This window comes from Lutra lutra, chromosome 18 (assembly GCF_902655055.1).
Source record: "Lutra lutra chromosome 18, mLutLut1.2, whole genome shotgun sequence".
Classification (NCBI taxonomy): Eukaryota; Metazoa; Chordata; class Mammalia; order Carnivora; family Mustelidae; genus Lutra; species Lutra lutra.
Window position 1 is genome coordinate 7,495,466 of NC_062295.1, and position 71,589 is coordinate 7,567,054.

Sequence of the window (71,589 nt, forward strand, 5' to 3'; positions counted from 1 at the left end):
TCTCTCTGTCAAATAAATAAATAAAAATCTTAAAAAAAAATATTCTCCTGTACGTATGTATGTATATATACGTATCTATGTATATGTATATATACATACACATACACACTACAACATCTTTATTGAACTTGGCGCTGGCAAACTATGGCCCATGGGCTGGCTGGTCCTTTTTGTAAATAAAGTCTTATTGGCACCTGGCCACACCCATATGTTTACAAATGGTCTGTGATGGGCTGTATGTTTCCGTGGCAGAGCCCAGAGGTTGTACCAGAAGGCCAAAGGCAAGCAAAGCCTAAAATGTTTGGTCTTTAACCAAAAAAGTTTGGTGACCCCGGGCAGGGAACGCAGGTCTCTTTCCACCTGGGCTGAGAAGAAGATTTTGTGGAGCAGGAAGGATGAGGCCGTGCTGTTGGCTGTGCTGATGCTGGAGAAGGCCAGGTTCAGGTTCCCAGAAACAGGCTGGAATGTGCGGCCTGAGAAGGTTCTCCGGTGTCCACAATGGGGGTCAGAACGAGGACTGTCCCACCCTGGGGAGAGCTGAGAGCTGCTCTTTGGTTCAGTGGACGGGGTGAGGGTGTGATGGGTTATAAACCCGCTTACGGTGAAACTCCCTTTGCAGCTCTGAGCTGCTGTTTGCAGAACGAGGGCCGTCACAGTATCGAAATTCCAGTGTGATCACCAGAAGTAGCGTCTAGTTTCTGCCTCTGAGACTCCCCTCTCCAGATTAGAATCCTTCTGGGGGACACAATGTGCTTCTCAAACAGGACACAGCGGTGCCTGGTCCGGATTAGAGGTTCTCAGACGGGTGACTTTGCCACCCAGGACATCCGGTAATGTCTGGAGACATCTCGGGTTGTCACGACTCAGGGAGGAGAGGCGTTACTGGCATGTATTGGCCAGAGGCCAGGGACTCTGCTAACCACCCCCCTGCCCGCCAGTGCCCGGGACGGCCCCTACAACAGTCACACGGCCCCAAATGTTGACAGTGTGGGGTAGATGCCACGGACAATGGGACAAGAGGCACATCTTGTGCATTGTATTCATAACAGATGCAAATACATTACAGAGGAGAAAGCACCATTTGCATGGCTTTTTAAACAGAAAACCTGATATCCCCAAAAATTACACTCTGGGAGTAGGCTGCTTTGGGTTCTGCTCCCTGACCCCCCGACCTCCTGCGACTGGGAATGCTGTGAAAGATGCTGTCGTACGGATGAATTCTAAATCCGTAACACAGCCTAGGTGTCTTCCATACCCAGACCTTTGTTCCTCTCCCCAGCCTTGTCTGTCCTCAGGAATATTCTGTGGCCCCTCTATGTCATGCAGTGATAGGAACTAACATGTTTTCTATGGGACAGGCACCAGCTAAGCATTTTATACACACTTTGTCCTTTATCCAAAGTACAAGGAGTGCCCCCAAACAGAATTCACTTTTCTGCCTTTCAGCTCCAAAGGCCTCCATGCTCCCTTTCTTGAGCAAGTAAACTCCTACTCATCCCTCAAAACCCAGTTCAGCCAAACCCTCCTCTGCCAAGTGGTTTCGAGCATGGGCCGAAGCTAGCTGCCTAGATTTGCATCCTCCTTGGCCTCTTACTGGCTGTGTGTTCTTGGGCAGATTGCTTTATATCTCCTTGCATCGGTTTTCCTTCTAACGAATGAGACGATGATACTACTAGTTCCCTTACAGCACCGTTGTGAGAATTAAAAGATAACGTGTGTACATGTGCTTAGGTGGCATGTAACAGCTGCTTAATAAATGGGAGGCTTTCTTTGACCTCGTTCCCCATCACCCACACCATCACACCTCATAGACCCTGGTCTCAAAGGGCATTTCTGGATTTGTCAGCAGACGCCTGTAAGTGGTTGTGGGAAGAAACAATGGAATAGGGAGGCGATGTCAAGGAGCCATGCGTTGTAGGAGTGAGAACAAACCCCAACCTTAAACTTCTGAGCCCCAAAGAGACACACTGGGCACCGCTGAGGACACCTATGACAGAGTCGGCAAGAGCTGTGCATAATCTGCCCTCGAGGGCCAGCCCCAGCACCGGTGGTTAAACCTCTTTGAGGAACGCTACGTGGCTAGTTGGTGCCGCCCCTGTCGCGTGGTGTTGAGAAAGCTTCTGAGGCTGTGTCTGGGCCCGGAGGAAAAGAGTGACGGAATCACTCACGGCTGTCTTCCAGGGGCGGTGCGGGAGGGATGGCACGTACACACAGGTGCCTACTATCTCTGGAGCGATGAGACTTTCTGGCAAATTCCTCCTAGGGCCCGGCGCCTGGTAGACGGGACACACTGTAACTGGGGAGAGCCATCTCTTGCTGTTCTTACGCGGACACCTGCTGACTCCAGGTGGCCCCGTCGGTTGTCCCCAAAGTGGACAGACACCACAAAGGCACAAGGCAGCGTGGCATAAAGCAGACAAATTTGGGGTTTGGCATCCAGCTGAGCTGGGCTGGAATTCTAGCTCGTTAGGTGTGCCGCCTGGGGCAAAACTGCTTATCCTCTGGTTCCTCATCTGACGCAGGGAGGGCTGGTCACCTGCACGAAGAGAAGTGCGGGGCTCGCCCCTGGCATGGTGTGAGGGACCCTTTCCTCCCGCGGCTCAGTTCGACGCTGCGAACGCCCTCCTCGTGCGCCGGCCGAGGCATCATAAACTCTGAAAATCCTGGGACTGATTTCCAAGCCACGACAGAACTCAAAATCGCTCCCAAGGCTTCTCGCTCCACTTAAAACGTCCCCGAGTGATTCGTTTCCTTTTGTAGATAGAAAAAATAAAACGGGGGTGGGGAGAGAAAAAAATGCTCCTTACCCACACTCTGCGGGAAAACGTCCATAAGTCGTTCAAGTGCAGGCGCAGTCTTCAGCGAAGGACGGCGCGGGCTGGCCAGAGTCCCACGCTGCGTTCAAGATAATCCCTGGACAAAGCAGGTACCCTGAGAAATGCTGACCCAGGCTGTTTCCGTGTGGCTATGTGTGATACATACAAATGCGGGGTATACGCAGGGACCGGACCCTGAAACACGGAAGCTGAGCTTGTGGTGACCAAGCCTGTTTGGCAAGCGCGTGCCGGTCCCTGTGCCCTGCTGAGTGCCACCGTCGGTTTCCCGGATGGCTAACCAGCCTCCCTGATGGTCCCCACAATTTAGCCTCCTCCCACTTGGAAGATGTGAGGAGGAGCTTGGAGGTGAGCAGAGGAGGCAGTGATCAGAGGCACAGCCCCAGGCAGCGAGGGGCCCGGTGTGCATACCTGGCCCATGCTTGCCGTTTCGCTGTGTGTCTCTAGACAGGTCGCTTGGCGGTTCTGGTTACGATGAACCAGAGCCTTTCACCTCGGCAAATCGGATTCTGGGTCCTAAGGTCGGGCCTCTTGAGCTCTGACGTGCACATAAATCACACGAGGGAACTTGTTAGAATGCAGATTCTGAGCGAGTGGGACCCGACACTCTGCACATTTCCCTCTACAAATGACGATACTGTTGGTCCCTTGTCGCTACTCTGACTAGCTGGGTTTGCAGACGCAGGGAGCTGCTCAGCACACGGAGCATCTGCGCTGTTGTCTGGCGCTTTACGTGGGAAAGAGAGACGCGGAGCTTTCGTCAGCTTCTCCGTGAGGCAATGCTTATCCGGTGCCTTGGAGCTACCTAATGGTGCCCCAGATTCAGAAGAAATGGCCTGAGGGTAAGACACTGCCTCCCCCAGCACGGTGATGGGGGAGAGACAGCACAAAGCTGTCGGTCCCAGCAGACCTCACTCGGTCTGCATCCCAGCTCTGCTCTTTCACGGTTGTGTGGTCGGAAGCAAGTCAGCGCACCTGTCATGGCCTCAGTGTCCCCATCTGCTAAATGGGAATGACACTACCATCACAGAAGGAGCAGAGAGGCTGAGGCAAGATGTCGCAAGCAGGCGTGGGGCCCGGCCCAGCACTAGGCATGAGGTAGATACGCCTTCTGCACGGGTCACGGGCACACACCGGGGTGACAGTGCCGACCCTCTGGGACCCCGGCTTCCTCAGGCCAGCGGTAAAAGGGGAGGAGGCGGTAATATCCCCAAGGCACCTTTCAGCTCTCATGGCCTTGGCCCCAGCCTGGGCGCTCCCATGAAGACCAGCAACACTCACACCTAAGGCAACAGCCTTTGGGAGGGGACAACACAGCTTTCCGAGCCACACACCCCCGGGCTTAATCCTCATCCAAGCCGCCTCAGTCTTCTCATCTGTAAAATGGGTTCCTCCGGCCTCCCTTGCAGAATTAGGTGAGGATCAGAGAGAAAAATGATGACAATCAGGGTCGCTCCCTCCTTACGTGCCAGCCTGGGCTCCCGGCACTGGATGAAGCAGAGTCCTCCCAACCCCCACGACCCCGGGCTCGTGAAGCCCCTCAGCTACTAGTCAGGAAACTGAGGGTCAGAGAGATTCAGGAACACGCCTGTGGGCACACAGCCGGCAAGGGGCAGAGTCACCACGTGAACGCCAGGAGCCCCAGAGTTCGAAATCTCAGCCACATTCCACTGCCTCTGCATGAGTTTTCTCCAGAATTTACCCTGGGATGGGGCTGGGCTGAGGAGGAGCTGGGACCACTGCCTGATGGGGTTGTGGGGTCACAGGCAAGTCGCCTCCCCCACCTCCCGCGGCTTTGGCTTCCTATCCGTCCGTGGGCACGACGTCACCCTCGTAACACAGCCGACAGGACTGAGCAGTACTGTGGACGCCAAGTGCCTGGCCCGTGACACAAAGGTATCACCAGTGCTTCCTTACTCTCCCCTGCCCTGGACCCCAGCCCCCCCAAATGACACTTCTGTTCCCTCCGTGTGTCTAAAAGGCTGTCTGGGGCACGGCAAGGAGCTCAACAATTCCAAGTTAAGTGGCCTGAGCAGCAAGACTGGCACCCTGGGTGTCTCTAGTCCTGACCGGATCCCGTACTGTCAGGGGTTGGAGGGAGAGGGACAGTTTCTGGGGGCCCTGTCGATCTTTCTAGAAAGGAAGAGAAAAAGCCTTGAGATGGCTAGGTTGTGGGCAAGGGTGCCGCAGAAACCAGCTCTCTGTGCAGCCACGAGGCAATGGCTACAGCTTCCCAATGCTAAGGAGGTTGTGCTTCCCAGAGCCTGTGCATTGCAGCAAGTCGTGACTAATAAAGCTGTCCGGGATGGGCTTCCTCCTGCTCGCACGGAAGCCTCGCCTGCCCCAGGCTGACCACTGTGTGTGTGCCTCTGCCCCACCCATCTCGCCTCTCTCATCTGCAAAATGGGATCACAGACCTTGAATCCGAAAGGCAGGGCGGTAGAGGGCAGGAGCTCGGTGCGTCTGGACTTGGACCTTGGATCGGCCACTTGTAAGCTGTGGCTTCCTGGGAAAGCTCCCTCATCTCCATCCTCGGATTTGCTGTTCTGCGAGAAGGGAGAGGACAATGGTATGAGATCTCGTAGAGTCACCGTACAGATTCAAACACAATAATGCGTGTGAGGTGCGTGGTCTGTCACGCGGCAGACTGCGAACGCTTGGAAGTGTTCTATTTAGTCCTTCTGGGTGGCTCGTCGGAGCTGGAGAGCTGGCAAAAGCGAAAAGGCCACCAAGCAAATGGACGCCTCTAGAGTCGTCAGAGCGATTCGCTGAGAGGGTGCACGGGGAGGACCCAGCTCCTGTGCTCAGGAAGCGTGTCCCCCTCTCACCCACTGTCCCCTGCTGACAACCCAACAATTACCCTTCTGGGGCTTGCGCTATGTGCCAGGCATTGCTTCCTGCACTTTATAAATGCTAATTCACCGAATTCCATGGCACACGAGGTGAGGATCACTGCTATCCCCATTTGACAGATGAGGAGACTGAGTCTCAGGGTAGTGGGGTTGCTGGCGAGGGGTACACAGCTGCTGAAAGGTGAAGCCAGGATTACGAACCTGTTGGTCCAGTTGCCGGGTCTTGCTCTGAGCCACTGCACCAGAGGCAGAGTCCATTGATTTCCGTATCACCCCTTCTGCCTCTCCTGCCCACAAGACCATGCTGTCTGCACCATTATAGCCCTAGGAGCTCCTTACCCCAACTCAGCTCGGTACCCGACCCAGGTCCACATGACTCAGCTCGACCCAACTCAGTTCAATCCAAGCAGGACCACGTGCCCAGGGGACCTTACGCCAGAAGTGAGGGACTCCCAGGAATGATGCAGAATTTGGGGGTTATCTTCCATGCTTGTTCCATTCCCAAGATGGGGACCTGATGGGAACCCTACGTCCCCCATTCATACAGAAGAATACCAAGACACGATGTGCACCAAGTTTTTGAAATCCTTTTACGTGAGAGCTTTACAACACATGTGCTACGCCAAGCCCGCTCACAGGTAGAGAAAACCAGGAGGCTGGCCAGAGATCGGTTGATAAAAATACCTACTCTTCGCTGGGCAGCCCCTATGTTCCAGGCAGAGCACTAGGTGTTTAGCAAACATTATCTCATTTAACCTGGCAGCTCGGGGAATGAGATTACTCTGGGTATTTTTCCGGATGAGGCATCTGAGCTCTGGAGAGGCTGAGTAACATTTCCAAGCCATAAGGCTGGCTGGAGGCTGAGTTGTCTCTGAAGGCTGTGTCCTTCCAGAGCTCCCCTGCCTCCACGGGCTGGCCACGTTCAGGGAAACCAGTCTTTAGGTCTCCTCAAGAAACTGAGGCAAAGGAATGACAAGTGGTGTGTCCTTCCGTCACCGGCCATGAGCCAAGACCTAAAGGAGCTGGGAACTCTGGGACAGCTGGAAACAGGTTTCCCGGCCCTAATGCAAAGGTGCTTTATGGACCTACTAGTCTGTCTTCACTTCTCACTCGAGGGTATGATTCTTGCTGAGTAGATACGATGCCTCTGTTTGTGCTGCGGACGTCTTAGTGTTTGGGTTGGAAGGAGGCCACGGACCAGCGCCCTTGACCTCCTTGCCTTGGGCTTTACAGATGACGGCCACGAGAGGGGAGGCCTCAGAGCCAGGGAGCCGAGACACCAGAGCCCAGACCTCCCCGCAGCGTTCGCTGGGGTTAATGCAATCAAAAGCTTTAGAAGGAAAGAGCACCAAGATTTGGCTTTTTAAAAATGAACATCAATAGGTCACCTGGGTGGCTCAGTGGGTTGAGCCGCTGCCTTCGGCTCGGGTCATGATCCCAGGTCCTGGGTTCGAGCCCCGCATCAGGCTTTCTGCTCAGCGGGGAGCCTGCTTCCTCCTCTCTCTCTGCCTGCCTCTCTGCTTACTTGTGATTTCTCTCTGTCAAATAAATAAATAAAATCTTTAAAAAAAAAAAATGAACATCAATCACATTATCGATCCTTTCTTCTTTTTTTCCTCCCTCTTTGTCTTTGGGGTCCCCGGGCTGTGCTTGCTGTGGGCTGCACATACGATAAAGAGGTTGGTCATTAAAGGGCCAGCGTGGACGGAAAAGGGGAGCTCGCTGTGGGAAGGGGTGGAGAGTCCATCGAGTTGAGCCCAGAAATGGCACGCCGGTGGCTTTGAGCCCCTCCTGCTTCAAAGGGAGGTAGCTTCTGCTGAGAACAGCTGCTCCAAGGCCCATCCACTTTTTAAAAAAAATTCTTTTGTCTGGATCCAAGTTCTCATTTTTCATTTGCTTTGAGACGTCGGCTCCGGGCGGTGGCAGGACTCGGTGGAAAAGCCACTCCGAATCCCTCGCCCACCGCCCTCTGCCCACATGATCCTGACCATGGTTCTCACCTTCACTCGACCTTACCATTCATTAAAGGAGGATGCGCCCCCCCCAACATGCTGGATGTCAGGGCCTGCATGACTCACCAGTTGGTAATTCATTATTAATATTAAGGGGGGGGAAGTGCGTCTCAATAGTTCTAGCCCAACTTGATAGTGATGAGAACAGACATTCCCCTGCCGAATATTCCTAAGTTCCCTCTCAGCGTCTAAATTCTGGAATGTCTCGCTGCCTCTCAGGACACCAAACAACCTGGCGGGCCTTCCGACCTCACAGAGCCCCAGACGGGAGACAGAGTTGTCAGTGACCAGGCCTGACTCAATGCCAGGGGGGTCCGGCGGGGGCTGGAGACGCGCCCCGGCTGTGCGCCTGGCTTTTCCCCACGTTGTGGGGGCTCAGCCTCCTGCTGTTTGGAGAGGTCATGGTCCCTTAGCTCTCGGCTCACGGGCGATGCCTGGTTCTCCCTCTGGCTCGGCCAGCAATCGTCTTGATTCTCTCAACCTGCCCACAGCTATTCTGCTCAGGCACAGAAGTTAGAGAGCCGGGGAAGGCATGCGCTATAGCGAGGCCTGGCAGAGCCTGCCCCCAGCTTCCAGCCCCGCCTGTGAGCTCTGTTACCATGGAGCCTCTCAGTGATAAAATAAGGCAGAGGAGTCCGACCTTCCCCACAGCTCTGTCCTGGGGAGTATATGAAAAGCATGTCAGACAAGCGCTTAGCTTAAGGCCTACACGCTACCTGTTATTATGACTGTCTTTTTTTTTTTTTTTTTTTTTTTTAAATTGAGAAACTATTTCCAACTGTTTCTTTGTCCACCTTGCTAAAATCTTCTGAACACAGAGAGACCCCCTAAAAGACCGGGCCAGCAGGACCTCACTCTGCCATTGTCCTCGTGGAGAAAAGAACATTCCAAGTGGGTCGGTGCTTTTGGACAGGATGGGAAGTGTCATTCGCGGGAGAAATCAGCAGAGAAGAGATGTCAATGTCTTTGGCTTGGTTTGCGAGATCTTCGTGATCTGGCCCTCACCTGCCTTTTGGCCTCCTTGCCCTCCACTCCCACTCACGGGCACACAGAGCGACTGCAGTGGAAGGGGTCACACTTTCCCACCCCCTCTGTGTTGGGGTCACTCCCCGGAAAGTCGTTTTTCATCTCAGCTTCCGTAAATCCAAATGGACCAATCCCACCATCTCTGTGTCTTCCCAGGCCTTCCCACACAGAGGGGGCATCTGTCACATTGGCCTTGTGAAGTCCTTCTTTTGGAAACATCCTTCCCCCAGGGAATCAGCCTGGCACTGACCCCCATTTCTAGCTTGCTGGAGTGAGCCCCACCAGAGCATTCCATTCCTGTGGCAGTAGGAAAAGGGATGAGAGGAAAGAGCAAAGGGGGATCTTTTTGCTCAACTCCTAAAGAACCTTCTGGGAACTCCCTCTCACCTCCACCCCTGCCCCACAGCTGCTTACATCTCACTGGCCAGAACGTGGTCATGTGGCCACACCTGGCAAGGGAGTCTGGGAAATGTAGTCTTCTCGCTGAGTGCTGAATCTAGGTGTTGATACTGGCCCATAGGGGAAATCAAACAGGCACCACGAGTTTACACCACACAGAGGGCCAGAACGGTGGCGAAGGTCAGAGAGTCCATTTAAAATAATTTGGGAGCAAAGCACTTGACTTTGGAGACTGGCTGGGGAGAAAAGCCCTCTGCAGCTGGTGACTTGGCCTGGAATCTTCTTTTTCCTGTGCATGAACTTGGGGGTAGGGGTGGGTGTACACTCAATAGGAGACGACTGGTGGCCTCTTCGGCTCTTTCCATCATTCTGGGATTCTAATGGAAGCACCACTGCCTATCCTGGTTCCAAGTTTCTGTTGTCCCTAAGCTTCTTACCATTGTCTTTGCCTCCCACTTATAAATGTTTAAAAATATTCACTTGACTCACAGTGGGATTATAGACTCTCTCATTTCCGAAATGAAAAGCAGCTCATGCATTATTCAAGAAAAATATTGTATTATTGAACAAAGGATGTGTGCATTCATCCCTCATTATGCATTCCAGTCTTTGCTATCTTATTAGTAGCCGTGTTCTGTGAGGATTTTACTGATGGGGTTTGTAAATAAAGGCAGAGATCAAACGTGGGTGTATTTCGATAGCCAGATTAAGAGACGATCATAAAATTATCAGATTGCAGTGCCTGGGTTCCTTCTCCATGTTCCTACCAGGTGGAAGTTCGCCCTTGCCTTAAACTCTTCCAGTGACAGGAAACTCACTACCCCGATTTCATCTTTGTGGAGTGTGTGAGGAGTTTCACCTCTTGGTGCGCTGAAATCTTTCCTCCTGGGGCCTATGCTTGGTTACTACACAGAACCAGCCTGTTCCCTTTTCTCCACGACCGCTCGCACGTGTAGATGGTGACTGCCATAACCCGCCCAGGTCCTTTGAAAGACTAACTATCCCCTGATTCTTCAATCATCTGCCCTTTGCAAAAAAGGAGAGTTGACTAGACCCACCAAATATTCAAAGAGCCAGCTCTTTGTGTTCCAGGAACACAGATAAGCATGTGGGTAGCTTCTCACACTTTGTAATTCAGGGGAGAATTTGTATTCAACTAGCTGGGTTCAAAATTCATGGCCACTCCATATCTCTGCAGCCCTGTCCTCCAGCACTCTCCCCTCATCCTCCTTCTTCAGCCTCCCTGACTTTCTAGTGCTCCAACACATGGAGTCTCTCCACTGAGCTCAGGGCCTTTGCACATGCTCTTCTCACTGCCTGGGATGCTTTCCCAAACTCTTCATATTGCTGCCCACTTCTCACCATGCAGGTGTCAACTGAAAGGACACCTACTCCGAGAAGCCTTCTTGGACTTCTGTCGAAACCAGAGTCTCAGTCTTCATTCTACCCCATCGCTCTCCACCCTGTTACCCTGCTTCATTTTTCTGTAGCACTCTGCTTTAAATCATTCTGTTCCACAAATCTTTACTGAGCACCTACTATGTGCCCGCGATCGCTAGGAACCTGGGCTACACTGGTGAATGTAATGGTGATTCTAACCTTCACGAAGCTTCCATGCTCGCAGGAGGGACAGAAAATACACAGTAAACATGGATGGATGAATGATCATTTCATCATTCCAGAGATGGGAAGTAAGGACAACTTTGATATATGAAATCATCTTTTTTATTTGTTGATATATTTACTGTTTGTCTCTCCTCCCTAGAACACAGGAGCTGCACAGGTAGGAACCTTGTCTGTCTAGTTCCCATCTGTACCTGGAGCCCAGTGCATTGTAGGCATTCAGCGGACGTTCTGTTGCATGACTGTCGAATGCCTATACGATGAGATAAGAGGTCGTGATGGACGTTTGTGTCCGAGGTACGATGTAAAATCCACAGGATATCTGTATCCTCTGCTTCTCCCTGGGAATGGTTTATTTATTTCTAAAAGGTGTTGCCGCTCTCCTTCCTTTCCCGTAGAATGGCCAGAAGAAAGGAACTACAGCCACTTGTGACTAGCATATCCTGTGATGTGGCTACACAGACAAAGGCTAGCATTCCCATTCTGCAGATGAAGAAACTGAGACCAGAGCGGTCAAGGTCACGCAGGCTCAGTGGCAGTGTGGACTTGAACCAGCGTCCTTTCCACCAACCGGAAGACCAGCAGCGAGCCCGCTCCCACCGGCTTTTCTGCCCCTTCCGCGGACCAGAGCTTCCCTGAGCAGTGGGAACGGTGGGCCCTCCACGGGGGACTCTCAGGAGAGTGGCCTCTCGGCACCTCTTCCGAGTCAAGCAGCGAGATGGAATTTTCCCGAGAGTGAACTTGCTGCTTCCCGGCTCCCTCTGAACCAATCCAGTCAGGGCAAATACTGCTCAGTCTGATGGATCCTCTTAAACAGATCCAAATAAATAAGGAGGAGGCTTTGAATAATTGGCTTTTGCTTCTCAAAGCCAACTGTTATCAAAATGAATCCTCCATCGGCCTCTTTCATTACGTTTCACTAAATTGTCTTTGGGGCTCGGCAAAAGGCTTAACTCTTTCCCTCCCGGGTGTTTTCAGGGCAACCCTCCCTTCCCTTTCTACAGAATTTTAGGATCCACACAACACGTCCACACCGACGGTATGATTTCAGTCCAGACAGTGCGCCATCCTGCGATGCCCACAGGCACTTTGAAAACCCGGGAATCCGTGGATGGGTGCGTAGTTCATTTTCCAGCAACAGAAAGCTCATCTCCAGTGGACGTAAAAATAAAGGGAATCAACTGAGAGAGAACCGAAATATGCAAAGGGAGTACCAGTTTTGGGTGCACTGTGATCATTACTATGGCTTAATTCCTCTGTCTCTGTCTCTCTCTCTTATTTTTAAAGTTATTTTGCAAGTCAGATTCATTCTCAAGCTGGTTTCTCTCACGACTGTAATGTGGATACAACCAAGTGATGCTTCCCACTTTTCTCATCCGCATCTCATCCCCGGGGCAGAGGGAGCACTCTTATTCCCACGTGCCACGGCAGAGGCTGGGGACTCGGCTCCAAGCACCTGCGGGGGTCACGTGCCCACCCCTGAACTGGGCACCGCGGTTGGGGACTGACAGATGCTGGTGGGCTTCCGCCAGCCCGTTCCAGGGTTTGGAGTTCATTTCCCCCCAAAGCCTACTGATGCCGTCAGGGCGAGGGGAGAGGGTACAGATGCTGGAGAGGCGGCCGACACATCTGTACTACAGATCCACCGGAGGACGGGGGGAATAACCGAGGAGCGGGGGGGATTTCTCCAAAGCGTTTGGTTACTTGGTCGTGGGGCGGAGACGAGAAGCCAGACTCACGCCTTTGCATTCAGAGATCTGTCCAGACACCCAGTTCTCGTCCTTCGCCGGTGCTGACTGTGTATCCTCCTTTTGGTCAGGGGCTGGGCAATATCAGCAGAGTAAGATACTAGGGGTGAGGGAAGGCTCCCTTTGTGCCTCGTGGAGACCAAAAATCCCACGGAATTAGCTTCTTCTGGGTTATAGCATGGCTCATTCAGTCATCAGAATTTACCCATGGAGCTGGGAACACTGCTGGCCCGGGCCATCTGGAAACCTGTCTTTTAATCAAGCATCTTTCAGTTACAAGTAGTAGAAATTTATTCAAGCCAGTTGGAGAGGGAAGGAAAAAAAAAAAAAAAAGGAGGGGCTTTATTCTAAGTATAGGATTCTCCATCTCATCCCCTATTCTCCTACGAATGATAACACAACCTTCTAGGCCGAAATATTTACTGTGGGAAACTGACTGACCTCGAGGCCTCTGTAGCCTGTGGGGTGGCTCACATGGGTCTTTCGGGGGGAGACTCTGTTCCTGTCACTCTCTCTGGGTTTAGACGACTTCACGTAAGACCTAACCCCATTTGCATCCCTTCCGGCTAGCTCCCGTAGAGTGAGTTGGATGGATGTGTTCGAGAGGAGAGGAGAGCCGGAATGGCTTCTCGGGGAGTGAAGGGAGGGATGAAGGAGAAATCTGGGAGGCGCCGTTTGCTCATGTCCTTATCCGGCTCGGATTCTCCGGAGCCCAGGCCCCGACGGGGAGTCACTTTGTGCCGAGCTGGCTTTCTGGTTCCGGTCCCACGGGGGCAAGCAGGAGGCTACTCCGGGCTGCCAGGAGGCATGTTGGCTCTGTAAAGTCTCCTCCACTCACTTTCATGCAAGAGCTGGGACCATGCAGAGCTTCTCGGCTCTTGAAGTAGCCAAACACCATCAAGACAGGGTGAGGGGCCTTCCCCTCCTTCACATCCTTAGGAAGACACCGGACAGCCCTCTGTGGCTGCCTTCCCCTACCACTGGATTAAATCATTTTGAATGACCTTTCCAGTTCATGGACTCCATAATTCCCTTCTCCTCCCAGGAGGATCCCAATGTTGAGATAACCCTATGAGAAAAGCAGATGCCTTCCCCCAGGAAGGAGTTAGTCCCTCCTTTGCTTCCCCAATGAATTCTGTAGAGTTTCCTCACTCCAATGTGTAGCATCAGTGTTAGCTAATAATTTTCTGGAAATGTAGACTCTTGGAGCCTATCCTAGACCGAAGCAGAATATGGATTTTAGTAATATTCTGAGTCACTCATGTGCCCAATGAACTTTTCAAATGCACGCAATGCTGGAGTCAAGGCATCTCTAACCCACAATCTTTTCTTGCACTCATTGGATTGCTTACCCGTGTCCAGGAGAACAGCCAAGGTCATGTCTATTCACCAGTGTATTCCCATCTCCGTGGAAACGCTGGTCTCTAGGGCGTATGCCATAGCTCTTGGAGGGATGGGTGGATGATGGATGGATGGATGGATGGATGGATAGACGGATGGATGAGGCAAGATTCACTGCCAGTCAGGGAGGCCACCTGTCCTAGTGGAAGAAGGAAAGGGACCGGTCACTGAGCAGTTTGGCTGCCATCACTGTTTCTTGAACATCCAACTTCTGCGAGGTGGTTGGCCTACATTTGAACTCCCCACAGAGCATTACCAGGTGGGTACGGATACGACTGTTTTTACACCTGACCAAGTGACGGAGCTGCTTCGAGAACCTGGAACTATATGCTTTCTCCCCCGCCGTGCTGCTGCTCAGAGTATGCACAAGCTCGCATTTGCCACCCAACGCCCGGGACTTTCTTTTCTGCTCTGGTGCTCTGCTCGTCTCTCCCCCAGTGCTTACAGTTTCTGACAACAGCTTCTGCCCTCAGGGAGAGCACAGCACGACCTGAGGGCACTCTCCAGGTCCTGGGAGCACGAGTGGCCAGAAAGCAAGGCAAGTCAGGACTGTGCGGGCAGAGAACATTCCCACGAGAAGCCTCCACAAACAGGAGTGGGAGTCGGTGGGAAAACTCTGGGCACGTGCTCTACCTTGTCTCCCAGAGTCTCTTTTGGGATGGAGCTCCACTAGCCCACAAGGGTGACCAACTCAAAAAATACCCTTGGTTCTCTACCCTTCCCTACCTTACTACCCTCGGATGCTTCCTAGGATCGCCTCACAAATGCATGGTATTTAAACCCTTATCCTACCATCTTCTCGGAAACCACATCTGAGACGGCGCCTTCTAATGAAACCACTGCCACCAGCAGGCTCTGATCGCCTGACACCGTGACAAGCACCTGTGCGCCTGATCTCCTGCAGTCTTGGCAACAGCCCTGGGAGGTGGGCACGGTTGGATCTCCAGACGAAGACGACGTGGCCCGGGCGGACAGAGTGATGTGCGAAAGCTCCCAGCGGGTAATGCACTGAGTCAAGGTTTGGACCTATTTATGCTTGGTGTCAAACCTCACGGTCTTCCTATACTCACCTCCCAAGACCATTTGACTCATGACCTGAGATCACAGATGTGAGGATGCTTGGTGACGAGGAGGAGCTCAACTCTCATTACCGTGTTTCTAGAATAGGCCAACTTTGCCAAAATCTTTCCCTCCAGGGGGTTAGGACAAGCCAGCCAGGGCTTGAGTTGCAAGGGGTGTGATGCTTGGGTGCTGGGGCAAAGCCAAAGCCTGTGATAGAGGAGAGTGGAGGTAGGAAGCAGGATTTTATGTCATCCACGGCAGTCAAAGCTGAGCACCTGGTATGAGTAAGTTCTCCACGGCAGGCTGGCGACCAGCCTTTATCTCACACGTCAGCTCTCGGTGGGCCACAGTGGCTTCCTGGAGCCCTGCACAGCGGGCAACTCTGAGGCTGCTTGCCCACCTCTGAGCGAAGGCAAGTCGCAATTGATTAGTGATGTCTGCCGAGGGTACAGGCGTGGGGAGTGGTGGTACGCACGTGGCATGGAGGCACAGACTGGATTCCGGCGTGAGTCAGAAGTCTTCCTTTGGTGGGGACTGAAGCAACATTTACATTTCAAGTAGGCTTCCACTTTTGAAAGGGATGATTTCCTCTTGAGGAGAGTTTATCTTTAATTTGAACATATGTGGCTAAACCCAGGCACTATGCAAAATTAGAGCTTGATTATAACTCTCGATGGGCAAGGCAGAGAGAAATCAGCACACGATTTACTGAGTAGGAAGCACAGAGAGAAGAGGAACCCATATGCACTGGGTGACTTGCTTTCTCTCTCTCCCTCCTTCCTCCCTTCTCTCCTCCCCTCCTCCCTCTCCCTCCCTCCTTCCTTCCTTCTTTCCTTTATTCCTCCGCACAGTGTCCCCTGTGCTCTGGCGGGGGAGGAGGGGGCTTAGATGATGCAGTCTTATCACAGCCTGTTCCGAGTCTGGGCTCAGCACCTCCAGACCCTCCAGATCCTTGGTCTCACTTAAGCAGCACTGACAAGTCCAGAGTTCTGTTTTCTCAACTTGCTGCAGCGGGGGGAGGGAGGCAAAGTGCCTCCCCAACAGGTCACGGTGAATGGTGCAATCCGCCCATGAGGAGTGCTCAAGGGGAACTATAAATAATGCAGCCCCTTCTGCCCTTGAGTTTGGAGCTCCTGTAGAGTCTGCTGCGTCACGTCACTGAACCTCGCACAGACCTGCGTGGCGGGGAGGTTCAGCTTAACGCTCCCAATCTGACCCAGGACTGGTGCCCTTGACTGCAAAGGGACCTTGGCCATGAGCCGTTCGGGCCCTCCCGCGTGCGATGCTTTAGAATTCGGCTCAAATTTCCAAAGGGAATTCAAGTATTTAGGTGAAATCCCATGGTATGGGCTTGTGAGGAATTCACCTTGGAATGATTTCTATTCCTATTTAATTAATCATGGCCAGGTTACATGGTTTCACAGCGGAGATTCTCAAACAGGAAGTGTTTTTTCTAAGCTGAGTCTTGCATTTAGCCGATTAACGGGGGAGAGGAGAGATATTGTTCTTCTGGGGCAAAAGGCTGGTTTGGAAGCTCGGTTTGATGCAGCAGTGCCAGGGAAGAAGGACGGGAAGTGGATTTCCTTGGATGGCAGGAGATGCTTGGTGCTTGAGTAACTAAAGACTGAGGCGCAGGCCAGGATCAGGGGGATGCAATGCCGAGATTGATTACACATGTCTGTCATGGGCAACGCTGGGGGAGCAACGGTAGCCGTGCGTATGTGCCATCTCTTCTCCAAGAGGAAATTGTCTAGAAAAACAGGGCATGTAGAACAGACACCAACCGTCCTGGAAGTGAAAAAAAAAACAACAACAACAAAAAACTGGACAAGGTCCATCCTGACCACCCGTTACTGGAGGGAGAAATTTTGATTTAGACGTTGGCAGTCTCCAGAAAGAGCTAGTCTCTCCGTCCTCCACTGTTTCCTAAGAGGATGAGCCAAAAGGATTGTTTCAGACCTCATGCAAATGAGGTTTCCAGGCAGAGGAGAGACGAGAGAGAAAAGCAAATGCCGCCTTTTGGCACCGGGTGCTGACTAGCAGAGCCGTGAAAGAAACTGCTTGGTGGGACCACCTGAGGAATGGGGTGGTGATTTTCCTTAGCACTTGCATCTCTTCTACAGCAGTGAGGTGGAAAGAGTTCATTCAGCTTCGGAAACAGATTCAAATACTGACTCCGACATCTATGGCCTGAGCAACCTTGGACAGGTCACTTGAACTTTTTCTTTTTTTCTTTCATTTTTAAAGATCTGTTTATTGTCTTGAGGGTGAGCGTGTGCACACAACACCCGTGTGAGCAGGGGGAGGGGTAGGGGGAGAGGGAGAGAAAAAGAATCCCCGCTGAGCACGGAGCCCGACCTGGGACTCGATCCCACGACCTGAGATCATGACCAGAGCCGAAATCAAGAGACCGAGCCATCTGGACGCCCTGTCACTTGAATGTTCTCAGTCTAATTTTCTTCTCGTGCAAATTGAGACTAAAAACTAAAAACAAAAACAAAAACACCATTTAAGGGACAAGATTTTCCCCAAAGTAGAATATTAATACCTTCCAGTGCAGTCGACAGGTGTGGACGCAACGAGAGAGGTGTCAGGTGCCCGGTAGGTACGCAGCAGCGTGGATTCCCAAAGGGAAAACGCTGGCTAATAAGGGCCAGGCCACCCTGGTTTTACCCTCCTCTTTTGCTCCTACCCTTGAGGTCCTGGATCCCTTCTTCTCAGAGGTCATGCTTTCCAGAAAGTCTCTAGAGCAAAGAAAAAGAGCTTCCGATCTTGGTGGCTTTGGTCATTTTACTACCTCCCACGGATTCGGAAGACTCTGTGGGACACAGTGGTGAATTGGTTTAAGCTTATCTTGGTGGCGATGATTCGGGTCACCAGATCCCCTTCTGCATGGATGTCCTGGATTTTCTGCGGTTGGGAGAGGAAGACTGGGACTGCCTTCTACCCAGATCTCTATGAAGCCCCCAGGCAACGGGTCAGTGCCCCGATGTTTTCCCACCATCTCGTTCTTTCTGAAGTTCAAGTTCTGCATTTCATTTTTGAAGGGTCTGGAATCATGCAGACCCAAAGAGAATGAGGTTTCCGTCGGAGCCACTGAGGGCCTCAGACAGGAAGAACCTGGGGGGACTGGCAGGCCGTCCTTACCCAAACATCTCTGCTAGCAGAAGGAAAGTCTGTGCAGATGTCCGGGCCCACAACCTTCTCGGTCTCAAGGTGAGCCACGACTCTCGAGCAGCCCGTGGATGGGGAATTCAAGCATTTCTAGTTTGTGTTTTTACCACCCTCCATTCTGGTTCAAAATCGCTAAGCTTCTGTGGTAGGAACACATCCAAATAGTATACTTGTCTGCTCATTCTGCACCCAAGACCCCCCCACCCCCATCATCCTTCCATCCTTGGCCCCAGCCGTGTAGACACCTGGTCTACCAGGGTCCTTCCTTACTTTGGAATTTAAACCACAGTAGTTCTGTTTCTGTTTTGTTTTTCCCCCAGCCTGGCTACTGAGAGAAGATCAAGGCTGGTGCCCGGCTGGCCCCAGATTCTCCTCTTGCAAGCTGAGAGGCTGGAAGTCTACGTCCACAGTCAGGCATGGGCTGGGTTGTGCGGCTGGCCTTATGCAAATGTCTTGCTCACGGAACAGAAAGGCCCCGGTCTCTGGGTCTCTTTCAGAGCCCTGAGACACGGAGCCCGGGAGGCATCTCCCCACGGGCAATCAAGGGAGAAGCTTAAGCCGATTCTTCTGTTTTCTGGCAGCCGCCTTTGCTCGCCTTCTCCCTCTGGGGAAATTAGCTTGCTGGCTCAGAGAGAGGGAAAATAAACAAGTCTAACCTGAAATATGCATTAGAGTTTAGATATTTTTGGAGGTTCCCGAGATTGAAAATGGCTGAAGGCTGACCAGTCGGCGTCTGTCCTGCATGAGCTCTCGGAGGCTCTGCAGGGAGAGTGAGGGAGGGCCGTGCCCATCACAGGGCTGAGGCTGGCGGGGGATCTGTGCAGCTGGTCAACAGAACTGGGCCCGGACCAGCCTGGTCCTCTTAGCGCCTGGCTCCGAGAAGAGGTGAACAAGGGAGGTGAGTCGGGATGGGTACGTTAAGTTTGTGATTCAAGGGGCGGCTGAGGCTCTCCACCGCGACGAGTGTGTCTCCCCCGAGTGATAGAGCCGGAACTTTGGGCTTGTTTCTGTCCTTCTGCATCAGAAGGGAGGGGAGGTCTCGTTCAGCCACTTAGACTGTGAGTTTGCCAAAGGCGGGGACCGCTACTGCTATGGACTGAAGCCTGGTCTCCCCAAAACTCCTATGTTGAAGCCCCTCATGTATTGGGAGGTAGGCCTTTTGGAGGTGATCAGGTCGTGACTGTGAAGCCCCCTGTGGTGGAGAAAAGAACTAACCCTTTCTCCTTCTCTTCCGTGGGGGCACACAGTGAGAAGGCGACCGTCTGCAAACCAGGACGAGCATCTTCCCAGAGACCAGATCTGCCACCGCCCTGACCTTGGACTTCCAGCCTCCAGAACCACGACAAATCAACATTTGTGGTTTAAGCTGCCCCCCTCCAACCCGTCTGTGGTATTTTGTCACTGCAACCTGAATGGACTAAGACCACCCATCATCTCTCTGCACCCACAGCCCTCAGTAGGACACCTGGCACACAGCAGGTGCTCAATAAATGCTTGTTGCATAAACCGGGGTGAAGGTGGGGAGACCGAGTGCTGAACACCGTGGGCTTGCCTCTGTGTTTATCTAGGACCTCACCTGCAGATCCTCTCAAAGAGAAGGAGAAAGAGAGAAATAGAGGTGAGAGCATGTTATGTCAATGCCCATCACCTCGCCTTGTCACTCTCTGCGTGAGGGCCATGTCCCCACCCACAGGCAGCATGGAGTTAAAGCCCCAGGAGCCACGACGGGTGGGGGATTGGAGGGTGAACACCCCAGTGTCTTTTCCCTACAGGTGGGGCAACCCAGGGGCCCTATCTTGCAGAGATGCCTGCTGGGTACCAGACTGGGCACCCCATCCTGGTTCCTCTCCTTCCCTGCCTCTCTTCCCTACACCCTCCCTTGGGCTCCTGGGGTCCCCTCCTGAAGGTCTCGTCTTGCTTGCTCCTGAGGGCTCTGGCTTGAGATTCAGGGGGTCTGTGTGGGCTGGCCCAGGGCAGGGAGCTGACGGACAAGGGGTTAGAATGTGGCCCGGGTAAGCTTCTCACTCTCCACCCGCGTCCTCTCTCCCGCTCCTCCCCACGGGGCAGCCAAGCAGATGTAATGCCTCTCGGTGCACACACAGCTGCCCCTCAGGGGCCCCTTTCAACTCAGCAGGGGCCTGACACACCCACCAGCTTGCTGACACACTCATCAGGGAGCCGATACACTCATGAAGAGGCAGCAGAGTCAGAGGCGAGCTTGCGTGGGAATCAAGAGACAAGGGTCCGCTCCCCGGTCTGCTTCCCAGAGCCGTGTGACTCTTGGAGCCTCCTGGGCTCACCGCACCTCCCTTCCCTGCTTTCACAGGAGGTGATGAGCAACGACCCAGGGGTCCGCAGACGGGCGAGTGCATAAACAGAATGCTGTAGCTCTGTACCTGGGAGACCCACCCCCGAGGAGGAACGACGTCCCGACACAGGCTGCAGCGTGCGTGAACCTCGAAGACACGAGGCCCCTGAAGACGCCAGACAGGGAAGGCCACAGGCTGTGTGACGTCGTCCCGGTGGGATTTCCGGAGCAGGTGAATCCATGGAGACAGAATGTAGGTGAGTGATTCCCAGTGGTTGGGGTAAAAGGGAACTGGGGCTGCCTGCTGAGTGGGTCTGGGGTTTCTTTTTGGGGGTGCCGGACGGGTCTTGGAATGAGACAGAGGTAGTGTTACACGACACTGTGGGATACACCGACCGCCATCGAGCGGCTCGCGTCATAACGGCTCATGGTCAATGTGACGTTAGGCATGTTTCCCCTTAAAAAGAAAGAGGATGTTCCGGGCTAACCCACTGGTGCTCCCTCCTTGGCTGCACAGTCGGGTCTCCTGGGAGCTTTAAAAATACCGACAGCGGGCCCCATTCCAGAAATTCTGATTCCATTAGAAATTTTTATAAAACTTCTCCCGGAGATCCTAACCTGCCACAAGGTTCAGAATCCCCGAACGGTGTTGAAGGTTCCTGCCGTCTCGGTGCCTCCCTGCGTAGCATGCATTTGAGTCCCCAGACCTCTGTTCTGGTGACATTTTAAATCTTCTTTGCTGATTGTGGAGTAAAAGCCTGAAGAACTATTCTTGTTGTAAAGACGTTAGAGGCACAGGCTTGTAGGAGAGGAAGTTTTGCCACTGGGGGGTGGTTTTGGAGGAGAGGAGTTCTGGGCATCTGGAACCGTCTCACCCTCCCCCCGGCCCTGGACGGCCAGCTACCTTCCACCACAATGAAGTGTCCCACCCAGCGGCGCCTTGACCCTCTGCAGAGCTAACACGTAAGGTCACATGGACAGCTCCAACCACTTAAAGATGTTAAGGCTAAAATGGATTCTGTTCCATTCAAACACCCATTCTGAGGACCTACTGTGTGCCAGGCCAGCCTGGATGAGGACCTACTGTGTGCTGGGTAGCAGAGACGAACAGGAGAGAGCCACCGAGAGTTGGGCTGGACAGAAACGTCGTACAAGAGAACAACAATGTTCCAAACGGTGGTTAACCTGGATCAATGACCGTCTGCGTGCCAGGCCCTCCCCTCGGACCTTCTCATTCCGAGGTGGCTAAGTCACCCACGCCAAGTGGAGGTTAATTTTGTGCGTGAACTGGATTGAGCCCACGTGGATGCCCATGTGGCTGGTAAAACCTGACGTCTGGGCGTGTCTGTGCGGGTGTTTCCACAAGAGACTAGCATCCGAATCATTTGAGTAAAGAAGATCGCCCTCACCCATGTGGGGGGCATTGTCTGCTCTGCTGAGGGCCCAAGTAGAACAAAAAGGCAGAGGAAGGGCAGACTTGCTCTCTGTGCCGGAGCTCAGATGGCTGTCTTCTCCCGCCCTCAGACGTGGGCAAACCTGGTTCTCGGCCTTTGCAGTTGGACTGGGATGGGTGCCTTTGGCTCCTGGGTTTCTCAGGCCTTTGGGTTTGGGCTGGAACAACATCTCTTGCTTCTGTGGGTCTCCAGCTTGTAGACAGCAGATCGAGGGACTCCTCAGCCTCCTTAATGGCATGAGCCAATCCCTTATAATAAGCTCCTCTCTCTCTCCCCTCTCCCCTCTGTCTCTCTCTCTCTTTCTCTACCGATTTGGTTCTGTTTCTCTGGGGAGGAGCTGTAGTTACATGGCTGGGAAGTGGTCATCACGGAAACCCAGTCCCCGACCACCACGTTTGCCCTCATGGTTTCAGGGCACACCTTGACCTTGCTGCTTGGAGATGCAGGTGGTGTCCCAAAGGGAGAGGAACAGACGATTTGTTCCCCCTGAGGGAGACCTTCCTCCGCTCCCCTACCCCCCGGCCGCCCACTGTGTACTCACCTGGGGCTTTGCTGTGCAAGACGGTGGCCACGGGCAGGTGGGAGGCCGGGCTTGGTGATTTTAAAAGCGGTGTAGGGCGGACAGAGGGAAGGCTTTCTGGAGTCAGCCTGCCTGAGTCTGAGTCTCACTTTGTGACCTTGAACATCTCTGAGCACCCGCGGCTTCACCTGGAAATGGAAAAGACGAGAGGCATCATCATGGTAAAAACGAGAAGAGAGAATTCATGTCGAAGCTTGGCAGATTGTAAACCCTCAAATGTCAGTTACCATTTGGAAGCTAAAAATGCCTTCCCATTACGGTCTGAATGCGTTCTAGCTTTGGAAATAGCTCCAAATTCCATTTATGTTAAGAATCGCCTTCTGTTCTCCAGGCCTGTGTGTGTGATGGTCCCTGGGACTTGGGTGACCATCAACTGTGGGTGGGATGAGTTCCCGAGTGCTCTGGAGGCCACGGAAGGAGACTGGGGGACCCCAAGCGACTCCCTTCTGCTCTGTGCTAATGGATTTGGAGACCTGGAGGTCAAAAGCCCGCGATGCTTCGACACATCTAATAGACATTCCTTCTGCATCTTGAGTGCGATGAAATTAGCCGATGCTGATGTATTTCAGGAAATTCCTAGAATTCCCGGGTTATAGGAGAATATATTTGGACCAGGCTAACAATGCTTGCGCATTCTTTGTGATAGTCTGCTAAAACAGTCATCCCTGTTTAAAAGGCCCAGAGATAGCAACTGTACTCTCTTTTAAATTAAGAAAAAAATGAATAGGTAATCCATGCACTTGGTGTAAACTTTAAAAGGGTACGCAGCCTCAGCAAGGCAGCTTCCCTGTCCAGAGTCAACTACCGGTACTGGTCTCTCCTGTCTTTCCAGATACAGCCTGCGCACGTGTGTGTTATCCGCTGCCCTCCCTCCCTCCCCTGTGCCCAGCGGTCGCTGACTACAGTCACCATTCTGTACCTGTCCCCTCCCACCCTGGTCAATTTTAACAACATCTCTGGGCGATTGTTCTATATTGCTCCAAAGCAGTATTCCATTTCCAGGATGTACCATAATCTATCTTCCCCAAAACTTATTTATAGCTTTTAGGTTATCCTCACTGTTTCGCTCTTGCCGGCAATAGTGCACATAACCTTTGTGTTTGCACCATCTCCCACGAGTCTGAGTGTGACTGTAGGATAACTTTCCCCGGGGGAGTTTCTGGGTCACCGAGTATGTGCATTTTTAATTTTGAAAGTTTGGGCCACTGTTGGTAGGACTGCAAACTGGTGCAGCCACCATGGGAAACGGTATGGAGGTTCCTCAAGGAAGTAAAAATAAAACGGCCATATGATGCAGCAATCCCACTTCTGGGCATTTATGTAAAGGAAACGAAATCACTCTGTTGGAGAGAGATCTGTAGCCCCATGTCTGCATTATTCCCAACAGTCAAGACACGGAGACAATCTCAGTTGTCCATCACCAGATGCACGGATAAAGAAAACCTGATAGACACACACACAGAGACAGACAATGCAGTATAATTCAGCCATAAAAGAAGGAATTGCCAGGGGCACCTGGTGGCTCAGTGGGTTAAGCCGCTGCCTTCGGCTCAGGTCATGATCCCAGGGTCCTGGGATCGAGCCCCGCATCGGGCTCTCTGCTCAGCGGGGAGCCTGCTTCCCCCTCTCTCTCTGCCTGCCTCTCTGCCTACTTGTGATCTCTCTGTCAAATAAATAAATAAAATCTTTAAAAAGAAAAAAAAGAAGGAATTGTAGCCATTTGCGACAACACGGCTGGACCTTGAGGGTATGAGGCTAAGGGAGGTAAGTCAGACAAGGACAAATACTGTATGATTTCACTTACATGGGGAATCCAAAAAGAAAAAAAAAACACCCAAACTTACAGAAACAGAGTAAAATGCCGGTTGCCAGGGGTAGGGGGTGAGGGAAGTGGGGAGAGGGTGGTACAAACTGCAAGTTCTAAGATCAACGGGTCAAGGAATCTAGTGCAGAACACGCTGGCAACGGAGAAGTTCGAGGCGAGATTCCAGCTTTCATGTCCATGTGTCTTATAACTTAGCGGGTGAGTGTGTTTTCAGGTGTTAAAGAGCTATTCATATTTTATTTTATTTTTTAGAGATTTTATTTATTTATTAGACAGAGATCACAAGTAGGCAGAGAGGCAGGCAGAGAGAGAGAGAGAGGAGGAAGCAGGCTCCCTGCTGAGCAGCAAGCCTGATGCGGGGCTCGATCCCAGGACCCTGAGATCATGACCTGAGCTGAAGGCAGAGGCTTAACCCACTGAGCCACCCAGGAGCCCTCATATTTTATTTTTAAATGAAGGACATTTGGTCCATTTTTCCATTGAGCAGTTGGCCTTTTTTGAACGGATGTACAGGATTTCTTTCCATTTAGCAAGTGACCTTTCCTTTCGCTTTGCATAAATATTTTCCCCACTATGTCATAAATCTTTTTAAACTTGGTGGCTTTTAAAGGCAGAAATTGCTTATCTATTTGTTCAAAGGTATCTCTCTTTTATAAATGGATGCTAACTTATAGTGTTGCTTCATGTTTTCTTTTCAACAAGATTTTATAAAAAAAAAAAAGAAAAAAAGAAAACCCTTTATGTTTTCTGTTCGTATTTTAATGGCTGCATTATGTTATGTTTAAGTCTTGGCTCTCCATCTGGGATTGTAGTGCAAGGTGCAGAATTAGGATCCCCCTTTCTATCCCTCCAGATGCTTTCCCAGTCGTTACCTTTATGGAGTAATCAGTCTTTCTCCCACTGATGGGAGTGTGATGTCCGTATATGCTAATGTCATGTATGTACTGGGGTCTGCTGCTTGCATTTCTCCTATGACATTTTCCACCCTTGGTCTCTACAGATCTCCCGTCTTTTTGTCCCAACTCCTCTAAAACATGAGAAACGAAGTTCCTGCCTATTTGCCTGGATTCTGCTTTTGCGATGGCTTCTATCTGGGACCCAACTCAGGTGAGAAAGGAGGACCTACGGATCAAGAAATTCGTCCCCTCCATTAGGCGCAACCACAGTCTCTCAGAATTCAGAGGTTCCAAACTGCTGGAAAGACAGGATGAAAAACGGGCTGACCTCCTCTCTTGTAGAGAACCAGCTAATGATAATAATGACGACATCAATGATTATGAACTACCATCCTGGTGTGCTCGGCAGGCTAAATATGTTTATCTTCATCGATCCCTCTGGCAACTGGTAAGTTCGCGTTTTTTTATCCGCACAGTAAGGAAGAGGGAAGTGAAGGGAGGGCGCGCCCAAGACAATGCAACATAGAGATGGGGTCTGGACGCAGGTGTAACTGATTCCAAAGCTGGGGTCTTCTTCTTTCTGGAATGTGGGATCTTGGGTGCAACACAGCCAATGAGATCACATTCATTTACTTGTCCCCTCCTTCATAAATCTATCCCCTCCCCCTTTTAAAGATTTTATTTATTTGAGAGAGACAGAGACAGGGACAGTGAGAGGGAGCACAGATGGGGAGGAGAGGGAGAAGCAGACACCCTGCTGAGCAGGGAGCCCAGCGTAGGGCTCAAGCCCAGGACTCCAGGATCATGACCTGAGCCAAAGGCAGATGCTTAACCGGCTGAGCCACCCAGGCGCCCCTTATGATCACTTTGGAGCACTTGGTCACTACTGACAAGAGTCAGAAAATCATCTACCTTTGGGGCAGACAGGGGACGTAAATGAATGAAGTTGCCCAGACGGGATCAGTAGGGAGCTCTGAGGACCGCAGGAAGATGAGGAGAGGGAGAAGTAGGCTCCCTGCCGAGCATGGACCTAACACAGGGCTTGATCCCATGACCCATGAGATCATGACCTGAGCCCAAACCAAGAGTCAGACGCTCAACTGACTGAGCTACCCAGTGCCCCCTCTAGATTTTTATGTGAAAGTTCCCAATTTTTAGATGTCAGTGAATTAGAAAAACAATCAATGCATGTTCTTTAAAACGGAATGCTTAATTCTGAAAGTTGCCTTGTAGAAAGTGCATTAAACAAACATTTACTCCACCAAAACTGACTCAGCAACAGAAAGGAACGAATTACTGGTACACTTAGAAAACGAATGATTCTCGGAAACAAAGTGCTGAGCAGAAGGCAGGCACATAAAAGGACATGTGGAGTATATCCACTTCTTTGAAATTCTAGAACAAGCAACCCTCAGCAGTGGCGAGGGCAAGGATTGACCGGGAAGGGAGAGAGGACCCTTTCAGATCTTCAGGATCTTCAAAGGGGTTTGGATTATGTTGATAGATGGTTTTGTCAAAGCCAAGGGAATGTATGCCTGACACGTGTCTATTTCAACGGATGTAAATTGTACACACAAAAAAAATCCAGAAATGAATAGTGAACTCTACTGAACGACAATCGTGCGATAGTGTTTAGGAGGAAGGATACTGATGTCTGCAACTCACTTTGAAATGAACTGAGAATCAGAGGGACTCAGGGATGGACAGATGCATGGAGGGAAGGACAGATCAGTAGCAGATCATGATTAGGAGAACATTAATGAATCAACATTGCTGTGCACTTGGCAGTTTTCATCATAACTTGGTGGGGAAAATGAGCCAAACGAATGAAACTACCTATGGGATGGTGTGTACACCTACACCTCTATGACTTTCGCCGTCTCACGTCCCCACCATCCCATGACATTACGTCATCGCAGCAAGTTCATCACCCATGGACTTTCCCTGTGGCCAAGCTCTTTGTCCTTCCATCCACCTTGCACAAGGCTTGACAGAGCTGGCACGGTTCAGTGAGAGGAGGGACGAGAAAATCCATTCCCCTGATCACATCACGAACGCTTCTCCACCACGACCTGCCTGAGATGGAAGTGAGCCCGGCCAGCTTCTCATTCATCAGCGGGAAAGAAGAAAACCATTCTGGCCACAGCTCCCTAGCTCCTTCTGCTAACCCAGCTTGCCGCATTGGCATTCTCTCTCCATGTGGCATTTCAGTTCAGAGGGGACAGGGATGAGCCCAGAGCAGTCCCTTTGTTAGAGAACAGGGTTCAGGAAGAGTGTCTGCCGGGCGGGTGCGGACGCTGCCTTCAGAGGGTGAGAGGATGCAGTCTTCGCAAATTGTCAGCATTTCGGGGCGAGTGGCTGTGTCTGTGTTGCACAGCCACTGTGTGTCGTGGGCCATGGTTGGGACAACAGAGACGACGAACAAGGAGTATCAGAGTCTCATATCAGAGTCTCAGAGGTGCCGCCTGTCAGAGCCGAGGGGAGAAGGAACAGGGGAGGGAGCTTTCTGCTCTAAACACACTCTCTGAAAGTGGCAATAATTTTAAAGATTTTATTTATTTGACAGAGAGAGATCACAAGTAGACAAAGAGGCAGGCAGAGAGAGAGAGGGGGAAGCAGGCTCCTTGCCAAGCAGAGAGCCCAACGCGGGGCTCGATCCCAGGACCTGGAGATCATGACCTGAGCTGAAGGCAGAGGCTTTAACCCACTGAGCCACCCAGGCGCCCCGAAAGTGGCAATAATTTTAAAAGGCAATTTGCCGTCATCACAGTTATTAAAGGTTATGATGCACGCAGATCAGAGGCAGCAAGGGTCGGTCTTGTAAATATGTGATTGATCGCTGGAGGTCAAACCTGCAGCCATCTAGCTTGCAGTCAGAAGGGAGCCCCTTTCTGTGTGCTTCCCCCCAAACTAGTTGCATCACTCACTAGCATCTTGGCTTCCTCGCCCTCCGCCAAAGATACCACGCTTTGGACTTGCCTTGGCCAATGAAACGTGAGTGGGAGTGCCCCGAGTCACGTCCGAGCGGAAGGTTTAAGAGCCAAGTTCTTTTTTCTCCTCGGCCAAAGTCAAGCCCCAGATCGTGGGGGCTTGTAGGTCCTAGAGAGAAGCCACAGAACACAGCCCCAGCTGCCTCTGAAAGACACGTAACATGAGCGAGAGACAAATATTTTTGCTGTCAAGTCTCTGGGCTTTTGGGGTCATTTGTTTCTGCAGCATACCTCACCTGTCCTAACTGATACGCTCCCAGCCAGCCAAGACGGCTCCTGCCCCAGTGCCACGGACATGGTCCTCTAGATATTAAGGCTTCCCCATCATACCTCTGTCTCCTTCTGGAGTAATGAAAACTGCACAGAATAAACTACCTTGGATAAAGATAAGGATAAGCCAATGTAGGTGTCACGATGCTTTGGGAGGGTGGCTGTTAAGCAGAGAGACCGGGGGGCTGGTGAGGATGGGATGGCTTTCAGAGGCCAGGGGGCCATGGGGCAACATGGAGCCCTGGACCTACTCGTTGCTAACTGCGTAGCTTGGGCCCAAACCCTCTGGCCTCTCTAGTCCTCTAAACTCCAGACAGGGTGGATGTGAACTCTTAGGGAAGAACTAGGTCAGCTGCAAGGCGTACTGTTGGGGTTCTTGTTGCTTTTTTTTCCCCCCCTCCTTCTCTTCCTCCTCCTTCTCTTAATTGGCCTGAAAAACATGGAGGAAGGGCAGGAGACGGTAAGTGGAGCATGAACAAGACGGGACGAGCCTGGAGACCGAGGGGGTCCCAGGAAGGGGCCCCGCGCTCAGAGTTCCAGGCAGACACATTCGGAAGGCAGCGTGGCCTTTTGCTAATGTTAACTTTTTTTGGCAACATGGGGCAAAGGTAAGATGGGTGAAGACAGATCTCTTCTCAAAAAAGTTCTCTTTAAAAAAATGCATAAAATAAAAGGATAAGAATCACATAGGGAACCAGTTTTACTGCCGCAAAATATTTAAAAATACCAATTTGTGACAGAATTAATACACATACTTCCTCATTAGTGCATCAAACGACTAGATCTATTGACAGATCTAATAAATACCAAGACTTCAGAGCTGTACTGAGCACAAATGATGTTTTACAATGTCTACAACTATTGCAACGCGACAGGAAGGTGTGTTTGGTTTCCCTTGGGAACTAAGTCATGATAAAGTAAGTCCTTCCATGCCTGGTTGTCTCTGTTCAGTTGAAGGAAATGGAAACATCCAGGTAGAGGTCATTGAAAATTTTTTCCTAATTTGTTCCCATTCAAGTCCATGGACTCCCAAAATTAGAGCCAGGACACCTAGAGGCTCTGTGGATCCCAGGGGAAGGAGCCCTGTTCTAGGTGCATTTTCTCAAGGGGTTCACATCCTTTCTCTGAAGCCTCAAGTTTCTCATGACCAAGATGGCATTCTCTGTTCTTGGTGTTCTTTTTAGGGGTGGAATTTATTTATCCTACAGGGAGCTGCCCCCGTGGGGGCCTTATTCCCTGGCTAATCGATTTCAGGGGATAGCACCAAAATAAGGAATGAGCACACCCAGCCCCTCCTCCTCTTCCCGAAAGTCCCATAGAGGGACAAGAGATTGGGAGGGACAGGAGAAGCAGTGAGAGGACATGGAACAACAGACCAGGGAACAAGAAAGCGTGACATCCACAAAGCAGAATTCTTGAGGCATTCCTGACAGATCAAAACCACATCACGTACTTCTGGAAGGCTGGCCATTGGAAATCACGGCCTAGAATATATTTCAAAGAATATCTAACGGTAGGGAGCATTTCCATCGCGCCAAAGCTTCTGAATCTGAATTTTCGTAATAAGTCCTTTGCCCGAGATCACACAACCAGGCATCTTCAAAGCCCCATAATCTTGTCTCCTGCCCTCTGCCGGCAAGCAACTCCTGCATTTAATTCTTACTCAGGAAGAGTCTTCCCTTTTTCCTTCTTTTATTTTTTAAAGTCCTTCTAGAATCTGGAGGCTTCAGAATGAGGATGTAAACTCTTCGGGCTCCCTTCTGGGCTGGGAAAAGCTTAAGCAGCTCCGTTCCATTTTAAGGGGGTGATGCTCATGAACCCCTCTCCAGGTCAGCACTGCAGGCTGCCCACTGCCTTTGGGGACTGGCTGTGTGGGAGCGGTTGGGGTGTGGGGCTGGGAACCCCCGCGAATCCACTCGGGAACATCCGCGCTTGAACACAATTTCCTCACTGTTTCTCTTCATCTCTCCTCTGAACACCATTTTCCCTAAAAATACTCCTTAACATTATGCACAAACATTGGAGAGACACTTACTTGGCCCCGACCTTTGCCTGCTTCCTGCTGAAAGAGATTCAGTGACACGCAAATGGGGCTGAATTATTTATAGGCCTGAGGGGAAACCAAAGTTGCTTTTATTCCTACGGAAAGTGCAGGAGGAAGGCCCAAAAGCACCAAATTAGCTTTGGATCCTCCCAGAGGGACTCCAGCCAGGCCCAAGGGTGCCCCTTATTCAGATTAAGGGCGCACTCCATGGCTGGGTCTTTGGAAACCATCAATCCGGGCTGTTCTTTACCCATGTCTTGTTGGGCGACAGCGGTCCGCACCCTCCTTGGCCAGAAGCTAACAGGACGAGAGAGTGGAGGCATCAAGAGTGTCTGGGAGCTCAACATGCCCACGAGGTGGGTCACTTATGAATGTCAAGTGATAGGGTTACGGATTGAGCATCTGCTAAGGCTGGGTGATGGAGAGGGACAGAGAAGTTCTTCAACTCATCGGTCCAATGATTCAACAAATATTTCTATGGTGTCTTCTCTTGCGAGGGATCGTTCCAGGTGCCTGGGAAGGCGGTGCAAGGCTGACAAGGTCCTACGCTTTTAAGACACTGTTCCTGTCCTCAGGGAACGCAGCTTAATGATGCCTCCTCCTTCTCCTTGCCAGGCACCGTCTTGATCCCACTCATCATCTTCATCACCATCACCACCATCATCACCATCATCACCACCATCACCACCAGCATCACCATCATCATCACCATCATCACCATCATCACCACCATCACCACCATCATCACCATCACCACCACCATCACCATCATCATCATGACCATCATGACCATCACCACCATCATCACCATCATCATCATCACCATCACCATCATCACCACCATCACCACCATCATCACCATCAACATCACCACCATCACCATCAACATCACCACCATCATCACCATCACCACCATCTTCAACGTTTACTCAATCCTTACTACTTGTCAGGCCCCCGTAAGGTTCTTAAAAGGAATAAATGAGAAACCAGGACAGCCATGCTTTCTTGGAGGTGTGTGAAGGCAGAGGCTGAGGAGCCCACTGTCCCCCTCTCTCTGTTCCTCTGTGATGAGTTCAGTCCCGAGCCGGATGCCCCCCAGCATGCCACACTCAGCCTCAGACGCCAATCCTCTCGGCCTGCAGGGCTGCCGGGCTTTGCATGAAGATTCTGATTTTCTACCTGAGCCGTATGTGGAAAGCCCTAACGAGAAAACAGAAGGCATCCCGTTCGTGCTTTCTGAGTGTTTATTTCTCTTAGAAGTGCAGGGCGGTACAGAAATTTGCGACGGGATCAAAGTCTTGGCTCTGTCAATGGGGGGGCCCTGACCAGAGTTGGACCGGGGCAGCGTCAACGCATGCCTTTGAGCTCACCAGCTTGGGTGACCATTCTAGGTAACCCTCTCTGACACCAGGTTTGGGCTTCATTCCATTTGGCTTTTTGGTGAACACAGATCAGAATGGTGGGGGTTTCCTTCTGGAAAATCACACTGCATTCCCAGTCATTTCAATGTACCAACAGAGCTTCCTGGGGAGGGAAGGCGGCCAGCCCTGAGCTCCAGAGAAGTGTATACGTGCAGACTTGAAACATCAGTTCATGACAGAGACGGGGTGAAGACTAATCCTGGGCCTCCATTTTGTGGGAGAGCAGCAACTTGAAGAGACAGAACTGGGGTCTTTTTTCCCAAAGCAGGAAGAGACCCTAAGTTCTTTGCATGGATGTGGGGGTACCTGTTGGGATGAAATGCCACCCAGTCATCTTTCTGGGGACCCAGAGAGAAGGGTTTCATCCAGGCTGGCACTCCTTTGAAGCAAGGGGTGTGAGAATTATGCCCATTTTGCCCCATTGCTTTTGGCCCAAGTACCAGGAAGTGGGAACTTCACGAGAGCAGGTGTTTTGTGTGAGTTAGGGGTGGGGTGCTGGTGACCCGGGAGGAAGTTACTGTAGTGCCTCTGGTACCAGAAATCTCCACCCGGAGCCAATGGCTAAGGACAAAAAAATAGGATTCTGGAAACACTGTTGCTGCCCGTGCCTCTTACCTGCTTTTCCTAGAAGACTGGCAACAAGACTCTTAAAGCTTTTTGGAAAAGCAGGGACGCCCTAACCAGCAATATAGCTAAGTTCCACCAGGAAGCAGAGTTACCAAGGACTAGAGTGTGTAAATATGTGTGTGTGTGTGTGTGTGTGTGTGTGTGTTGGTGGCAATTCCAAAATAAAATCAAGATAACACACACCAAGCTGTGGTCAAGAAACACTTTCCTGGGGGCGCCTGGGTGGCTCAGTGGATTAAGCCGCTGCCTTCGGCTCAGGTCATGATTTCAGAGTCCTGGGATCAAGCCCTGCATCGGACTCTCTGCTCAGCGGGGAGCCTGCTTCCTCCTCTCTCTCTCCCTGCCTCTCTGCCTACATGTGAACTCTGTCTGTCAAATAAATAAATAAAGTCTTAAAAAAAAAAAAAAAAAGAAGAAACTTTTTCCTGGTCTCTCCTGTGACACCAGGGCCCGGAAACTCCTGGTACGTTGCAGGCATTCAAACATGTCTTGAATGAATGAATGGTTAGAACAGAGCAAAGGGATAATCACATTAGTGAATTAGTATTACAATTCTCAGCGTGTACTAGGAATTGTGTAACATGCTCACTCCTGGGGGACCCCGTGAAGCATTATTATCAGCGCCGTTTGAGAGACGTTGAAACGGAAGTCAGAGACTTCACAGGCCGCACCCGAGGGCCACGGAGCTCGAGCGTGGGCTGGGTTTCCACCCCCGGCTCGTCTGACTCCAGAATTCTGCTCTTTGCTGCCAGGCCACAAGGCAGAACAGATACACCCGGAAACAGATCTAATTTCAGATGAATCGAGGACCTACACCCAACATAAAAACCCACCTAAAAGCCCTTACCTGTGACTAGGAAGGTAAGAAGGAACTACAGAAAAGTGTAAGGAGGATTGCATGTGACTTACTTTATTCTATTTAAGTTTTTTTTTTTTTTTTTTTTAAATAAGCACCTGCTATTTTGAAACTGGGAAAGACACAGCAGTCCATCCCCCCTTCTGTTTCTCCCTGTTGCGTTCTTCCGTTCCACTCCCTGCTCCTGGTCCTTCCCTCTTTTTCCTGCTTGCCCTGTCCTGATAGGAAACCAGGAGCCCCCAGAAGCTCTGGGAGCAGGGTCTGGACACCGGCCAAGAGATGGAGCAGGAGGAGGACGTCAGGGGGCGCGGAGTCACCTCGTTGGGTGTTTTATGCTTGTCTTTTCTCATCGATGTCCCAACCCTGCAGCTTCCTGACCCCTGTTCACAGCCCCCTTTCTTCTAGCAGCCAAGGGCTTGGAGGCTAAGGGTGGGACACCTTTCCGATGACCAGCAGAAGAGCCTCTGCACCCAGGTCTTGGCACCATAGACCCTGTGCTATCCTCACTCCTCAAGGGCTTACAGCCCTGGGAGCCTCTCAGCCCCAGCTCCTGAGAACTGCGATCCTCCGGAGCAAGTCCCCCTTCTTCTGGCGTACACACGTGGTCCCTACCTGCCTGTCGTCCTCGCCCGTGCGATGTCCCACTCTCCTCCTCGAGCCTGGGTCTCCTGGATTCGATCCGACAGTTTGACCGTAATGTTTACATCTCAGCTAAAAATGAAAAAAAAAAAAAAAAAAAGGTGTAAATCTCTCTGAACAGATAGTTGGCCTAGATTCTTCCAGGCAGGGACCAGCCCACAGAGAAGTGCTGTCAGAGAGCAGGGCCTGAATGGGAGCGACCGAGGGATGGGAGGAGAAAGTGTCCCACTGGCCGGGCGTGGGACCACGGGGAGGGTGGTTCCTGCGCAACGCGGGGGCTCATCTATTTACGGGGTGTATGCCCTTGATTGATTTACTGTCTGCTTCAGCCAACACCTGATGACAGGCAGCCACCACGGCCCGACACCCAGCCTCTGGGGGAGGGTAGCCCCGTAACTTCCAGAAGCCTCAGGAAGCAAACCCACATGGGTTCCCACGGACCGACCCCCCCCTTCCCTCTTCGTATACATTTTCACTTCCCTGTCTCTGCTCAAGCTCCTGCCATTTCCTGGCCACCTTGGCACAACCAGAAGGGGACCTGGCTCTTCCCCTACTGGCAGTGGTTTCTGAATGAAATCTGTTCCCACCACTTCAGCTAACATCCACGCCTTTGATCCCTGCTGGGGGAAAGCGTGGTCAGGAAGGATGTGTGAAGGAAGGAATGCCAAACTGGGGCCCCTGGGGGGGGCAGGGAGAACATTCTGGGCAGAGGCTAGCTCGTGTGCATGGCATGGGGAGTCCACGGACCTGGAAGACGTTTGAGGAGGGTGAGTTGGGAAGGGAATCCGCCAGCTTCCCCAGCACATGATTCCCCATGAGTTCATTTTCCCCTTTCTGTTCGCCATGCCACCTGCCACGGAGGGGCCCCGTGGACTCCTTCTGGCTCGTCTGCACAAGGAAGGGGACTTGAGATCCGTGGAGTTCCTTTCTCTTCTTGGAGAGCCTCTTGTCACGCTTCTCTTGGCATGCCCAATCCTAGGGTGCCCTTGACTACCGTACTCGGCTTGACTAAGCTTCTGCTGAATTTCTTCCTGATATTTTCAGACACGCGCACTCCTAATTTTAAGAAAACCACATTTAAGAACACCACGTTGTGAAGGATGAGCCTGTGGAATTGGTAACTAGGCCTTAGAACTCTTTTTTACACACACTGAAGCAATTTGGGGACTGGAACACATTTTTACAAGGTGGTCCCTCCCGGCAAAGTGTAATATTGGTGCCACTTCTGGCAGTGCTAGCAAATTATGTAAGCAGAGAGAGAGCGAGAGCCGAACTCCAGAATTTGAAAATGGGAGTGCCAGGAGACTTGTGACCTGCGAGATAATTTTGTTGCATGAATAAGACAATTCTTTTCCTGGCAAGAGAGAAAAGGGATTTTGGAATTCATGCAAAATAGTGCAGCGCTCTGGAAAAGTCCTCCAAATCACCTGTTCTATTAACACCACCAACAAAAGAGCCGGAAACCTGGCCGCCCATGGTAATTTTTTTTTTTTAATTGATGTTGAATTGTTTTTGGGCTTTGTTTCTGCAGGGAAAACCTATCTACAATTTCCTAAGAAAGTCAATGGAGAAGCTGGATTTCCTTTACAGATCACTTTCCGAAAATACATCTCTTTGCTAAGGCAACAAGAAGCCTACACGGAGATGAATAGAAATCAGTTGCTCCAAAGTCAACATTATCGAAACTGTCTGATGCAGTGTCTTTTGATTGTCACTTCTTCTCCAAGCTGTTCTGGAGACCCCGTGAGGGAACCAGGGCACTCCTCAAGGGGACGTCGCATTGTGAACATCAAGGAAACATCTGGCTGTGTTCAGAGATCAGCTGCTAAAAATACCTCCATATGCCAAGGCCAGTCACCCATGTTGGGAGCGTGTCAGCCTCCTCTTCAATAACACCCTGGGCTTGAAGCGTGCACAGGACAACTGAAATTCTACTTGTGGTCCAAGAACCAAGAGCCCAAAGGAACCTGGGAGCGTCATCGCTGGTGCCTCCTGGAGGATGGCATGCAGTTCTTCAGATGTAATTGGTCCCCGCCCCCCTACTATGGGCCCATAGGTAGGTCCTGCCTTAGAGCTCCCGTGGGATTTGATGATGTCTCCCACTGTGGGCTGTGAGCTTCATGGAATTTTGGGATCATTTTCAGCTAGGATTCCACTGGCCAGTGAGCTGTTCACTCCTAGGGTGCTGTGCTTAGTATCTGATACGTACCATCCCGTTTAACTCTGCCTCAACCTAAAGGGTTAGCTGTTTATGTTACCTCCGTCTTACAGACAAGAATATGGAGGGACCAAGAGATTAAGGACTGTGACTCAGAGGTACAGCTGCAGCTGGAACGCGTCTCATTCCGACTTCAGAGAAAATGTATTGCATGCGTACGGCTACCCAATTTTTCCATAAATATCCATTAAGTGAAGTTGGCTGATGGCATTCTTCAAATCCTCTAATACCTTTGAAATTTCCTGTCTACTTGTCACATTAATTATTGGGAGGACCTCTGAGTATAATTATAGATTTGTCTATTCCTTCTTGTAATTCTATCAGTTTTGGTTCCTATGTTTTGAGCTCCATTTCTGGGGATGATAGCTTAGTACTGTTATGTCCTCTTGACGAAGCGACCCTTCCATCTTTCTGGAATGTACTTCTTTCTCCCGGGTAATGGGCTTTGCTCTGTAGAGCAAAAATGTAGATACACCGTGTGATATTCTGACTCTCTTGATGGGTGTTAGCATGACCCATCTTTTCCCGTCCTTTTACCTTTATATTTATCATTTCATTCTTGTAGGCAGCATATAGTTAAGTTTTTTGTTTTGTTTTGTTTTTGTTTTTTAACCCAACCTGATAATCTCTGCCCTTTAACTAGGGTTTTTAGATTATTTATATTAATGTGATATTGGTACTCCAGGTCTGGTCTATCTTCTATTTTCTATTCAGCTCACCTAGGGACTGTTGGTTTCCTTTTTCTATTTTTCTGCCTTACCTGGGGTACCCTTTATGATTTGATTTTATTTCCTTTGTTGGCTTCTTAGCTATAAAGCTGTCATTTTATGGTTACACTTCTGACATGAGAACAGTCTGGTCTCCAGTAGCCGGAACCTCACTCTTCACCTTGACAATGCCCAGCGAGTGGCAGGCTGGTTTCCGGTCCCGCTGACCTCACCCCCACACCTGCCCCCGTACAGTTATTAAAATGTTGCCATGTTTCTCTGAGTCCCATCAAAGCTCTCCTTTACGTCCTGTGTTTTCACTGTTTTTCTAGAGTGACTTTTCACCACTGTGACATTTTGTTTCTCCTTTCCCCCAGAGCCTTCCCTATCCTTCACTTGTTCCTCTTTCATGGTTACATAGACTTTTCTTTGAATTTTTCCTTACTTCTAATTTTAAGGTACCTCTTATCGCCATCATTTCGTGAGGATCGCAGAGAACTCATCTTCTGTTTCCTTGGTTGATTTTTCTTGAAATTGATATTTTTTTAAAAAGTACCCTTCATCATGCCCCCCCCCCTTTTTTGGGTGGGGGGGGGATAGGTGTCATGATCTTTATTTTCTTATTGATTATAAACTTGAACACCCAGAGCTGGATCGATGTGTAGCTCTGATTTCTTCTGACATTTCAAACTCTCCCATGAAAAACTCTGGTTGGTTTTCTACTTTTTGGCTCTGTGGCCATGTTCCCCACCATGTTCTGTGCTCACTGTGGAGCTGTTTTCTTCCCAACCTCTCCGTGTGATCACCTGGCAATGTCTGTGCCTCCTGTTTGCCTCATTCACCCCCAGCCCAGCGGTGTCTCTGGCTCGGTCACGGGCCATGAAAATGGCCCGTCTGCTACGTCTCACCTTCAACGTCACCTTCCTGACCACCTGGAGGGGTCCACTGGGTCAGCCCAGGACCCATTTCAGGAACTTAACCATTCTCCTGGGTGTCATCCTGATTTGAGATTTTGTATTTATTTTTGGATCAGCCCTTTCATATCTGTGACATTTATTTTCAAGGAAATTGGTTTCCTGCTCGATGTCTGAGAAGGTATTTGCGGAGACTCAGCTTCACCAAAAATAATAATAACGGCCACCGTGTCTGCCAGGTGCTTTGCCTACATTATCTCTAATTCCCCCAGCAGCCCCGCGTGGTAAATATTATCTCTGTTCTGCAGATACATTTTATTTATACTGCACCACGTTCCAGGAAGACTTCTAGAAGACTTTATAAGGATTCATAAAATACAGCATCGTCATGAAAGATAAAGGGAGAGAAAAGAGTTTTATAAAAAAAATCAGCGTGGAAATGGATTCTCATTGCATTTAAGAATCTCACCTGCAACCACAGGAAATGTTAAGTAGGAGGATTGTGATTTGAACCTGGCTCTTGTGGCCGCTCAACACTCCAGGGTTTGTGCAAGGCTGGACTGATTCAGACTGAGTAACAGGAAGATACAGGCAAATGTCGGGGGTCAAAGCTCATGGGGGACAGTCCGAAGGTGGGTCGTGAGCCATGCGAGACGCGCTGGGGTCTGGCATCACTCCAGCACCGCTGACCACAGCCGTGAGCGAGGTGGCTATTTTTCCTGTGCACTGGGCTGGGCTGGGTCTCAGGAGACCCGTCTCTGCACATCCCTGGAATGAATAATCCCCGAGTTCCTTTATAAAAGCCGGGCAATGGGGCGCCTGGATGGCTCAGTCGGTTAAGCCTCTGCCTTTGGCTCAGGTCATGATCCCAGGGTCCTGGGATCGAGCCCCGCATGGGGCTTTCTGCTCAGCAGGGAGACTGCTTCCCCACACTCTCTGCCTGCCTCTCTGCCTACTTGGGATCTCTGTCTGTCAAATAAATAAATAAAATCTTAAAAAAAAAAAAAAAAAAGCCGGGCAACGATCGAGTGGCTACTGTGGTCTAGGCATGTGCTGACACGGGTGGGGGGGCTCCAGAGGTGAAGGCATCGCCTCTGTCTTCATGGAGTTCGTAGTCCAGTAGGTAAGGCAGGTGGTAGAGAGATAAATATGAGCAAAATAAACAAGTTACAGGTGCTATGAGGGAAAAGAAGTGGATTCATGGGACGAACACAGGGCTGAACTGGGATAAGAACGGAGGTCAGGGGAGGGCTCTCTGGACATACCATAGGATTGGACTTTTTGGTTAACACCTAATTTTAATCTGACCTTCTCCCTTTCTTTGATAACACAGGTTCTTTTAGGGAGACTCCATCCTTCCCTGTGGACTAGGTGAAGCTGTCTCTTCTCAGCTGTAGGAATGTAACCCAGACCTGGTCTAGCACTATAATCCTCTGGCCATGGTGATGGTCCAGGCAGACACACATGGTCCGAGAGAAGTCGGAATCCATTCTAGGCTCTTCCTCCAGAGCCAATGGGGAGGATGCTGCCTTTCCCCTGTGGTTCTGCCATAACCATGTGAGCCTGGGGCTTCTGACAACAATCCTGGACCCATGTGTCTGAGAGTCAGAGAAAGACCGAACACCGAGGGCATGCTTCAAATCCCCAAATCCAGCCTTCCCTGGAGCCTTTTTAGTTACGAGAACCAATGAGTTTCCTCTTTGGGGGACTAAGCTACTGTGAATTGGGTTTCTGTTCCTTGTATCTGAAAGGAGCCTACTACAGATCTGAAACAGCAGAGACTAGCCTTGTGGATATTAGGAGGAAGGATATCACAGGCAGAGGGAACAGCATGTGCGAGGGGATGTCACTGAGTTGAGAAGGCCAGTGTGGCTAGAGTGAGTGGATGGTGGGGCAGGACAGCTGTTGGCCTTGCGCACTCTACAAGGCTGCCTGGGTAAGGTGGAGGTATGCAGGGTTGAATGGTGTCCCCGCCTGCAAATTTATGTCCTCTGGAGCCAGAGAGTGTGACCTCATTTGGCAATAGGTCTTGGAGATACAATTAGTTCAGAGAAAGTCACCTGGAGGAGGGTGAGGTCCTCGCTGTGATGTCTGGTGTTTGGAGGAGGCAGTGGGAAGACAGAGAGGGACTCATGGGGTAGGGTAGTGGGGGGTATGCCACGTGTCACAGAGACAGAGATGGGTGTGGTATGGCTGCATGCCCAGGAACACCCAGAATTTTCAGCAACCGCTAAACCCTCAAAGAGATCAAGGACGACCCCCACCCCACCCCCAACCCCCGGAGCCTCCAGAGGGAATAAGGCCCTGCCAACAGCTTAACTTCTAGCCTCCAGAGCTGAGAGAGAAGTTGCTTTAAGCCACCATGTTAGTGGTACTTTGTGGGCAGCCCTGGGAAATGACAACAGTGGGTAGATATCCCAGACTCCTTGTGCCCTGGTGGGAGGACTCTGAGGCTCGGCTGTAGTCACGGTCATGGTCTCCAGCAGGACCCAGAGGGGAGCCTGCTCGTCACTGCATCTGATGCTGACTCTTCTCTCTTCTCCATCACTGTGTCTCCTGGGATCACTTCCCGAACAAATGATCTTGTCCAAATCCTTGTCCCAGGGTCTGCTTTCGGGGAATCCCAAACTCAGAGGGAGGCCATGGAAGCCAGCAGTGGCCTGGTGGAGAGGGGCTTAGGAGGAAGCTGGGGTAGTTGGCAGGAGACACATCACAGACAGATTAATGAGCTTGGCTTTAATCCTGAGTGTTTTCGGGAGAGCGGGAGCAGGGAGGGATGTCGGATGCTCCTTCCTCAAGGAGCCCATTGGCGGTTATTCTAACAATGGCTTGGCGGGCGGTGAAGCCTCGGCAGGAGACCAATCACACGGGCTCTTCTCCTTTTTCTAATTCAAGATCCAAGGTCAAGGTCCCCACTGGGGATGGAGTGAGATGCTCAGGAGGCTCTCAGCAGGATGTAATTTTCTCCCAGTGAATCTCCCGGACCTCTCGTTCTGCCGCAGACTCTCTTAGTTAACACTCAATTGCTGAGTATTTCTCATCGCCTCTCCTCACCGACAACGGGCAGCTGTCAAGTTTGTCTTACAAAACACAGCTGTCAAGCTTGTCTTACAAAACAATTTTTTTCCCCTGTGAACATGGCTTAGGATCGGAGCAAGAGGGGGAGCCCACATGGCTGTCATGAACCACTCCTGCGGTGTCTCTGTTTTCAAGTGACGGATAATTTCCCTGCTGTCAAGAGGGCGCAGAGGGGACCTGGGTGCGAGGCAGAGGTGACCTTTTGGATCTGCTTCCTTGCTCTGGTTCCCATTGCCCTTTCAGAAAGGAACCTAATTGCAACCCCTTTGGAATTTGTGTTGAATTTGCATTTGTGGCCACATGGGACGTGTGGGACACACTTTGACCCGAGACTGTAATTTAATTGCAATCAGATAGGAAATGGTCAGATCCAGTGTCTAAATCCGGAAGGGGACAGAAAGGTAATGTGGCCATCGACGGAGGCCCAGCGCACAGTGGGCACACAGTAAGTCCGTCTGTCTGTCCTCCTCTTCCTCTGTTCTTTGCTTTCTCCCCCCCTCCAAACTTTATTTCTGAGGCCTCAATCACCTCTACAATAGACCCATGAAATGGCATCTAGCCTCAGTTTGATTATTGCCAGTGACAGGGAAGTCACTCCTTCTCATTCCCTTCCAGTTTGGCTCTGACAATGAGAACATTCAGTTTTTAGATGCTGAGGGGTTATTTATCTCTCTGTATCTCCCACCTACTGGCTCTAATTGTACTTCCCAGTAGAGCCACAAAATAAATCTTGTTTCTCTTCCCTTTGTGCCACTCAGGCATATGAAGACAGTGCTTATATCCCTGACAAGTCTTTTTTTGTGGGTGAGGGGTGTAAAAGAATAAGGACAATTCCTCAACCTTTCTGTCTGGTCTTCTACAAATAAATTCCAATCATCTTTATCTTTTTTGAAATGGCGGCCTTGACTCCAGGTGTAAGACCTCACAGTGCGGACCAGACATGGAATATAACCTCCCTTTTCCTGGACATCATACCTCTATTGATGCAACCCAAAATACACTTAAGTCTTTCAAATGTTTCATGTTTTGTTTTTATGTGGCAGCCACGTTATACTGCTTAAATCAGGAGCTGAAAAGATCCTTGAACCAGGAGCTGAAAAATCAAATACTGTCAGAGGCCAAACAGGTAAAACAAATGAGCAAAACATTATGGGTGAGGCCTGTGGTGACCTGAAGAATTCATCCCCCTTTCAAAAATGGGCAGCAGCTCTTAGCTACAGCTGATTGTTACCATGCAGGGTGTAGGCTTGGTGTTAAAAATTAGGAACCTTCACACAAAAATCCAAACTTGCAACTTCTTTAAAAGGAAAAAAAAAAAACCAAACAAACATCTGGCAACTTTGTGCTCAGATTCTAACGTGACTAGGGCTGAGCTGTGGCTGCCAGAGGCTCTTGGGCGATCCTTCAGAAGCAGCCAAGACAGCACTGGACCCTTGCATGTGACCACGCTGACCTCATCTGTCAAATGGCGTGGGTCAAACTGTACCCAGTCTCCCAGTGCAGCAAGGTTCAGCTGCTCTGTTTTCAGAAGTCATTTATGGAAGTGATAACAAAGGCAGAGGCCCCATCTGGGAGGTTTTGGAGGCTTAGCATCTTGCACTATATTATGAAAACTTCTGCAAGCTCATTACTTTAGTATCTCTGGTACAAAAAGGTTTATGGAACACAAAACCGGAGGAGGAGGAGGGAGTAGGGGTGGCGTGGGGGCTCTATGCAGTTAGATAGGTCAGGGAAGGCTGCTCTGACAAGGTGACTTTGACTAACTAGAAGCCTGAGTGAAAGGAGCGAATAAGCCATGAGGATGGTGGGGGAAGAGAATGTTCAGGCAGCTAGTGCAAAGGTCCTGAGGTCAGAGTATTCTTGGCATGTTTAAGAAGCAGCGAGGGATCTGTGACTGTGGAGCACAAAGAGGACTGAGCAGTGCTGGAGGATGAGGTGGGAGGAGAAGGTGGGGGGCTGTGTCATGTACGGCTGGATGGGCCACGTGGGGATCTGGGCTGTCAGTGTGATGTCAGTATTCGACAAAGATGCATGAGATCCTTCTACGTGCTAGGTATCGTGCAAGGCGTTAGAGACCTATCGATGAACAAAATGGGTAAAATCCTTGACCTCAAAGGGCTTAAATTCTAGTGGAGGGAACGCACGTGTGTGTGTGTGTGTGTGTGTGTGTGTGTGTTTGTGAGAGATATAAAATAAACAAGGAGCTTATGTAGTATGCACACAGAGAAAAATAAAGCGGGGAGGGGAGACCGGCATGACCTGAGGTCAGTGTTTCTGACTCTCTGAAACCTGGTGTACTAATTTTTGAGAGTTTCTCCTTGCTGTCAGGTCTACCCGACTCCGAAGACTTGTGTTCATCCTTCCAAGATCCAGCAGCCTCCGGATCAGGGGTTCTCAGTCTTGGCATCATCGCCATCTGGGGCTAGATCGTTCTTGGTTGTGGGCCCGCCCTGCGCTCTGAGGAGGGTGAGCAGTGTCTCTGGGCCACCCCCTCGATGCCAGGAGCACCTCCACCCTCTGCGCTGACAACCAGAAATGTGTCCGTCTATCTCCACGTGTTCAGACGCGGCCGAAACCACCCCCTTTGAGAAGCATCGGCCTACGGGGAACTGTTCCTGACTTTCACGGGTCAATATAAAATCAGGTGGGTCTCAAGTTGTCCACAGAGAGGACAGTATGTCCCCTACTCCTGCCTGTGCATGGAGAGCCTGGTGTCTTTCCAAGGAGTGGGTAGGAGGCGAAGGTACCAACACACCATCTGGGGATTAACGAGAAAACAATCACTTCTTGATATTACATCACAGGGACACAGCCTTTCCCATTCGGGAATGGGGCCTCCTCTAACGTCTATCATGGAAACTTCCAAACACACCAACGACAGACTGAGCATGGCCCAGCACCGACAACGATCATCGTAGGGCCGACCTTGTTTCGCTCCCATTCCTTCTCCGCCTCCCCCTCAAAGCCTTCCTCTCTCACATTATTTTGTAGTCTCAGAACTCTTTTAATTTATAAAGATTTCAGGACGGACCTCTAAAAGGTAAGGACAATTAAGAACGTAGCCACAATACCATTATCACAGCTAAGGAATTAATAATTCTTTAATACCATCCAATATCCTGTCAGTGTCTAGGAGCTATAATTGCTTCCTCTTCCTTCTCCATCCTCCCACATGCAATCTGGGAGCCCTGTCATCCTGTCAACTCCAGACCCATCCCGAGCCCGTCCGTTCTGCCGCCTTTCTGCAAACGCCAAGCCAGCCTCGTCCAGGACGCTCTCTGGCCTCTGACCACTTCATGAGCCCACCTGCTGTCTCCGCTCCTCCCCTCGCTCCCCGCCAGCCACACTGGCCTCCTTGCCGGTCCCCAAACGCGCCCAGTGCTCTCTCTCCTTGGGGCTTCACACTGGCTCTCACGTCTTCCCTGGTGCCCAAACTCTCTTCAATCAGGGCCTGTCCCCAATTTATCCAGTCTCTAGAGCACGTCAGGGGTTCATGGTGTGAGCACCAGACTCTCCCAGGAAGTCCACCAAAAACGCAGTGGCCCCAACTCCCCGCTCAGACACAGGCCCAGGGGACTTATGCAGGGATCTCTGCATGGAGTCGGCGCCCCGGAGGCTGCTAAGTGGTACCCCCACCCCACAGTGAGAAACCCCGGACAGGAGCCAGTTCCTAGCGGGAGTCCCGTCTCTGTGCAATGCTGCCTCCCAGCAAACACAGGAGACGAATTATGTAGTGCTGTCGAGACCTTCCAGAAATGCTCAGCTACCTTGTTAATCGAAGCTCCACAAAACCGGGCTGGAGGTTGGGATAAAAATAGCTTTGTGCAGGTTAAAAGGTTAAAATGAGCCTTTGGCATCAGGAGTTTACTTCTCAAGTGTGGGGGTTGGGGGTTGGTCCGAGGCGTGAATACTCGTGTCCTAGTATTTGTGTGGGTCATCCGGACCAGCTACGCTGTGTCGCACACGCCACCCCGACAATGAGATCATCTCAGCAATGTCACGTAGGAGTTTCCAGGGGCCACTGTGACAAATGACCAGGAATAGATGAGAACAACAGAAATTTTTTCTGTCACGGCCGTGCAGGTTGGAACCCTGAAAGAAGGGGCTGGGAGGGCCCTGCTTTCTCTGAAGCCTCGAGGGGAGACTGTGCTCCGTGTTTCTTGCTTAGTTTCTGGTGACGCTGGAAATCCAGGGGGTTCCTTGGCTTGCAGGCACATCATTCACTCCAATCTCCGCCTGCTGTCCCCAAGTGGCTTGATTTATCCTGTGTTTGCATCTGTGTCCGGATTCCCCTCTTCTTGTGGATCAAGGCTTTCCCTAATGATCGCGTCTTCACCTGATCCCCTCTGTGGCAACCCTATTTCCAGCAAGGTCCCATCACGGGTGCGGGCGCGGGGTGGGGTTACAGGCTGGGGCTGTGCGTGGCGCCCTTATGTACATGGGGAGCCTTGCTCAGGCCCGTCCCTCTCACAGGTGGGCAAAGTCCCCTGTCACACCCACCCTGGTTTGCAGCCACTTGGGCTCTGGTCCCGAGATCTTGGCATCTCAACATTGAAGTCAGATGATTCCATGTCAGTGTCTTAGGAGATTTTGGTAATTACACGACAGCCCTCCCATCGGGAGAATCAAAGTTGGGTTCTGGACTAAACCATAGAGAAACAGAGGCTTTTTCAAAGACTGTACATTTCCAAATTCTGTCATTTCTCGGGTTCTCCCCCACAGTTCCGTGCCCTTCCCCACAGAAGATCCTATGACGAGGCCGGTGGGAGGTGTGTGTGGTGGGGAAGATGAGGGCTTGTCCGAACCCTCCAGCTACGTGGCCTTGTGTGATCTAACCCTTGTCTAATTCTGTTACTCTCTATTTATCGCTAAACTGATTCATTCAATGTTGGCCCAGGAACTAGGCGAGCTTCCGCTCTAGGCCACCTGCTAGGTAGCCACATGGGGACTGAGGCTACAGACCGGAGTGAACAGAACACACCAAATCTGTCTACTTACGGAGCCTTCATTACGGAGGAGCAGACGGGGAACCAAGGAATGAATCAGCCACCACTGTCGGCTTCCACTGCGTCTTTTGGTTCTAAGAAGTATGATATTCCAACAAGCCATGACCATGGGTCCCATACCGTCCAGACCTGAGAGGGGAAAAGAGACACATGAGTCTCTCGCACACACACCTAGATGTGGGGAGGGCTGTGTGCCGGCCCTGTTCCAGCCCCGGGCAGGGCTGTCTGTGCAAAGGACAGCCAGTAGGTAGGGGCTCTCTCTTCGAAGCCACCTTTTCTTGAAGCAACTAGAGCCAGTTGGGAGCAGGGACCCAAGGACGAATGTTTTCCATCCTCTCTAATTTCACTATGGGTTCTATTTTCCATCCCAGAATTTGTTCCGATTCATAACGTTCCAACCGCACAGGAGACGGCAGGCAGGGAGAGGGGTGGAGAGGCAGGAGCACGCCCGCTCTTCACTGCGCCCCTCCTGGGGCCGAGTCGAGGGTGAGGTGTGTGAGGCACTTGCCTGGGGTGCAGAATTTAAAAGGGTGCCCCCAAACACAGCAATCATGGGAAGTACTACTTTAAGGCAATATTTTAACAGATCAATATGAACGCAGAAACATCTACAATGAACAAAATATCAAACTCGAAAGAGAGACTGTATTGGCAAAACTCCTAGCTCCAGGCCGGGCACATAGTAGGCATTCAGGAAATCAAACACAAGAATGGGGAGGTAGTAATCATGCTAAGTCCATCCAGTGTTCTTTTAAGAACTCTGCATGTCTATGCTCTCATCTAATCCCCATGACAATACCCGTGAGGTGACTTTCACCCCATTTTACAGATGGGGAAAATGAAGGCACGCAGATGGGAAAGGATTATTTACATTCCTGCAGCATACAAGGGCTGGAACCTTCCTAGGTACAGGGGATTAGGGCTTTAATGTATTTCTGGGGAGAAGACACAAAGCACCCCACGGCACGAAGATTTTCCCTGGAGAGGGATGGGAATGGAAACCCAGGTCATCTGGTGCCAGTATTCATGGGAAGAACCATTTGCACCACTGACCCTCAAAATGGAAGAAAAGGGACCCCAATGTTTCCACTGTATGTCTGAATCTTGTTTTGGGCTCACTTGAACAGACTAAGGCCTACGGGGACATTTCCTAATGCTCGTGAATAAATAAAATTAAATAAGAGAAGGCATCTCTCTGGGACCTGAGAGCTTCAGAATACCTGTTCAACGTGGAAGGAAGAAAAACCAGCTCCTCGACTCCTCTTGGGCTCGATGTCAGCCTCATTGATGACACTACTGATCTGATTCACCGTGAGGCCCACGGCAGCGGGAAGGACGACACCAGCCAGGAGAAGGAGGGGGCAAAGCGGGAGGACGCCCCTGATGTCACCGCCCTTGACGGCAATTCCTGGGGAGACACGACCAGCTCTCCTCAGGACAGATCCTTCGGACGACTGTGGCAGCCCTTTAGGTGGCCCTAAAGCAATAAGGACAAAAGAAAGGGGTGTCAGAACCAATAAGTCTCTGAGATCAATAACACAGCATAATTTGGATGGAAAAATTCCATTATGGCCTCTTTGGAAAGCAGAGTGCTATGCAGAGCTAGCAGCTTAAACGGGATGTCCCTATCTCTCTGTCGGAGCTCCCCGCTTAGCAACTTCCCAGAACCGGCGGTGTATTACTTAACCTAATGCGATTTCTTCACCTGCTTGCTGGTCTGCTGACCACGCTACCCACAAGCGTCTTCCCAATGCCCTTATGGGGGGATAGGCAGCTCGGGACGCTGCCTGGGAGCCTTTACACCTTGGCCATTGGACGTGCTACTGCTCAGGCTCCGCCCCCTTGGATGCCCCACCCCCTGCTGTCCATAAGGATGTGAACGATCCTTCCATGGCTGCATAACCGAGCTCCTCGGGAATGGGCAGCGCATCCTCTTGTCTTCTGGGTGCTGCTTTGCCTCTGGCTTAGGGCCAGGCATGCAATCGGTGCTTAGGGAAGTATCCAAGTCAGGGGGCTTGAAAAGGCCACCAGAGGAGGGTTTGCACCATGGAGATCGGCAACCCGACAGATGGCTCGTTTGGCCCTGCATGTTCTCTCCGCACATCTGGCATGGTTAGTAACCCCGTTCAAGCGCATCACAGCCCCGAAGCCTCTGCACTGGAAACTGTGGCTTTCAGTCACCGGGACACTTGGGCAGCACAAAGACAAAGCCACACATATACGCACACACATATATAGACACACTGACGGAACTCGCACGCAAGCACATACACAGAAACACACACGAGATAGCAGGTCTCACGCTGCGTTGAACGAGCAGGGAAATATCCAAGGCATGACAGAAGGAGTGAAAAGGGAGGCTCTAAGTCCGGGAAGACTCAGAGACGCCCGGTGGTGGCACTAAGCCTGGCCTTTGTCTTCAGGGGTGAGAATGTGATCACTGGGCTGGGGTTCAAGGACACGCCCCTGGCTCTGCCAGCTGTTACCTGCACCCGCCCCAGTATTGTGTAGCGGACTAGAATTCACACATCAAGGCGACTTCTTCCCAACACGCCCTCAGTAAATCACAGGAAGATGGGTGGACATGGAAAAAGACAGAGACCTGTGTCTGGTAAGGTGCTGACTTCCCAGAGCCTTTCCCAGGGGCTGTAGGCACGTCTGGGTCTCCTTAGTGCCTTCCGTGGTCTATTTCTGTCTCCTGCTTAGAAAATGGGAAGTCGACAGCAGGGCAAGTCCCAGAGCACCCTAGATCAGGAAAAGGAAAAAAATAAAAAGCTCTTTATAGCCGAGTTCTTTTCCTACCTTATATAAATCAACTCCAAAGATTTGGTCTCAGTGATCTCTCACTGGGGCTGAGCTGGGCACCTTGGCCTCTCATGTCTGGTCCTGAGTAAACAGGTCATCGCCACAAAGAAAGAGCCGGTTACAATTCAGCTTGCATTTCTTTTCCTGGTCCCCCTTTGGCTGCCACCTCCCACACACTGGCACGAGGACCACGTGAGCCACGGTGCACAAGCACCCGAGGGCCTGGATCCTGTCCCAGCCCCACTGCCGCCAACCTGTGAGAATTTGGGTGATTCATTTAACCTGTCTGAGCCACTGTCCACCCTCTGGGAAAACAGCGTCAACTTCACAGGGTCCTGGTTAGGATTAAATAAGGCAACGAGCCAGTCAACTGTTGGACGCAGAGCTGAGGCTCAATAAATGGTGATTATTATGATTACCGATAAAAGCTTCTATTAATCCCAAAACAACTGCTTGGTGTAGTAGAAAGAACACCACCACTGCGGTCAGACGGGCCTGAGTGAGAATCCAGACTCTACCATTTATTAGTTAGGTGAGTCACTTAACATCTCTGGACCTCGGTTTCTTTATCTGTAAAGTGGGTAGGATAACCTCTCGCCTCAGGACAGATGTGTCTCCCCTCCCCTTCCTCATCCCTTGCTCTGGGGAAACCAGCTGCCATATTGTGAAAAACACACACATAGCCTATGCAGAGTCCCCCTTGCAGAGGTGAGGAAATGACCTCTCCAGCCAGCAGTCGGTGAGGTCTCCAGTCCTGCCAACAGCCACGTGACTCATCTGGGAAGCACACGGCTTCCCGGTGGAGCCTTCAGATGGTTACAGCTCCGGCTGACATCTTGAACTGAAACCTTATGAGACACTCTGAGCCTCAACGATCCTGCTAAGTTGCTCCCAGATCCCTACCCCACAGAACCGTGAGAAGGTAACTATCTGTTATTTCAAGCTGCTAGGTTTTGAGGGTGCTTTGTTACGCAGCAACAGATAACTAACACATGCACCTGTGAACTTCTGCTTCCTTCTTATTGGTTGGCCTGCGTCACATGGTCATTCCAGCCTCAAGGGAGGCTGGGAAATGTAGTTTTAAACCAGGCAGATGGCCAATGTGATCAAACAGAGGGCTCTGCTTAGCAAGGAAGAAGGGGAGAATGGATATTGCATCAAGCTATTTCTTTCCTGCTGCTTTATTTCTTTTAGCATGAAGTGACAGGGAGTTGAAAATGGGTTGTGGATGACATCTCCCTTTTTCTGCCCCCCCCCCCCCCTTCTTCTTTTCTTTTACTAGTTTGGGGTAGAGAGGCAGTAATTCAGTTTATATGAAATGGGAGTGTTATGGCTTCAGTTGCATTGTTTTAAATAAATTTTGGGGACAAGAAAAGTATGCAGAAGTCTTATCTCCCCCCTGTAAATATGTCAGTTACAAAAGACATCTGCATCATCCATCAACCATTTAATTTCTTAAGAGGATGTTAATTTAAGAACCTTTCTACTGGCCAACTGTACGGCTGTGCACAGATTTGGAAGGAAGGATTTATAGTCTCTTAGTTTTTCTAACTGGCACATTCTCTTTCATTCCTTTTCAAGAGAAGACCAAGATGCCATCATAATATTTTATGTTATATACTTGAATATCTGCCACAAGAACATTATACTTTCTTTTCCTAATTAAATGGGGGAGTGCATTCCAGTTTTTAATGTTCTCATAAAACACATTCATCACACCAAAAGCCTTTTTGTACTGCTTTCCAGTGGGAAGGAAACTAACATTCACTGAAGACCTACTGTGCACCAGGTGCTTTACGTATATCAGCTGCTTTATATGCACATAGCAGGCCTACGATAGAGGTCACTATTGTTATGTCTATTTTGGGGGAGAAATTCATAGAATTTCTTGCCCAGGGGAGAGTTGAGGTTTGCATCCAGGGCTCTGGTTTCTTTCTTTTCTCTCTCTCTTTCTTTTTTAAAAAGATTTTGTTTATTTGAGAGTGAGCGAGAAAGAGATCATGCACAAGCACGAGGAGTGGCAGAAGGAGAGGGAGTAGAGGTCTCCCCTCTGAGCAGGAAGCCTGACGTGGGTACTGATCCCAGGACCCCACGATCATGAGCTGAGCTGAAGGCAGACGCTTAACTGATTGAGCCACTCAGGTGCTGAGAGGGCTCTGGTTTCAAAGTCTTTCCATGCCACTAAATTGTCACTTACCCCTGCTCTAGCACCCCCCCCATTTAAGAAGGACAAATTGATCCTTCATGACTAACATTTAACTTCCTTCTATTTGTTGGTTCTTTGACCCAGTTAAAAGAAAAGTTAATGCCAAAACTTTTAGGCACTTATACAGTGCCTAATTGGATTTTTAATATTTGATGTGCTCAGAAACCTATGAAGAATTTGTGCTAATTCTGAGCTGATTATCACATTCTGGCATGTTTTATGGTTTGTGAACTGTAGCCTTCAGGACATTCTTGAACTTTTCCCTCTAATTATTACTGTGTGACTGTGAATGATGCTTCTGTCCAAGATCCTGTCAAGACTTCATTTTTCGTCATTTTTTTTTTTTAAAGGAATTTAGGGGAAGACAGATCTGGCTTTTCTGAAGATGTTGGCTCAATGACTAATCGGTGGTATTCTGTTGCCCATGATGGGTTTTCACTGGATTCCATCAAAAGCCAACCAGTGACCACACTGAATTTGGGTGACAGGGTCATCTTCAGTGAGGATTTTGTTTTCTACTCTTTTTTTTTTTTAATTAGAAATTGTTGGGGAGGTTATTTTAGATTCACATTCAGTTGTAAGAAATAATACAGAGCGATCCCTTGGATCTTCTACCCAGATTCCCTCAATAGCAACATCCTGCAAAAGTAGGACAATATCACGACCAGGATATTGGCACTGATTGAGTCCAGATACAGAATAACTCCATCACCACGGAGGTTCCTCCTGTTCTCCTTTTATGGCCATATCCAGTGAAGGGATTTTGACTGCAAAGAATGAAGTCAACTGGGGAGAGTTTCAGTTTGAAAAAAAAATGTCTTGGACATAGTTAATATCTGCTGTTGTCTGCCCATCATCTCCTGTTCCGTCTCTTCTTCTTCTATCACGTGACTCTGGTGCAGCTGTCGGTCACAGACCTTGTGTCAGAGACCAGTTGTGTGACCCCAAAGAAGCCAGTGATAGTAAACCATGTCTCGGTTCACAGGGATTGGTGGTGGGCGACCACGTCTTTGATTCTGGCCTAAAGATGTTCCTTGGGGCTTTCTGATGTGGAGCTGGAGAAGGGGTTTGCCTCTGGGGTCCTGGAGCTAAAATTATGGGGAGCTGAGGCTTGCAGCCTATTTCCTACCATGTAGGAAAATTCTGGAGGAAAAGAGAATGAAGCCCCCAACACAAATATTGGGAAGGTGGGAGATGAGCCAGTGATAGAGAAGGTGACATTGTTTCCTCTCGGGGCACAGTTCTGCCTGAGGTCACCTCCTTCTCTGTACTTACTGGTATATAAATCAGTAACATCCTTATTTTAAGTTGGTTTGAGTTCTAGCACTTTCCACCCAAAGAATGCCATGAACGCTGGAGAGTCCCAGGAAGTTTCCTGGGCCCAAGCACCGTGAGGCTTCTCGAAGGTTTGGAATCAGGAACTGAAGGCATGAGGACCCAGCAGGACTCTCTTCCTGGTTGTGTCCTGCTTCTTCTTCCTGTGTACCACTCTTCCCTTTCTCAGCAGTCCAGCCTTTTCTTTTCCTCCAGACTCATGGCTGGCAGAACGTGCCCACTCCCTCAGCCTCTTCCAAGTGGCTGTCCCCTAGTCCAGATTCCATGCTCCTAGGGGAGAGAATCTGCGTGGCCCAGCTACAGTTGGATGTCCACCCCCAGTGTGATGGTTTCAGACAGGGGGCAGGGCCACATGCGGCTAGCCAGCCCACCTTAGAGGGCTGCTGGGGATCTGTCTGAAATTTGCTCTAGAGGGATCCCTACCCCAATCTTGGGGTGCAGAGTTCTCCCATGTTGGCCATGCATATTAAAACCCATCAGGGAATCTGAAAATATTTATTTTGCTCACCACCCCCAGAGACTCTCATTTGATTGATCTGGGCTGGGGTCTAGGAACTGGTGTTTTTAAACAGAACTTCTAAGATGATGCCTGTAGGAGGCCATGGTAGAGAGTCGCAGGGGTAGTGGAGAAGGTTTAAAGGGGAGCCAGTGGTAAATCTGGACCTGGCCTGGACCACTTGGTAATGCCACGGGTAGCCTGAGTGCACGCTCCTGGTTCAACGTTTCTTCTTTTCTCAGTTCAGAGGATGAACACAGATAACCACGATTAAAGACGGCCAACTGGTACTCCTGCGTCTTCTAGAACTCCTTCTCCACGGCTTCTTTCGGCCAACTCGTGGGATTTATGTAATTCGGGCATTCTGTCTATTACCGCTGCTGGAACCAACATTTCGGGCAACATCCGGGTCCACCAGGAATGATGGGAGCTCAGAGGGTTCGAAGAGCTCATAAGAAGGAGAAATAAATCATTAGATGAGATTTCCAGGGACCCACACCCCTGAGATGAAAACAAAGGTCATATTTCCAAGGTAGAGTCTCTCTTCTGATCATGCCCCTGCTGGTTGTCATGGGATGTTGGTTGTTACGGCGATGGAGCGCAGACTGAACCATGAAGGGACCGCGAGAAGTGGTTTTCAGAAACTGATGTGTGACTTGTCCAAATTCAGCTCCCCGAGATAGCCATGGCCCAGACATAGCTGGGCCTATGGTGTTTACTTACTTGATGTCTTCTAGGACAGAGGAAGAACTGGGATTCGTTTAGTTGTGTGACTCAGATGGCTGGGATGCCTTGTTCGAAGCTGTCTGGAGGGATGTATGTCTGAGGCTACGTGTGAGAGACAGGCTACAGGTAGGGCTAGAATGCCCATGGGATGTCTTCAGACACTCATCTGGAGCCTGGGCCGGGCTGGTTGGAACAGCGGGGAGCCTGGCCACCACTGCCCTCTCTCCCCACAGCCTCCCAACATGGTGGGGTCAGGACACCTCGACTCGTCACGTGGCAGCTGGCTCCCTCCAGACCAGTCATTCCAACACCAAGGAAGTGGAAGTTGCCAGTCTCTTCAAATCAAGGGCCAGAAACTGGGACCATATCACTTCCCTAATGTATTGGTCACGTGGCCCCAGAAGCCACCCAAAGGCTGGGCAGACACCTCCCATCTCTTGAAGAGAAAAGTGTGAAAGATTTTGTAGCCCCTTAAAACCTATCTTTAGCACTTAGGAAAGGACTTTCATAAAACACTCCTGTGTTTTCTGTTGAGTAGGGGATTCGGAAGGTCCACAAATGCCCCACATACTAGGAGCTGGATTGGGCTTTATCTCTGTCGTGTTAACTCAATCCTCCAGGGGACCACGATCCCCAAGGGGGTGGGGGACTTCTCGTGCCAAAGGAGAAGGGAAGGCTTTGGGGTCCTATCGACCATGGGTCTGATACTTATTTCTTGTGTAACTTGGTGGAAATCACGTCGGCACTCAGAGCCCCAGTTTCTTCAAAATGAAATGAAGATAATGATGGTGACCTCTCAGCGCTGTGCGGGTGAAGTAAGGTCATATACAGAGAGCCCCAAGCTTCTAGACTCTCCAGTGGGTTGAACGCGTCAAAGCCACTGCTCTATCTACCGGCTGCTTCCCAACAAGGCAAATTACTGGACTTCTCTGAGCCTCTGTTTCCCCATCTGCAAAACAGGTGTAGGGGGAGGTCTGCTGTGAAGACAATGTGGGATGGAATTTGGGGTGTCCCCATCCAGCCACACTTCTTTCTCAGCGTACCCTCAGCTCCTCCGTACCTCCTTACCTTGTTTTAAATGGTCACCAACCTAACGCGGTATTGGTTATCAAGAATGTAAGGCGGAAACTTCTCTTTCTGAAAATGGAGACTCATTAAATGTGTCCTTGTTGCTATTGACTCCCTTGACAACAACTAGTAACTGACAGGCCATCTGGAGACGGGCCAAGAGGCACCTCTCTACCACGGACTACGATATGCGGTGTTGGGTTCCACCAAGTCCTTAAAAATGGTAAGGTTCCCCTCCTTCTCTATCTTCTTCCTTTCTTCCCTTCCTCCCTGCACCCCTCTACCGTCCATCCCTCCCTGCATCCCCCATCCCGGCATCCCTCTATCCCTCCCTCCATCCCTCAATCCTTCCATCCCTCCCTGCATCCCTCCATCTCTCCCTCCTTCCATCCTCCCATCTCTCTTCCCTCCTTCTCTTCCTCTTCTTTCCTTCTCATCCATTCAACAAAAGCATCTCTTCAGCTGTCCTGGACATTCTGAGTAAGAAACAGAGTCCAGAAATGACAAAGGTAGAGGTGGATGCAGAAGAGCAGGTAGAAGGATGGGAGGGAGACACTTGCCCATTTACTAGGGTGTGAGGACAAGGTTTCCTTCTCCTCCACAACAAGAAGGAACCCTTTCCTCACCACAGACATCCATTATTGCTATAAATTGATAAATTCTTTAACAGAGATTAGTCCTTCCCTGGGTGCTCAGGGAGACACGTATCCATTGGGTCCCCTTGGCTCTGGTGGGGAACCATTTTTATTTAAAAGAATCAAGTGGGGGGTGTTTGCCTTTTCTCTGCTGTCCAAAGGAATGTGAAGCTGGCTTTCTAGTCTACTCCCGCATCAGGGTTATAACTGGGTCCCATTCCAGATAAGGATATTTTAAAAAAATTCTAAAAATCAGTAATGAAAACTGTTCCCCTTTTTCTAAAGTTCTGCAGCGAAAACAGTTTTTTTTTTTTTTCCTGGCCAACCAGACTACATGTGGCTGAGTTTGGAATTTTCTTGTTGTGCCCCAATCCCAGTCCTGTTTAAACAACACGTTCCGAGTTTAATGGCAGCAAACACAGACCCAAAGCCTTCACACACGGGCAGAGGTGAGACTACATGAATCACCTTACCTCGGGAGGAAAATGCGTTAGTGCTTGGTGCTGAGTTTCAGAAATGGGGCCCCTGGGAACGAGGAGATTGCCAGAGGTGGGGCTTCCAGGCCTGGAGAAATGCCCGCACCAGCCCTCTGTGCCCCTCTTCTTCCCGGGGTCCCACCTGCCCAGAACACCGAGGACGCATCTTTCAGCAGAGCAAAGGCTATGAGATGCCAGGCTCCTTTATCCCGTGGTTACACCACCAGGCGCAGCAGACACAGAGAGATACACGGACTTAGGAGGATACACTCACCTACGATATGCCAGGCACAGTGCTAAATCCCAGGGATCCCCGGGAGGGACTCTCAAGCCTGACAGGCGAGACTTGGGAGGCAGGCGCTGAGTCTGAAAATTGCCTTTGCTCGTGCTGTCCTCACGCCTGGCATGCCCACCCCAGCCCAGCCTAGGGAGCTTCTATTTACTTTAAAAACCTCACTTGACATCACTTCCTCCCTGACAAATTTCCCCTGACGCGGGGAACATTCCTCTTCTTCCTTCTTTTTTCTGTGTCCCACCACGGGACTCGGATCCATTCTCTTTCCCCGTCTCCCCGTGTCTGTCCCTCCCTCTCTCTCACACACGGTGCCGTTCATACTCTGTGGCATCTGTTTGCTTACATGTCAGTCTCCGCCACAAGGCTTCCATGGGCTTTTTGAGGACAAGGCTAGTCTCTTATTTCTGTATCCCTATTTTTAAAACTTGGTTCCTGGGATGTAGCGGGTACTCAAAAATGTTTGTTAAAGGAATGAATAAAAGTGTAATTTTGGATCCGTCCCATCCATTTCTGGATTTTTATGTCCCCAACTGCCCCAAATAAAACTTGTGATAATGCTGAGGCCCCCTTAAGGCCCAACATTTTCTGACTTTACAAAGTGCCGGCTTACGGGGCACTGTCGTGTGCTGGAGTCAACGGGGATGTGTTCCGTGGATCCAGGGGGATAGGAGGCATTTCGGTTTGTGATGGGGAAAAACAAAGAAAAAGATGGTGCTGCAGGGTGACCTCAGGCTTAGCGATGCCTCCTGGTGCATGGGTTCCAACCTTGGTGATGATCCCAGGGGCACTGGGGGAGACATTGCTGGCGTTCCCCAATGCTGGCTTTTCTTTTCCTTCCTAGACACGGCGAAGGCCACTTTTCTAGACCCCTTGGAGTTACGTGGGACCATGCTGCTCATTGAGGCTGGAAAGGACGTATGGAACTTCTAGGCTGGAGAGCTTTGGAGATGGAGGCTGCTTCTCTCTCCCAGCTGTAGTGAAGGAGGAGTCCTCCTGTCTTGAGGGGGCGGCTTCATGCTGGTGGGGCCTCCAATGACCCGAGTGACTGTGTGGAGCAGAGTGCCCCGATGACCCAGCAGAACGTGTTGCACAACGGGAAATCAAATTCTGCTGTGTCAGACCACTGAGATCTGGGGCTGTTTGTTACTGTAGCAAGACCTGGCCTATGCTGACTGATAGATGAAACTGTTTATTGGTTCTTGACTAATGGGCTTGAAAGCCCTGAGCCTCTCCGGGGGCACTCTTCACGCTACAGCTAGAGCATCTCTGAAGATGCCTTCATGACTTACCACCACTCTCTGCTGGCAAACTGCCAAACCCAGAGAGGGGAGCTTCTGATAGCTTGGGAGAGATGGCCCAGGCATGTTCTCTGAGCTAGTGCCTGTCCAACAGGGAGTTTTGATCTGCCCCCCTGCGAGTCTGCTCATAGATGAGGACCATTCCAGCCAGGCATTGGCTTTATCTCTAAGTGCTTGTGGCATTCCTTATCTTATCTCTCCTTTATGAACACGGAGGGGCGGGCCAGTTTGTTAACAAACGAAAAATTCACCTGGCCAGTGAATCACGGTTCCAGAAAACAAGATCCAGAATTAATGGGGGTCTTAGGCCTGGGTCTAAGCTGGTATCCCAAAATGGGAGTCCTTGCAGACTCTTAAGAATCAGAAGTAGGGAAGTGGACTGGAGCCTCATGCTCCAGGGAAGGACCTGGGAGGGCAGAGAAGGCAGCAAAGGGTAGCGGGTCTGAGCTGGAGTTCACGGTCAAAAGACCCTCGTTCAGATCTCAGGCTCCTGTTTCCCAGCTGTGTGACTTTACAGAAGCTGCTTCAACTCTCCGAGCAGGGTTTCTGCAGGCGTCCAAGTGTTAAGAGGATAAAACCAAAGTGCTTGGATTGCTGTGGCTGTTACCAGCGGTGAGATCTTTGTGGTAGGTGGAAGTCCACGGCCGTGCTTTGACCATGCAGATATGTACCCTTTTCTCGATCTCAATTTCATCTTGGTGACATATGCCTCATCATGGCAGAGTTTCTCCGCTATTCCAGCCCTGACTGACATGCCTGTACTAATCTCATCTCAAAGGAAATCATCTGGCTATTTCCAGGGCCATGCTATGGTAGATGGGGGCTCGGAGGCAGCCTCAAGCCTCTGGCTGGGTACCTTTCATGCCATAATAGTTAACCTATCGCTGCAAAAAATGTTGCCCCAAACTTACCAGCTTAAAAAAAAAAGGACTTGAACGTGAATTATTATCACCTCATGGTTTCTGAGAGTCAGAAATCTGCATGCAGCTGAGCTGGCGGCCCCTGGCTCGGGGTCTGAGAAGCTGCAGGTGGTGGGGGGACTACAGACACCTCAACCTCACCCACAGCCTCAAGCCCTTGCCGGCTGTTGGCCAGAGGAAGTTCTTTGCACGTGGACCTCTGCAGAGGGCAGCTCTAACACGGCAGCTGGCTTCCATGGGCATGGGGTGGAGAGAACCCAAGACAGAAGCCACAGTCTTTTAATGACCCGACTGTGGACGTGGCATCTCTTAGCTTCTGCCAAGTCCTGTTCATTAGAAGCAGGTCAATAATTCTAGCCAGATTCAAGGGGAGGGGCTTACACCAGGGCACGAACTCCACGGGGTGGGGGGCGACGCGGGGGGTGGTGTTTCAGGACTTGCTTTCCCCCACTCTGCACCTGGGGAACAAGGTACAGGTGCATTTTTGTTCTCTCTCAGCTCCCCAGACCCATCATCTTCCTTCGGGTCTCTCCCCTGGGACTGGGCCTGGGCCAGGGAGGGATTCAGGGTTCTCTCAGAGACAGAGCCGCATATAATCCTCCCTGTTCCTCGCCATCCTGGTCATCTCCAACTCCTTGAAAGCAGGAAAACTCACTCTGATTGATTACGAATTCTCCCCAATCTATTATTAATGACATCATTTCTATGCCCAGAGTCTGTCAGGGTCCTGACTTGCGATGCTCAAATCATCTGAAACTCAGAAAATGATTCTCTCCTGTTTTCGTTTCTGCCACGAGATTTAAAAGCTTGTCTTGGAACTTGAAAGTGGAGAACTGATTCTTCTCCCCATCCTGGATATCTGCTGTGACTTCCTTTCCCGGAAGCAGGGAACAAAGAAAACCCTAGTATCCTGGGCTGCAGAAGGGTCAGCAGGAATCGGGGGAGGGGTTAATAGTGTGCCTGTTAATACATGTAAATATTATTTTGCTAAAAAGAGGAAACCCTTAGCACACTGTCACGTGCTCAGCACATACATTGTTTCTTCTTTGTCATCTTTGTTGGAAGTTGGACAGATTCTCAGGGTGAGCAGACAGAGAGGTCAAGGATATGAATGAAACTTTAGGGTCTCATGTAATAACGGATTACTGGGCTTCTGTGTCCACGGGTAGGGGCTTTAGCTGACTGCTGGCAGCATGGTGGGCTGGCCAAGTGACGCTGAAGCCCACCTCCTCAAACTGGTGACCAGCCCGAAGACGCCCCCTTTATGGGCTTCTCTCCTTCCCTGTCTCATTATTCTCTGCGCCCCATTCCTATCCCCCATAGTCACTCCCCGAAAGTCACTCACCTACCGGAAAGCTTGTGTCTCAGGGTTGACTTTGGGGGGTGGCGTGGGAACCCTTGGCCAAAGCAGCTTCTTCTCTCACACAAGGTCCTACAGAAAGCATTTACGCATAACAACAGTCCGTTCAGTTGGCTATAACAAAAAAATTCCATGGACCAGGCTATTTATAAATAACAGAAATGGAGTCTTCCCAGTTCTGGAAGGCTAGGAAGTCACGATGACATCTGCTGAGAGCCCGCTTCATGGGTCAGAGATGGTTTCTTCTAGCTGGATCCTCACGTGGTGGGAGGGGCAGAGGCGCTCCACGGGGTCTCTTAGAAGAGCAAAGATACTGTGCACGAGGTCTCCTCGCCACCCAGTCGCCTCCCACCTCCAAATATTATCCCACTGGGGACTCGGTTTCAGGATATGAATTTGGTGGGGAGGACACAAATATTCAGTTTTTAGCAATAACCTATTCAGTCTCCATGACCCCCGAGGCAATAGGTGTTCCATTTCACAGATGTGGAAGCAAAGGCTCAGGGCGGAAATGACCTGGCCAAGGTCACCCGGCCGGCAAGTGTCAGGACTGGATTTTGGCCCGGATCAGCCTCACTCCGGAAAGCATTGCTCTGAGTCTGTTCTGCTCGGAATCCCATGTCCAGTGGGAGTCCAGGGCGTTCCAGTGGGTGCCGTGATGTGCCCTTCTCTGGGCTCTCGAGGACCCTCTCGCCATGGCTGTACGTGATTGCTGCCTTTGTCTTACACCTGTGGCCTGCACCTGCTCCCTGGGACTTGGTGTTCTACAATTACAGATTCAGGACCACAGCCAAGGGCTGTGAGGCTCCCACCCTTTTGAATTCTAAGTACTTTGAAACTCATTTGAGATTCATTGGCTGCTGAAAAAGGGGAAAATGTGCTTGACTTGCGCTTTTATTTTTCTTTTCTTAAAGAGACTCCAAAGTTATTCTGGTAGCAAGCCCGAGGGCCCCGGGCCCGTCACTTCCCACTTCCTGGCTGCAGACAGGACTGCTGGCGTCCGCCGAGGCCGGCTTTGTTTTGCTGTTGCAAAGACCAAGGGAGTTTCGTTTTTAAAAGCCTCTTCGTGTCCTGTTCTTCTGCAGTGCTGACCTCTGGGACTTGAATCTCGTCCTGGCTAGACTTGGGATTCAGTCATTGGTATCTGCCTCGGAGTGTGATTTAAAAGGCACCAGGAAGCCTCCCGCTTCCCCGGTGGCTCCCTTGCGCGCTGCGGGGACTAGAATCCCACCTTTCCTGGAGGCAGAATATACCGGAATGTATAGAACACATCAAACTAGCCAGGCACTGGGGGTTTTATAGGAAATTTCTCATTCCTGCCTACAATGTTCCCATTATACAGACAAGAACACAGAGGCCCAGAGGGGAGACCAGTGAGCCAGGGGCCAGCCTCTGACCTAGAACCCTCAGCTTTCAGAGTCTAGACCTATTCCACTTGCCCTCGACTTTGGATTAAGCCTTGCTCTGTCCCTGGGGGACTGTGAAGAGGAACTGACCAGTGAAGCCCTTTGAGTTCACCGGTTAGGGAACGAGGATCCCCATACCGAGGCCAACGGCTGGCTCAGCGATCGTACCAGGGGCAGGCTCAGTTAGCCTTTGCCGGCGCCTGGGTCCTGTTGCATTGGGTCCTGTAGCACTGCAGATCTTTCACAGCCTGTGAGACAACGGCGGGCACTTTCCAGGAAGGGGTGACGCAATGCAGATAATGGATTGGAGCCTCGGGAGGGGTGAGGAGCCTTCTAGAAAGGAACCCGCAATGCAGACCGCTGATCCAAGCCCTGGGAGCGGGGAGGAGCGTGCTCTGGTCCCAGAGTAGCGGAGTATGCAGACACTGGCAGCATCTCCCTCACCTGGGAGCTTGCTAGAAATACAGACCCTCTCCTGAGGGCCCCTGACCCCGATGCATCAGAATCTGCATTTTAACCAGGTCCCTGGGTGACTTGAATGCACAACAAGGTCTGAGATGCTCTGAGCATCTACACCAGCAACCTCCCACCCCCCCGGCTCCGTTCTGAGGCTGTGTGTGCTCCAAGGAGCTCCCGCACCTCGCCCAGCGGTCAAGGGCTGAGTCTACGGATGAATTATGTGACACGGAGGAAGAACATCACACCCCGCCCCGCCCCCTTCCATTTTTCCTCCACTGGTTTGACCTTACGTACAATGTTAAAAGCACACACCGATGTGACGGTTCTAGCGACACTTTCTGCAACAACGTGTTTCGGGGAGCACATTCCATTAAGTCATTTTAATCCAGGATTTAATTTTCTCTACAGCTCGACTAAACGGTTTCCATTTTTTCCCATTAAAATCTTTATTTGTCATAAAACTGTTTTCACGGGATCAATTATTTTCGGTGGGAAATTTACAACCAACGTTTGAGCCATCTGTCTTTCTGCCTCGCGTCGACTTTCTGCTGACCGTCACTTCTGCCGTCTTTGGGTTTTCCGCCAGCATGCTTGTTTTGTTCGGTGTCTTTGTGGGTGGTCAGTCTATCAAGTTCACGTCCCCTGAACCATGTCTGGCAGATTTAAATTTTGTCGGCAATGTTGTTTTACTTATTTCTCTATTTTCAGCCTCTTCTAAATTCTTGTGTGCGTCATGTCAGACCTGTTAGTTTCACTCGTCACTGATTATTTCTGCCAGGGGTCTACGGTAGAAATCAATGCTAGAATGTGAGTGAGGGAGGGTTTCTGTCTCCTCTACTTCCTCCCCTTCCTCCTTCTCCTCCTCCTCCTTCTTCTTGCCTTAACTTCAGGCCCTAGAACAGTGCCTGGTACATAGTGGGAGCTCCCTAAATATTTGCAGGCAGGAGGAATAATATTCACTCGCAACTGAATCACAGACGGACGGTTTGTCTGCGTTTGGAAGAAGCCCGTGAGCCGCTTTAAGGGAGAGAGATGGGCGGAGAGCGTGGGAAAGCAGAGGAGAGGGTGCAGAGTCCACACGCATGTGCTCACACACAGGCTCACACACACACGCAGAGAACAACGCATACGCCCTTAAAGACATAAGTGTGTACGGAGGCTCAAGTCAGACATATTCACGTGTGTACAAACACACACGTGTGCACAGAGACATGCATCTGCTCGCAGTCACACACAGGCACAAACGCACGTCTGTACACACAGCATACACATGCACAGCCTACGTGAATACACAGGCGCACGCATACCAATGTACACAGAGGGGCAGACGCGGACATACAGACGTATAAAGACGCGTGCACATAGACCCAGACACTCACATACACATATGCACCCAGGCTCCCGGCCCATTGATCGCTCATCTCTTTAATGCAGCATAGAGCAAAATGCCTCTGGTGGAAGAACAACGGAATGGAAATTGCAAGGTCAAAACCCGCTTAACACACTCCTCTCTGCGGTGTTTGGTGTCTCCCTTCTACAACTGGTACTTCATTAAACATATATCGAGGTGAACCGACTATTGGAAAACCAGCTGCCACCTTTGTGTGAATTAATTAAAAAACCATGCTCGGTCCTTCCTGTGGGTCAGAGCCTGTGAAAATCACAGGATCCTGGAGAGGAAGAGGGCTTGGCCCTTCTCTGCACAAGCGTGCGGTCGGCTGGGGGAGGAGGATGTGGGAGCCGAGCAATTAAAATGCAGCTCCGGTAAGCGCGAGGCAGGAAAATCCTCAGGGGGCAGCGGGAGCCAGAGCAGGGGGCTCGTGCCGATGATGAGTGCGGTTGGTGCTGTTAACGTCTGTGCCATCACGCGTTTCTGCCGGGTTCCTTTCGGCGTGTTTGTTACCTAATTATAAAATAATTCTAACGAACGCTGCGGGAGAGGGAAAGGCGGCTGAAAGGCAGGAGGGGGAGGGGGAGGAGGAGGGTTAGAGACCTCGGTCGCCCGCTCAACCTGCAGGAATGGAGCCAGGATGCCCGGCTCCTCTGGACCTTGGCACCTCGATTTATAACACAGGGAATAAAAGCATCTCCTGCATAGGTTGGCTGTCAAGGCTAAATGAGAAAATGCGTCCAGAAAAGCTCTGGAAACCGAAACACCACCAGCAAAGCTGGTGTTGCTAGTACGCAGATGGGGCTGCAAAGGTGGGGTGGGGGTGAGGTCTGTTCTTCGAACCGTCAGTATCTGCCGCAGCAGCAGCGTGTAACAAACATGCCCCAGATCTCGAGCATTAATTTTCCTCCCTCCTGAGTGTGCAGCTCGATCACGATTCGGCGGAGCCTGCCTCCAGACTGGGCATTAGATCCAAATCTTCTCTGCATGTGTCCTGGTTCTCCTTAACCTGGAACTTTCATCTCATGGTGGTGGGAGAAGTTTAAGAGGGCGAGCCAACCACACAAACGCTTTTAAAGCCAAATGGCTCACTGACCATAGTGACCGAACCCAACAAACCCGACTCCGGGTATGGGAGAACATGCGTCGCCTCCTTTAGCTGGGGGAATGGCAAAGTCACGCGACCTAAAAAGGGCGGGAGGGCCATGACATCACCTACCGCACCTCCCAGGAAGGACTAGTGATGCTTAACCACCCGAGGTTGACAGACCAGATCCCCATTCCTGGCACTTCCCCCCCACTTCCTAGCCACAAGACTTCTGGTGAGTCAACCCCTCTGACCCTCAGTTTCTTCATCTGTAAGATGGGCATAATAACAGCTCCCACCTCAAAGAATTTCGGTGAAGACTGATTTATTCCAACAGCCTTGGATTGGGTCCCCTACCTTTTACCTGGGACCTCCTATAATCTCCTCTCCATACATTAGCTGGGGACACCCTCTAATACAGAAGTCATCCACAAAGAAACCTCGTGCCCATTTAAGCAGATGACTGGCTGCCAGGGGCTGGACAGGAGAGAAGAAATGGGGAGTGACTGGTAACCAGTAGGAGGTTTCTTTGTAGGGGGACGAAAGCGTTCTGACGTTGATTGTGGTGATGGTTGTATAACGCAGCGAATATGCAATTTCTCTGCCTGGCCCTCCCCCCCCACCCCAGTTAGTCACACTCGTGTCAGCTCTAAGTGTCATGACCTCTCCTTGTCAACCTTGACTCCTCACCACCACTCACTGGCTCCTGCTCTACCTCCTCTAGTGTTTCTAACTCGGTTCTGCGCCGTCTTTATTACCTGCTCCCTCCTCCTCCTCCCGGTCCCCGCAATGCACCAGGAGAATGTAAACGTCACCAAGACAGGACTATTTATCTATTTGCTCCATGGCTGACCCCCAGATGCTGCCTGGCACGTATCAAGCCCTCTGTACGTATTTGCTGAACGGGTGATGTAAAGAGCATAATGCTTGCGAAGTGCCCGGGATCCGGTAGGTGGGAGGGGGCGAACCCAAGTCTGCTTTTGTCACTGCCATTTGCTCCCAATAACCTACTTCGTTGCCAAATTTTCTGTCTGAAGCGACTCCGAGCTTGAGTCAAATATATTCCCCCCCCGGGAGTCCTTTCTTGCACACACGTGTGGGATAGGCTCCTGCCGTGTCTGTGGAAGCAACTTTCCAGCCCCAGACTCCTTCCTGCCGGGCATAGCGAGCCGTGACATTTATAAATCTCTGGGCTCTTAATCTCCCGTTGATCCTCTGAGAGAAGCAGTGGTTTGTGGCTAAACACGTTGCCCCCCCCTTCGACCGAGGGAATGAAGAGATATCCAGGCACTGATCCGGCTGGGGAGGGGCCGAACAGGGCTAGGAAACAGGGGTCTGGGTTCTCCCATGGCAATCCGGAGGTTTTGGGCAGATCTGTTTCAAGGCCTTTCCCTTCCACTGAGCTGAGGTTAGTACCTCCTCTGTGTAATTCCTGCAATTTCCTCACTGCCTCGTCTCCGAATCCATCTTTGAAGGAAGATGCTCCGGCATTGTTAAAGCCATTCGCACAGAATGAGGCCCGGAAGCCCCAGTTAGCATGCAAATATGCTACTTTGGAGCACATTCTGGTTGTAATTCATGGTGCACAGTGTGGAGTGTGAGCGTGTCGGGTCCCCCTACAATCAGTCACCGTTAAACAGGAACCGTGTGGCTGTGGATGGGCGAGTTAGTTAGGGCTATGGAGGGCGGCGGTCCCCACTGCGATGAGGACAAGGGTGGGTGCCCTCGACGGGCAAACTTGGCCTTGTAAAGGCTCCCCAGAGTCCACAGTAGTCAGAAGAACCACAGAGAATAAGTATGTGGATATTAATGGACACATAGGAGCCTGCGTTTGCAAACCCACTGTCTATGGGAAGACCCAAGGCACATGTCCTTGGCACATGTCCTTGGCCATCAGGGGATTCCCTCTCGCAGGACATGAAGCAGTGGAGAAGGTTGTAAAGGGGGATCCGACCCCACACCACCCACCTGCAAGTGGCCGGCCTGTATTAAAGAGCAAGCCACCTGCCACGGGACAAGGGGGCCACGCCACAGGTTCCTTTCCTTTGTTGGCAGGAAGGGAGCCATCTTCAGGGCAGTTCAGCAAAACTTGCTGTGGGCCAGCAACGGGCTGGGACTACAGACAAAGTCAGCTTCTCATGCCACCCCTCCCCCCGCCCCGCCAAAAGTCACAGCCCCGAACAACATAAAGACTTCCCAAAGGGACACCAGCACATGGACAGAGTGGTGTGACCACCACCAACGTCTTGTTTTTTTTTTTTTTTAACAATTTCCATCACCCCAGAAAGAAAACTAACTCTCACTAACTCTCTCTTCCCTCAGCCCGAGGGAACCACTCATCTATGTCTTGTGTCTACAGATTTTGCTTCTCTGGACAGTTTGTATAATGAAATTATACAACATGAGGCCTTTTGTGTCCGGCTTCGTTCACATGAGCCCGTGTTTTTGTGTCCCATCCATTTAGACACTCAGAAGCAAAGTTTCCAGCATCAACGCAGACTTTCATTTGGTCCTTTCCCTTCACAGCTGAAGCATGATTAACTGCTGCAAATCTGGCGAAGCAGAAGACTTGTCGTGTGTGGCGTGCCCGCTCATTTCAATCTCGGGACCGAGATCTGATCCGTGATCCTTAATAATGGAGCTTTCACTTTTCTCGTTTCCAGCCGTTTCTCATAATGAGTCAAACGCGATGAAATAGCTACACGATCATCTCAATCAAGACAGCAGGGGTGCTGGGGCCGCTGGTTGGCAAGCCCAGGTAACTTAGCAGGTAACTAGTCCCACGGGGTGTGAAGTCGGCCTCTGACTCAGGGTCCCCGACAGACACTGTGGATGGAAAGGCGGCTTGCTCAGAGCTTGGAAACGGGAGTGTTGAGAGACGGCCTGTCAATGTCATGGTCTCCTTTCCCCTCCTCTGTCGACTTCCTTGTTCTGTTCAGGCACTCAGCAGATCAGACGAGGTCCACCCACGTCAGGGAGGGGTCTCTGCCTCCCTGAGGGCGCTGGTTCAAAAGCTAATCTCATCCCCAAACACCCTTGCATCCTCTCCCAGAAACTCTCTTTAGTCTGAGCACCCCAAGGCCAGTCAATCTGACTCACAAAATTAATAGCAATCAGTGAGTGGGCAGACAGGGGAGGGAAAAGCACTTCGGGCAGAGGGGACAGCCTGGAGGTATGAGATGGCAAAGGGTAAGTTTGGAATTACAGGAGGGTGGCTGGAGGGTAAAGGATGGGAGGAGCCTAGGGGATGACCTGGGGGAGGTTGGAGCATGTTCTGAATGTAATCAGACCCTGCTGAGGACTGTACCTTTACCGTGAGGGCCATAGGGAGCTACGGAAGAATTTAATGTGCAGGTGCGACATGAACAGATTTTGAGTTTTATAAAGATGAGTTCCAAGTGGGGATCCTGGTGTCTTGGATCAAGGGTAGCTATTCCAAGTAGCAGATGTGGGTCTCAAAATCCTTCAGAGTTGTGGCCAGGTCTCCCTAGCAGACCGTCACAGTCTGGGGAAGAAGGAGGCTAAGACTTGCCATGGAGGTCTTCAGGCTTCCCAGAATCCCAGGAGGATGACTGTCAGGGCAGAACCTGACAGGGATCTAGGACTGGCTGTCCAACCGAGCAGCCTTCAGCAACAAACTCTCATTCCCTTAGCTGGCAGAACCTTTTGGTACAAAGAGGTGTTCCTGGTATCTTTTATTAGAAGGGCACTTAGAGGTCCTGGGTTGGAATGGCAGGTGTAAGGAAACGTGACACTCCTTTCCTTGTAAATGTTGAGGCCTCCTTCCCACCTTATAATTGGCTCTGTTGATGATGAAAGGGAAAGCGTCAGATATCTTTGCCTTCTGGGATCTGCAACCTCTGTGAGCAAGGACGCATTCCAGTAAACGTGGGTGATCTCAGGGTTCTACGGAATTACCAGGATGCTTCTCATGTACCGTGTGGCCTCAGGCACATCATTTAATGTCTCCAGGCCTCAGCGGCTTAGTCTGTGAGATGGAAAGGCGACCACGGCCGCCGCCTGCCTCTCGGACGTGTTGTGGGCTTCTCATGAGTGAATATTCACATAGCATTTACAGTAGTGTCTGGAATGCAGGAATCCTAGAAGTGTTAGTTCAATCAAAAATCAATAGATTTTGAGCCACAGATGGCTCCTGTTACAGAGAGCGAGTTAAGGACCCGGCAGAGTGACGTTGTGGCATTCCCTCCAGCTTCACCCCATGGGGAAGGAGGAGGCTGGCCTGGGGCGTCTCCAAGACCTCTGGGTCTCTCAGCTCCGCCTTGTCTCTCCCACCATCCAGTGAAAGAGAGAAGGTTTGTTTATATGCTGTGGAAGCCAATGACAAAACAGATGCAGAGAGGTAACAGAACTTGCCAGAAGACTGGGATCGGAGCCAGCTCGAAATAAGTGTTTCTCAACCCCTTCTGCACAACCACCCCATGAGAAACATTTTGGGGAGCTCCAAACACGCCAGTGCCTGAGCCCTCACCCCAGAACATTGACATAGTGTGTCCGGGTATGAGGCAGGGCCCAGTATACTTGGCAAAGACGCTTCTAGATGATTCTAACCAGCCCGAATTGGTTCTTGTGAGCTTGGATTAAAATCCGGGTCTGACCTAGCGTGCTTTCCTGCAGCTGTGCGTTTTCTGGGAATTTGTCATGCTGGTCTGCAGCGTGACGGCCGGCGTGGCTCGAGAGCTGAGGCGTTTCTCTGCGCGGGGCGCCGTGCACCGGACCCCACTGTACACGACAAGCCCGTGTTACCTCCGAAGGAGAGGCTGTTGCATTTACAGATGACGCTCTCTGAGAGGGGACGCGCACTTCTCCGGTCGGGGGGTTAGGAGTGGCGGGACCAGGTCCACCTGACCCGAAGCTGCTTAGGGACTCATCGCCTCTCACCACCTGGGCGGATAAAGCGGAGTGAGCCCCTGGGGGCGGGGATCCACCCTTCACTTTCGGGCAGTCTGGGTCGCATTGGTATCTCCTGGGTATTTGTTAGAAATGCTGATTCTGGGGCGCCTGGGTGGCTCAGTGGGTTAAAGCCTCTGCCTTCGGCTCAGGTCATGATCCCAGGGTCCTGGGATCGAGCCCCGTATGGGGCTGTCTGCTCAGCAGGGAGCCTGCTTCCTCTTCTCTGCCTGCCTGCCTCTCTGCCTACTTGGGATCTCTGTCTGTCAAATAAATAAGTAAAATCTTAAAAAAAAAAAAAAAAAAGAAATGCCAATTCTCGGGCCCCATCCAGGACTGCTGACTCAGAAACTCTGGGGGTGGGGCCCTGTGCTCTGTGTTTTGATGACCCTTCTGGGGAACACGAATACGGGTTGAAGTTGGAAGGCCACTGTTTCACACGTGGCTGCAAGTTATAATCACCCGGGGAGCTTCTGCACATACTCAGGCCTAGACCAGCTGGGATCTTGGAGATGCTGCCTGAGCACCGGAATTAAGAGAAATATCTCGGGTAATTTTAACACGCAACAAGTCTTGCTCAGCAATGGCAGGCGAGAACACCAACAGTGCGCCCGTTCAATTTGAATTTCAGATACACAGCGGATACTTTTTTAGTCTGAGGATGGGCCATGCGACGTTTGGAACAATGTTATGTACCATCAATGGTAAGAAAAGCCAGGCTCAGAATCTGAAGCTACTGAAACTTTAGAAAGACAGAGCTAGAGCATAAAAAGAGGAAATGCGTGAGTCTTATGTGTGCAGCTCAATGCATTTTTACTTATAAACCCCTGTGTAGGGGTACCTGGGTGGCTCAGTGGATTAAGCCTCTGCCTTCAGCTCAGGTCATGATTTCGGGGTCCTGGGATCGAGCCCCGCATTAGGCTCTCTGCTCAGCGGGGAGCCTGCTTCCCCCCCCAACCCCGTCTGCCTCTCTGTCATTCTGTGATCTCTTGTCTGTCAAATAAATAAATAAAATCTTTAAAAAAAAAAAAAAAAACAACAAAAACCCTGTTTAACCACCATCCAGATCCCTTGATCCTCAAAGTGAGGTCTGCGGACCAACAGCATCAAAATTCACTTGGGAGCCGGTTAAAAATTCTGAATCTCAGCCTCTAGCCCAGACGGACTGAATCAAAATCTGCATTTTTAACAAGGTCCCAGGGTGATTGGTGTCAAGGTTAAGGTTGAGAAACTCTGATCCAGTCTCTTTTTAGAGCTGCACGGTCCGAGGGGCTCCTGGGTGGCTCAGTTGATAGAGAGACTGACTCTTGATTTCTGCTCAGGTCATGATCTCAGGGTTGTGAGATCGAGCCCCACATCGGGCTCTGTGCTCAGGGCAGAGTCTGCTTCTCTCTCTGCTCCTCCCCCTGCTTGTGCTCTCTCTGTCAAATAAATAAATAAAATCTTAAAAAACAAAACAAAACAAAACAAAACAAAAACAAGAACCAAGAACTGCACTGCTCAAAATGGTAGCTAGTATCCCTGTGGAGCTATTTGAATGAAAATTAATTAAAATGAAATAAATCTTAAAAGTTAGTTCCTCTGCCATGGAAGCCGTATTTTAAGTGCTCAGAAAATATGTGGCTAGGTGCTACCACCCTGAGCAGATACAGGATGTTTACGTCACGGCAGAAAGTTCTGGATGGTGCTGTTGTGGAAAAAGTCACCCAAAGTACATTCGTTGCGGGCCCCCAAAAGACAAAACGGCAATAGGTCAGAGAAGCAGAAGAAGCAGCCGTCTGGAAGAAATGCCTGAGTCAGCTGAAAAAGGTGGAAGAAAACCCCAGAAACCTCCTCTCAGGACGGCAGAGATCCTGGGCGAGCACGTCCCCGCTTGGCCGGCAGAAGTGCGTGAGTGCCCATGACATCCACATCACTAGCCGATAAATTCCTTAGGACGGATACGATCACAGTGAACAGCGAACGAAGAGGTAGAAGTAGGACAATATACTATCATGTGACACAAACACAGTAGTCTCACCCAGTGGGACAGCTCCCTCTGGCTCTCTTTGCCCGTCCGCAGGTGGCATGGAGGGCAGGGAACGCATCCGAGGGCCAGCCCCTGAAATGTCACAGTGCCTTGTTATGTACGATGGGTACGTGAAGACATTTGGAAACCCAAAAGGCTCTGGAGAATTTGGATCCCAGCCTCTGGGTCTACAGCAAGACGGCTGGGGTTGTCAAACGGCAGCGGAAACACGGAATGCACAGCTTTTCATCCCATAAACCTCCCGCCAGGGCTCCTGGGGTCCCTGACATCCCATGATGTCTGACTTGGCCCAGAGCAAGTGATCCAAGACGGAGCAAGGCAGAAGCTGCAATGTTTACTGTGTCCCAGCCCCGGGAGTCCCACTTGTCATTTCAGCCAGATCTTTTTGGTGACACGAGCCAGCCCATCCAGGGTGGGAGGGGGCTCCCCAAGCCGGTGAGTGTCAGGAGACGAAAGTCAGTGGGGCCATCTTGGAGGCTGGCTCCCTCCAGTAAGACGGGGGATTACACCCCTGCCCTCTTTTCGCCAACGAGGAGACAGAGGCGTGAGGCTGAGTGATTTGACCCAAGGATGCGGCAATTAGCCATCAACAGCGTTTGGTACCCTGCTGCCTCCTGATGAGCTCTTTCTTCTCCTTTCATTCAAAGTCATTTCATCAGGACAGAAGTCAGGACAGAGGTGTAGCTGGAATGGCAGAGAACTCAGAATTCTCTGTGGGGAAGTCTA

The 71,589-nt window shown here is 50.8% G+C and overlaps 1 long non-coding RNA gene across 1 annotated transcript; it reads right to left on the minus strand.

Annotated features, from left to right (window-relative positions):
• Positions 1-22,178: 22,178 nt before the first annotated feature.
• Positions 22,179-46,059, minus strand: LOC125090148 (uncharacterized). The gene is made up of 3 exons (XR_007124218.1): positions 45,957-46,059; positions 34,015-34,113; positions 22,179-22,601 (listed from the first exon to the last, which is right to left on the minus strand). It is a non-coding gene; the product is annotated as an uncharacterized LOC125090148 (long non-coding RNA).
• Positions 46,060-71,589: the final 25,530 nt, after the last annotated feature.